The sequence below is a fragment of the Eptatretus burgeri genome, chromosome 13, assembly GCF_056783735.1.
Source record: "Eptatretus burgeri isolate ZD-2024b chromosome 13, Ebu_testis_v1, whole genome shotgun sequence".
Taxonomy (NCBI): Eukaryota; Metazoa; Chordata; class Myxini; order Myxiniformes; family Myxinidae; genus Eptatretus; species Eptatretus burgeri.
Window position 1 is genome coordinate 15354143 of NC_140973.1, and position 70273 is coordinate 15424415.

General features: G+C 43.4%; 2 protein-coding genes across 6 annotated transcripts in view; one reads left to right on the forward strand and one right to left on the reverse strand.

Annotated features, from left to right (window-relative positions):
- Positions 1 to 13732, forward strand: part of LOC147013910 (alpha-soluble NSF attachment protein-like) — a 17452-nt gene extending 3720 nt beyond the window's left edge. Inside the window, exons 3-11 of the mRNA XM_085851263.1 lie at positions 2846 to 2962; positions 3090 to 3136; positions 4520 to 4597; positions 5276 to 5331; positions 8043 to 8127; positions 8406 to 8510; positions 8875 to 8943; positions 11100 to 11150; positions 12771 to 13732. Coding sequence (XP_085707389.1) covers positions 2846 to 2962; positions 3090 to 3136; positions 4520 to 4597; positions 5276 to 5331; positions 8043 to 8127; positions 8406 to 8510; positions 8875 to 8943; positions 11100 to 11150; positions 12771 to 12869 — 707 coding nt within the window. The 3' untranslated portion in view covers positions 12870 to 13732. The remainder of the gene's footprint in view (positions 1 to 2845; positions 2963 to 3089; positions 3137 to 4519; positions 4598 to 5275; positions 5332 to 8042; positions 8128 to 8405; positions 8511 to 8874; positions 8944 to 11099; positions 11151 to 12770) is intronic.
- A 5941-nt stretch (positions 13733 to 19673) lies between these two features.
- Positions 19674 to 60094, reverse strand: LOC147013911 (GDNF-inducible zinc finger protein 1-like). 5 transcript variants are annotated; one of them, XM_085851257.1, is made up of 7 exons: positions 59806 to 60091; positions 54141 to 55509; positions 53606 to 53808; positions 35837 to 35931; positions 22353 to 22520; positions 21946 to 22103; positions 19674 to 20470 (listed from the first exon to the last, which is right to left on the reverse strand). In XM_085851257.1, exons 2-7 carry the CDS (start codon positions 55164 to 55166, stop codon positions 19955 to 19957), a joined length of 2166 nt encoding a protein of 721 aa, XP_085707383.1. In that variant the 5' UTR covers positions 55167 to 55509; positions 59806 to 60091; the 3' UTR covers positions 19674 to 19954. The 5 variants fall into 5 exon arrangements, with proteins under 5 accessions (XP_085707383.1, XP_085707384.1, XP_085707386.1 ...); XM_085851258.1 differs by lacking the exon at positions 59806 to 60091 and adding an exon at positions 59707 to 59784; XM_085851260.1 differs by lacking the exon at positions 59806 to 60091 and adding an exon at positions 59663 to 59699.
- Positions 60095 to 70273: the final 10179 nt, after the last annotated feature.

The following is a 70273-nucleotide window of genomic DNA, read 5'->3' on the forward strand; positions in this document are numbered from 1 at the left end:
GCGCTGTGGTGGTGGTGTGCACCTCCTCATTTGGAAGAGAAAAGGGAGTTCTGTATAGAATTGGCAGATGATTGACATGAACAAATGTGCAAAGTCTTGTTCCACATTGACCTGCTGCTTTCACTGTTTATTTACTTTGTTGTGTTACCGTATTTTCACGACTATAAGGCGCATATAAACGTCTTAGATTTTTGTCAAAATGTGCGACGCGCCCTATAGTGCAGTGCGCCCTTTGTGTGTATAAAAGAACAGGTATGTGCGGTATGCAGAACATTGCTGTTTTAACAACCCCGAAAATGGCAAAGAGACACGCTTATGAAGCTCAGTTTAAACTGAAGGCGATCAGCTATGCGGAGGAACATGGGAATCGAGCCGCGGCGAGGAATTTCCAGATCAACGAGTCGATGGTTCGAAAGTGGAGGAAGCTGGAAAACGAGCTGCGACAGGTGAAGAAGACGCAGCTGAGTTTCCGTGGAAACAAGGCGAGGTGGCCAGAGTTGGAGGAAAGACTTGAGCAGTGGATCGTTGAGCAAAGAGCAAGTGGGAGGAGCGTTTCGACGGTCACGATCCGACTGAAGGCAGTATCGATAGCGGAGGAAATGAAAATCGAACATTTCCACGGAGGTCCGTCTTGGTGCTTTCGCTTCATGAAGCGGTGCCATTTTTCCATCCGGACCAGGACTACGATAGCGCAGCAACGTCCGGCGGATTATCAAGAAATGATGGAAAACTTCCGCTCCTACTGCAGCAAGCACATCTGCGACAAACGGATCCAGCCGAGCCATCGGCGTGAACCGGCCGTTCAAAGTGAGGCTGCGAGCGGCGTGGGAGCGGTGGATGACCGAAGGAGAGCACAGCTTCACAAAGGGTGGAAGGCAGTGCCGGGCGAGGTTCGCCACAGTTTGCCACTGGATTGTTGATGCCTGGGCTAACGTGTCTGCTGGCACTGTTGTCCGAGCTTTCGCTAAAGCCGGCATCATTTCGGAGGAGCCGCACGGTGCAGAAAGTGACTCTGACGGCGAGGAAGGTGGACCTGCTAGGTTGGGTTTAGCGCAGTTCGATTCCGAAACAGAGGATGAGGATTTCGATGGATTTGATTAAAGACTATTACCGGTATTTGATTGTTTTAGTATTTTTGTAACTAATACTTTAATAAAGCACAACCAAACTCAATTTTGCTCCCGATCTATTTTTAAATACGCACACTTGTGTGCTTGTGTGAGTGTGTTGTTGTACGGCGGACGTACGTAGTAGAGGATATTCATATAAAACCTGCCCTACTGGCACCCTGCCCTACTGGCACCCTGCCCTACTCACCAAACTCTCTGCCCATGGTATTCAAGGCCATCTCCACTCATGGCTCGCAGACTTCCTCTCCTGTCGCAGTCAACGTGTGGCCCTAAATGGAGTTCTTTCATCCCCTCTTCCTGTGCAGGCTGGAGTTCCTCAAGGTAGCGTTCTGGGCCCTGTTCTTTTTCTGGTTTTCATCAATGATCTCTCGGACTCTCTGGAAAATCCTCTATTTCTCTTTGCCGATGACTCAACCCTCTGCCGTACCATCTGTCATCCCTCAGACCGGCAAGCAGCAGCTTCTTCGCTCACTGCAGATCTGGATAAAATCACAAACTGGTCCAACACGTGGAACATGTCTTTCAATCCAGACAAATCTCACACTCTCACTATGTCTCTTCGAAAGGACCGTTTACAAAACCCCCCCATCCACTTTCTCAACAATCCTCTGGAAGAAGTCTTTTCTTTCAAGCTTCTGGGTCTCACTATCTGCCATGACCTTTCCTGGGAAAGTCACATTTCCAACCTTGCCTCAAAAGCCAGTCGCCGACTGGGAATCCTCCGTCGTGCAAAGTCCTTCCTCGGCCCTCTTGAGCTCCTGACCACTTACAAAGCTTTTGTCCGTAGCCTGATGGAGTACTGCTCTCCCCTCTGGGCTGGTGCTCCTGCCTCCCACCTTTCTCGACTTCACGCTGTCGAAACCAGGGCTTTTAAGATCATTGGCATCTCCCGCAATGAAGCTGAGTCTTTGGGCCTCTCACTCAATCACCGCAGGTTGGTCGGTGGTCTTTCTGTCTTCTACCGACTCCTCTCCAGCCTTGCCCCCCCTGCTCTCTCTGCGATTTGTCCCAACCACATTTCCACAGGGCGCTCAAGGTCCGCCAACAACCCCCTTCTGGTAAAACTACCAAAATCACGAATCACTGCTCATCTTCACTCTTTCATTCCTCTTTTTTCCCGCCTTTGGAATAAACTTCCTCACTCTATTCTTTCCCATTCTTCCCTTCAGGCTTTCAAAACAGCTGTTCACCACCACCTCTTATCTTCCCCCATCCAAATCCTCGATCTTTTCTACCCCCGATAATCCACCCAAGCCCACTTCCTTCAATTCTCCTGCTTTCCTTCCTGAAAGTCCCTTTAATGTCCATCTTCCCCTCGCCATGTTCCCCGTCCCATCCCCATCCCACTCCCTTCCACAGTTCACCTAATGTGTCTGTTCCCCACTGTTTTGTCCCTTCCACTCCCGCCCCTCTTGTCTCATGCCTCCTTGCTGTGAGTTGTGTGTTAGCTCTCATACGAGCCTCGACCAAGGTATACAAAAAAAAAAAAAAAAAAAAAAAAAAAAAAAAAAAAAACCCGCGCCCTATCGTGAGGAGCGCCTTATGTGTGTGTCAAATACAGGAACGGCACACACAACTGAGACTGCGCCTTTTGGCACGGTGCGCCTTTTGGTCGTGAAAATACGGTATATATGCTGAGGACCATGACGTCGATGATCGAGTAAAGCTTGTTGGCAGTTCTTTGATTGTGATTGTTTTCCTGACTGTCTGCTTAGCGGCAGGAAATGCTTTCTGCCAAGCGGCCAAGTTGCATCTGCAACTCCAGAACAAGCATGATGCAGCCACCAGCTACGTGGACGCTGGGAACGCTTTCAAAAAGGCGGATCCACAAGGTAATCGACGTGAAGGGACTTGATGCTCGCCGATGTAACCAAATGCTCGGATTCTTCATTTTTGTTCAATTTTCGATGTTCCCTTGCGAAGCCTTCATTTATGGGATTGTACTCTTTGTCTCTCCAGAGGCAATCAACTGCATCAACAAATCTATTGAAATATACACCGACATGGTATGTTAACCAGCATGGTGTCGTTACCCCGTGCACATGAAGGAAAAAGTGAGGTTAAGCAATTGCTTCACATTGTCTGCCTGTCTGTGTCTCTTGTCCACAAGCGTCAGTTTATGATCGAGGAACACCTTGATTTCAATGGAAATGTTATATATTTGAGCACGAATCGGAACATTAATCAGAAAATGAACCTGTCGTTTGCTTTGGCTCTGAATTTGGCAAATTGTATGGAATCTCGTCTCGATTGTACGTTCGCACAGAGGAGAAAGGTAATTTTTAGCCCCCATGCTTTAATAAATAAATAAATAAATAAAAACGGTGACATATAATCTGCTCCGTCCGTCTGTCTGTCTGTCCGTCCGTCGTGCTATCTCCTCCGAAACAGAAATTCACAGGTTGGGCAGAGATTCACCAAACTTGGTAGTTGTGATCACAATATGGCAAGAAGGTGTGAGGGCTGTGACATTTTTTTAGCCCAATTGGCCCATCTTTTTTTTTTTGGTCAAAAGGTCAAATGCCAACAAAATACAATTGTGGGCAGATTTTCAATCATTTTTCAATGAAAGTTTGTATAATTATGCACTCGCCATTGGGAGGATGCATGGAATATGTAACAATATTTTTGGGTTTGACCCCCGGGTTCAATCCTCAGGGGGTGAGAGCGTAGGATCACAGGGGTCAAAGTGGGGGGGAAATTCTTTAAACTCAAAACTTGATGTTTTGCACTGTACAAGCAGATTATTTCTGGTGAAATTTTTTTTGCCATCTTTCAACTTTGCTTAAGGTGGGAAGCGTTAGGATTTGCGATGGCGCGCCATCGACTTCGCTCTAGTTTCTCTCCGTCTTCCCGGCAGTCAAACAGGATTTAAAATCATTCCAAACAGGAAACTTACCGTTTATAAGGATGTCATGAAGGACACAAACAACAGGTACGATGAACTAATGTTGCGTGTTCGATCGGGCGGTGTAAAAAGAGACGCTCCATCAATGGCGGTAAACTTCAGAAATTATTTTTTTTTTCTCAACCTTTAAAATCTTTATTTAAATTAAAATGCATGCGTGCATGAACATTGTCACCTTTTTGTCACACAAGAACATTGTCACACAAGTCACCTTTTTGGCACACTTTCAAAAACCCGTTTTGCAGGACTTGGACAAAATATTTCGGCATTTTACATCATCACGACCAATCAAATTTGGTCCCCGCCCGTGTCCTTGTTTTTGGTTTTTTTTTTTTTTTCTCAAGACTGCGTGGGGTAAGGTGTTCTGTGAACTCCCTAGTTGATTTATTACTTTTATTATTTTGTCATCTTTGATGTACTTACTCCCTCCCCACCTCCCTCCTTATTGTTTTCTTTCCTGCCCCTCCCTCACTTATCCCAGGGGCGGTTCACGATTGCGGCAAAGCACCATATCACCATCGCCGAAGTCTATGAATCTGAGCTTGTAGACATTGACAAGGTGAATGAATTCAATGTGAACTTGTATAAACCTCAGTAGTGTCTCGTGTAATTTTCTGCTCACGTGTACATGTATTTACTTATTTAGCTATCTGTATATCTGTTCATTTGTTTGTTTAAAATTGAGGGAAGGAAACGGAGTAGCCTTCCAGCAACAAGATTGGGTCAGGTAGGATTAATGGGGGAGAAAATATTGTGTGGGGGTGGGGGATGACGCGAGACGGGGGTGCACCACCCGCTAGAAGTTCTGGAGGGAAGAGTATGATTTGATGTGTCTGTGGAAGGCAGTTTCACAAACTGGGGAGCAGAGGGACCAAAATAATTGAGGTGTTGCAGTCACCTCGGATTTTGGAACTTTAACCCGGATTGGGTTACTGGAAGAACTCGTGCATCCAGGAATTACGGAAGTGGTTGGGTGGGTGGGTGGGGGGGGTGCTCTGAGGACTGAGGAAGCAGAGGGAGTTGTAGCTGAGATTATTACACCATTTCCAAAGTAACCCAAAACACTTTTGCAATCCTGATGTTTAAAATGATTGTGCTGTGGTTGTAGCAGAATTACTTGTCTGGAATTGTTGGCTGATAGAACAATCAATTTTCAATTCTTCTCAAGTTTTTGGAAGAATCATCCATCACATGTGGTTCCTGTGCTTTTTCTTTATTTATTTACCTTGTGTGTTAGGCAATCGCACACTACGAACAAGCTGCGGATTATTACAAGGGAGAGGAATCCAACAGGTATGCCCCGTACTTGTGCACCTGGCAGGTCATCGATGGTAGTTTGGATTTTCAGGTGTCTGAGTCACGATCTGTGTGTTCCGTTGAAACTTTGCACTTATTGGTGAAACGAGGGCTTGAACCAATATGTTTATAGTCTGTTCTTTGTGAAATAAAAAGGATATAGGGTAGCTGTTTAAAAATATAATTGTTTTTTGAACTTTGTTAAGGTCGGGTTTGTGGGGCTGGTAGGATGTCCTCGAGGTACGCACACTCACCTCGAAGCTGTCTAGCCTTGGTTCAAATCGCGACCCGGCTTGAAACTGTCATCCCCGTGTTTCACTGGCAGGGTGATTCTTCAATGTGCGTGCCGTCCCTCGAATGGACGTTAAACCGGGCGTCCCGTCTGCAGGCATTAGTTGGTGGACGTTAAAGATCCCACGGTGTCATTGGTGAGGACTTGGTGAGTTATTGCTGCGACCATGAACAAATTCCAAATTCCTGCCCTAACTACTGCTGGGAGAAGGACAGCAAACCACCCAGCATGACTGGCCATGAAACTGCTTCGGCAGCACTGACTCTCTGTAACAGAGGATGGTACCTCGGATCGGGAAATAGCACTCATTAGTGCATGCCTCCACTCGCGTGATATGACGTCGGCCTAAACAGCAAGTGTTTCTCTTCATCCAAGTTTTTATACTTGTTGTGGTTTGCTTAATTCCCCAAGAATAGATTAAGAGGATTGAGATTCTGATTGATTAACAGATTTATTATTCTTTCATTATTTTTATACAAAATTGAGGTTCATGGAAGAGTCAGGTGACAAAGGGTTACAAACTAACGAACTGATAGTGGGGCTGTAGTTGGATTGTAATGAGCAAAGGGAATGAGCTCACACCAAAAGATGACGACGATGATGAGGAGGAAGTAAGAGGGTTGATTTAGGTCGAGTTAATGAGGGTAAATGGATTGTGGGGTCAGATGGGACGTGACATGATTCGGTTCAGATGGGCACTGTTTGTTTGAAGCCATAGAGGAGTGAATGGGGTTGAACCATTGCCTCGCGTCCTGCAATTGGAAATCATGGCAAGAGATTAGTTTACGTTCCAGGGAGCTTGTGGGATGGTGCGTCGTCCGGCGACAAATGTTTGCAACTTCTTCTCTGAAACCACACGCAAGATTTCGATGGAACTTTACCACAATGTTCATCACCGTGTATGTACCAAAGTTTGTTCATGGCATTTAAAAAAAATTTGGCCCTAAAGATGTCGACGGGGGTTGTCCCCCCCAAAATAGGTATTTTTTTTTATGTGTACCATCTCAAGGCTTGGGAGGGGGTGGGGGTGGGGGAGGAAGAGGGAGAGGTAATTTATCACATTATTATTTCGAAAATATTTTATTTTATTTATTTTTGGCATTAAAAAAACAAAAGAATAATAAAGGTGTGCCTTGCATTCAATGGAGCTGTTTTATTTACTTTTTTTTTCCCGAAGAAAGATCGATGTGCATCTTACATTTGTTGGCGCCTTAGAATCGTGAAAATATGGTGAATGGCTTCATCAGAAACGTGCGTATCGATTGCAGCAAACTAAAGTGTGTTTTGTTTTCGTTTGAAATGGAACGGGCCTCGCGTTGTCACGATCCTCGATTCAACTGATGATTTGTTTGAATGGTTCTTCTTTTGGAGTTCAGCCCTGTGGAGGGTCCAGCCCTTTAGATCGTCTTGTGTTCGTTTGTTTTTTTGTTTTTTGTTTTTCTTCACAAGTTTGGACCTGCTTGCTCTCCAAGTGTTATTTCGCAATGCCAAAAGGTCATTTCAAAACCTCTGATTTCCACTATCTGCTGCGGCAAATGGTGACCCACGACAATTTCCGACTAATTCTGGGCACCCTGCTGGTTTCCTGGTGATTAGGTTTGGTTGGTAAACTGCTTGGGTTGGCCAAGTGTTGGACATGCCCGAGATGCGTTCAATTCTAACCGAGTCATGAAGAGGTTTGCCATTGTCAGACGGTCCGTCCATCGCATGATTGTGACATCACAGAAGTGGTGCACTACCGGCTGCCATTGTTACATGTTTGCTTCGCCCCTGATTTATTGAAGCATGAAGCAAATCATCCGTCTGCTTGACACGTAATTATCGTATCTATATTAGTTTGAGGGCTGGCATGATGGCCTAGACTAGAGGTACGCACACACTCGTCTCCAAGCCATCTCGCCTGGGTTTGAATCCCGACCCAGCTATAAACTCGTTTAGGTGTTTCACAGGCACGTTGATTTGTCGGTGTGTGTGTGCCGTGCCTCGGTTGGACGTTAAACTTGGTGTCCTGTCTGCCGGCATTACTTGGTGGACGTTAAATATCCCACGGTGTCCTCCTCGAAGAGTCTGTGAGCCATTGCCGGAATCATGAACAAATTCCAAAGTTCTTGTCCTAACTACTGCTGGGAAGGTAATGGCAAACCACCGAGTGCAATCCTTGCCAAGAAACTGATTTGGCAGCACCGACACTCTCTGTAAAGAGCTTGTGTGCACCGAAATTGAGCATTGCACTTTGAACCAGGGGTCAAATGCTGCAACTCGGTCATTGTTCCATCCTTACCACTGGTAAGACTGTGCCGCCTTTTATGAGTACTTTTGATCCTTTCAATTCAGAACGCATGTTGATGGTTTTTACTACCCAGGAAGCTTAACCTTGTACCTGGGATTGCAGTCCATTCTGTCCCTGTTCCACCAGCTCTGCGAACAAGTGTCTGCTGAAAGTGGCCGCATACGCAGCACAACTGGAGCAGTACCAGAAGGCTATCGAGATATATGAGCAGGTGGGCCGCCTGCTTGAACAGCGCTGCACTAAAACATGACTGGACAGATTTTTGTACATTGTGTAATTCTTCCAATATCAGCCAAGTACAATTGTGTTTAAAAGAAAATGTTCAGGGTTGCCTTGGGTGCAGACGACGAGAGGTCGGGAGCTCAAGACCCTCATGTGGTCATTATTTTTTTTTTTTATAACAGAGTCTGCTACATCGTATGATTCACAATCGAACTGTGTGCTCTTGTAACGATGACGATGGTTTATGTCTGTGCCCTCTAACTGCAGGTTGCTTCAAATGCCATGGATAACACCTTGCTGAAGTACAGCACCAAGGAATACCTGTTCAAGGCAGCTCTGTGTCACTTCTGCGTCGATATGCTGAACGCCAAGGTGAGCTTTTCGTTCTGCCGTTTGGCACCTTTGGACGGGAGCAGTATTTTGGAGATGGCTCGTCGTACGACTGAACAGTCTGAACAGCAGATGATGCTCTTTATTGTCGCTTGACCTGTGAACCCATGTGAAGCTTATTTCCAGAATATGGAAGGCGACGTCAGTTTTTCCAGCACTTTTGAGGAATGCTCACATCTTGGAGAAAGAAGACAAATTTTGACTAACGTATCGGTTCATTCCATTCTGTTGTTGTTTTCTGAAGACTGGTTGATACTTTTAAAGGATTACAAGTGGTTGTGCTACCTCTCTCTTGTATCTGTAGCTTGTGTGCGATTCCATGTGTGTTTGTTTTTAAATGTCTTAGTTGGCGATGGAGAAGTACGAGGAAATGTTCCCAGCTTTTTCTGATTCGAGGGAATGCAAGCTTCTGAAGGTAAGGCGTACTCTCTCTATTGATCTGATCATAATGGTTGTCCTGGCTCCGCCGCCGAAATCGCCGGAGGCATGATGTTTTCATGCTGTCCGTTCATCCACGATAGGTTTTCATTAATAAGTTAAGAACGGCTGGAGGGATCCAGGTCAAACGTGGTGCAAGTACGTACAATGATGTAAAGATTATTAATTGATTTAATTACGGAGTCGAGGAAGTCAAAGGTCCCGTTGTGTATAAATTCTGTTACCGTGCTAACTTGCGAGCCAGTAATGGTCTGGGTTTGATTACTGAACCAACTATAAACTCTCATCCTGCTACTTCGCAGTTAGGGTCTCATGCTTCCTGCTGCTCAACCTCGTGTTGGCTTGGCAGTTAGGGTGGTGGCTTGGGATCCTAGGGTCCTGAGTTCAAGGCCCGTTTTTCCTGCTGAATTAACACCATGGGGTTGACTCAGCCTGTCATCCTTCCGAAGTCGGCGAAATGAGGACGAGTGTAGCAGCCAAAAGGCTGCACACAAAGGGAAGGGGTATTGACGGATTTATTAATTCTGGTATTGGTGTGGTGTAGGCATGATGGGCCGAATGGCCTCCTCCTGTGCCTTAATTCCTTGTACTTCGCAGGCAGACGTGCCATCAAAATGTGTGTCGTCCCTTGTATAGATGTTAAACTGGGTGTCCCATTTGCTCGTGTTACAGTTGTTGACTGTAAAGATTCCACGTTGTCTTTTAGACAAATAGTACAGGCAAGTTATCACCGGCACCCTGAATAAATTATGCTGCGGGACAGAATATTTCTTCGGGTCAAGTGCTGGCTTGCCTGTGGCTGTATGCTTGCTTCTCTTTGGATTGGAACTTCAACCTGGTGTTTGATCCATTGCAAAAAAAAAAAATATAAATATATTTTATAATGTTTTGTTATCAAAGTTGCTACTGAGGATTTGAAAATTCCTATCACGGCTTTGCTTTGAAAGTAATGCTGCAATAGTGTTGACCCGGCTGGCAGGAAAGCCCCGAGGGTAAGTGCACTGGTCTCTGAGCCGTCCAGCCGGGGTTCGAATCTTGACCCAGCTACAAACTGCCATCCTGGTATTTTGCATGCGTGGTGATGCATCGGGGTGTCCCTCTGATGGACGTGAAATTGGGTGTCCCATCTGCCAGCATTCGTCGATGGACATTAACGATCCCACGGTGTCCTTCTTACAAAGTAGGTAGGTGAGTGCTGCAACTAAAAATAGGTGAGCTATCGACAGCACCCTGAACAAGTTGCAAATCCCTGCCGTGACCTACAAGGGATACGACATCAGCGGGACTACTACAAGCCCCTTGCAAGAATTGATGCTAACCCACAGCCACATGCTGAATCACGACGACAAGTGTTGACCCAACGGTTCCGCATTATTCAGAATGCTGTCTGTCTATTTGTCAGGATGAGCAGGATATCTCAAAAAATTATGGACGGATTCAGACCAAACTTGGTGGACAGGTCGAGCATGAATTGATTCGATTTTGGTGGAGGCGGATCTAGATCCGACCAATCAGTGGTGTGATACAAGATGTAAAAATTCAACCTGGTGGAGGCATGTGCTCTACCGACTGCTGTTGTAGTTATTTCTGCAAAATAATTCCCCCTAACAATCACTCTCCCCCGCTGAGAATGGGGAGATGACTTGCGATTTTTTATTATAATTTATTTATTTATTTTCACCTGCACACGGAAAATACTGCAAGTAATTTAACCACTGACCCCTGCTGGAGGGAGTGGGTATTGACACTTTTTCACTTGACCATCGATTGACCGGGTATTGACTGGGTATTGACCATCGAAGAAGAAGAAGAAGCATAACTTCGAGCAGGGAGAGGGTATGACACCATGTTCCGTTCCCGGTGGTGGATGTGGTTGTTACTCGTACACTATACGTAAATTAGTGAGAAATTCACTTTTGTTTTTTTTTTGCTTTCAGGCGTATTTTCTTTTGAATATAAGAATGTATCGTTGAATTTGATCTCGATATGATCGTTATTCCGTTTGTTGATTCGAGGTGGATCTTGTGCAAGCTTGGTATTCCATGCCGAGTGTGCACGGCCCAATAAAATGCAGTCAAATACGGTCATGAACTTCACTGCCGTTGAAATGCTGACATTACGTCGTATTCCCAGAAACTACTTGATGCCCACGAAGAGCAGAACGTGGAAAGCTACACAGATGCCGTGAGTCCCTCTAGGACACGATGCACTCGGACACGCCTCGTCTGCCTGGTCCACGTTCCCCATTGTACAATCTGTTGCCAAAACATTTGCTAAGGGTGACGTCCATTTTGCGTTGTAGCAAATTCTTGGTGGACGGCACGTTTTGCCATCGCTTTCTCATACCTTTTACTAAATACAATTTCCTCATGGTGAATGCCAAAATACCCAATTGGTTCATGAAAAAAATATTTTCACGAAAAAAATAAGTGACCACTATACTCGTTATTGTTGTGTGTCTGTCTGTCTGTCCCCGAGCATAGCTCCGGTGGTTTTGATCCGATCCTGATAAAAAATTTTGGTCGGAGGTTTATATCATGATCTAGTTGTGTTTTCCTGAGAATGGGCGGAGCCACGCCCAAAAAACATTTGTTTTTAGGGGGTAGCCGATTTCAATTTGCATCTTCTCCGAGGGGGTTTGTCGAATCTGGCAGGGGTTTCGGTATTTGGTTAGCCCAATGGCACCTGCACAGCCCCACGGAGCTCTATTTTTCATTTTCGTCCCAAGGTCAAGGTCACAAACTTAGAAAATTGCGAATTTTGACGTAAAAATCCATCTTCTCCGAGGTGGTTTGTCAAATATGGCAGGAGTTTCAGTAGTTGGTTAGCCCAATGGCACCTGCATAGCCCCACGGAGCTCGATTTTTTTATTTATTTATTTTATTTTATTTTTTTTCATTTTCGTCCCAAGGTCACAAGGTCACAAACTTAGAAAATTTAGAATTTCGACATAAAAATCATACGACCGCCCAAACTTTGAGAGCTTGGATGACAATATTTTTTATGCATAATCTTCAGGTCATTCCCCACCTAAAGTCTTGAAACCATTTTGCTCTATCTCGAACACCTTGCCCGTGGTGCCCCCTTCTAGTTTGTTTTTACGCTGATTTCATCAAAGTCTGGTTAATCCGAGGAGTGCGAAATGCCATATAGCCTATATGATGTTATATTGTTCGTGGAATGTTCCAGAGGAAGTTTTGCACCAAATGTCATAATCCTTGACCTTTAAAGTTCACAAAGGTCAAATTTCCCAAGTTGTGGGAATCGAATTGTGGGAAACGTTGTGGGAATTTTCGACCTTCTTCGACGAACTAACTCCAATAAGCTATAGCACGTATCCTGTTTCCTTATTTTAATGTCCACAACATTGTTTTGTGACCTTTAAAGGTTATGCAAAGGTCAAATTTTTAAAGTTGTTGAACGAAACCGGGTTTTCGACATTTTGCAGCTAATAACCTGTCACTCGTACCACATCATGTTGATCATTTTCATAACTTGGTCAAAAATTATCACATTGTCTCATCCTTGACTTTTGAAACGATCTACATCGTCAAATACCGCTCGTGAACCATCGTCGTCTTCAGACTTGTTATTATTATTATTATTATTATTGTTTTTAAATCAATCGTGGTCAGTACGCAGTCGAAGATGGAAACAAGTTCATTGTTCATGCAAATTTTGGAATTCTTTAGTTATTTGGGTTTGAAGCAAGTTTGGTCCCTCCTCTATTTTGTCTGATGTGTTTTCATTAAGCAATCTGTTTATTTTTGCCTTGCATTGGAGTAAACGTGATCTCTGCATTAGGTGAAAGACTACGACTCCATCTCACGGCTGGACCAGTGGCTCACAACGATGCTGTTGCGCATCAAGAAAACCATCCAAGGTGCCGAGGATCTCCGATAGGCCGCCTTCGAGTCCTCTCGGCCAGACCATCATGGTCATTTCGAGAACGCCAACCCCGGCTTCCATCGCCTGTTGTCGCCGTTTGCCATTTTTGATTTCACGTTAGTCGGTTATACGTACAACCGCGTTCCATTGTACGTGTTCCTGGTCAAGAGAAGAGGGGTGGGGGATATGAGATTGGGATGTGGATAACTTTGGTTGTTGGACTATTTGTGTTTGCCATGGAACATCGCAGAATCTAAGTGTTGGCGGGGGGGGGGGGGGTACTTCGGTTCCAGGAGTCGTAAAGGCGTAGCGCAATGTCTGAAGAGATGGATAATTCACCAGTATATTGACCGATGTATCGATCTCCATTTCCTGTTTGACAATGTCACCAAAAGCAACCCTTTTGTGAATGTGAACCCCCAGAATAACATTGCATGTTTATAGTTTCCTACAAAACATAAACCTCGCTATTATTGCTGAGCAAGTAATGCATCACTATTACATAAACAGCAATCTGCTTCACATGTCAGAACCATGAAAGTGGGGTGTTGCCTCCAGATTCCTGGAGAAGGCCAAGAAGCCATTTGACCTCTCCCTGACTGTAAAACATTAGCGCCGTGTTTTCGCTTTCCTGATCGCATGTGCGAGTTGTACATTAAGTCGGTGTAATCGCGCTCTCTCTCGCTCCTTCTCTCTCTCTCTCTCGCTCCTTCTCTCTCTCTCTCTCTCTCGCTCCTTCTCTCTCTCTCGCTCCTGTTCTTGCTCCTTCTCTCTCTCTCTCATAATGTGCAACTTGAAATTTCTTTTTTGCTGAATACGTGTGTGGAATATTTTGTGCTGTATTCGAAATTATGCATAAATCGAGATGTAATCCGAAAGCTTGTGTGGTGTACTCTGGATGAGCATTTGATTTCTTGTTTTCGATTTATCGGTACCGTATTTATTTGCTTTGATGAGAGTGATACACGATCGGCATACAAACGTGGGGTACAGTTTGAAGGAGGAAAAGTGGAAAACTAAAGGATGAAATGCATTGGAGTTGTTGTTTTTTTTGGGGGATCTATTTTCTAAACCGCAGCTGTTTATGTTTCCTGTGGGAACAGTGATTATTTTTTTTTTTTAGTCTTAACCCCACTGGTGGAATGATTGGAGCAGCTGCTCTGATTCTGGGAGGTTGGTGGTTCAGACTCCAGTCAAGTCATTCCAGACTTTATTTAATAAAAATAAATTGTCAGTGCTGCTTCCTTAATTGATGCTCAGCATTTAAAGGGACAGAACATGGCTAAACAATGCTGGATAGACAATGGCAAACCACTCAGTCAAACATTTGCTAAGAAACTGCTTCAGCAGCACTGAGTATGGTACACATTCTAAAGAATATGGTGCAGTTATTTTTTATTTTTAAATAACCTCATTGCAGGCAAAATGTTTGTGGTTTTTTTTCTTTTTTTTTAGGAAATTTGCCAGTTGACAGAAGTTGAGCACATAATGCTCATGAGCATCTTGTGATGTTAGGAAATATAACCCTTTCACTCAAGATCAAGGCTCATGTAAAAGGGGTGATTGAGGGTAAAAAGGCAAGGGAATGGACAAACGAAGAGGGATTGAGGACTGAGGTCAGGTCAGGTATGGGAGCTCGTGTTACAGATGTCTATTGACCTCTGGCTGTCCTGTCTATTGTCCTGACCTGACCCAGATGTCTATTGACCTCTGGCTCACAGCCAGCAGAGACATGAATGTGAATGCCAAGGTAAATAAATCTCTCCATGACCTCAACATCCTCACCACAAACAGGGACAGACAACATAGCAGAATCCAAGATGTCATTGAAAGCCTGGGTATTAGTTTTGACCCAGGAAACCCGTAATCCCAGCGGTTCTGACTTCATTCAGCACCTCGGGGGCCTCCAAAAGCATATCCAGTCTCCACAAAGATGACGACATCGTCTGTGAAATCAAGACATTTTGACATTCCCAAACGATGCACTGCAGCTTGATCTCTCTGACATCCTCCCCAGAATCCAGTCCATACAAGTGCTGAAAAGTGTGGGGGCCAGTACACATCCCTGATGAACTGCAGTCATAACTGGAAACTAGCATCCGTTGAAATGATGGCTTCTTGCAAAATCATCACTTCAGCACTCAAGAAGCAAGTCTTCGATATCCCCTGCCATAGTAAATGGGGACAAGTAGCAAAAGGCACCAGTTCAATTCTTATGACACAGGGATAAGGATTGGGTTTCGCCATGATTCTGAGCTGCCCGACACCCTCTCACAGCGCGGCCCAGCACAGAGCTACCGTCCTCAAGCGATCCTCCAATCCAAGCCTCCAAGTAGCCAGATTACAGGCGCACGCCACTATGCCCGGTTCAATTTATTCTTGATGTGTGTACCAAATTTCATAAAGAAATAGTTAAGAACTTTGCAACTATGTTCTGGAAACAGGGAAACCTCAATTATTTCTTAACACCCAACTTGTTTCCATGGAAAGTGACAAATTTTTTGGAGGATGAAGGACAGGACAGGCCTGGCAGGGCAGAGCAAGGCAGGGCAGGAACGGGACAATTTCTGTCACTTTCCATGGAAACAGTTCATCGTGGGAATGAGAAAAAAAAATTAGCCGAAAAGAGCGAACAATGGTGCAAAGTTGTCTCCTATTTGTGGACGCAACGAGGATCCATCATCACCAACACCCTCCCCATCACGCTTACCTACTACAACTGACATGAATCTACTACTACTACTACTGACACGCTCACCTGCTACTACTACTACTACTGGCACGCTCACCTACTACGACTACTACTGATACTACAGACATTGACATCTACTCAACATGGAGTCTGGAACACTGACGGGTTCCTCTTTTGAAGCCCATTTGTATATACCATTTCCCCTAAACGCTGCCAATACGCCATTATACGGTAGATGTCAGTTCTGTCGTCCGAAAGACGTCAATCAAATTCGTCTACATACGACAATGTGCATTTGAGATACGTTACATATTGGTTCAAAGCACGTTACTCATAGGTTAAAAATTAAGTTTCGGGTATGCTATACATTACCTCGACGTGTTTCGACTTATGAGTAACTTACAAGTAACGTGTGTCCGACGTGTGTCAACGATCGCGGAGCGTGTCGAGAACTTATGCCAGCGTATGCGGAACTTGTGAGCCATACGTCGAGTACGTCGTAAAATTTTCAGCATGCTTGAAATTTCACGACGTACTAGACGAACCACGGACTTCCTCGTTTTTCACCCGAAGACAGCGTACTTCCTTGTTTTTCAGCGTGCTCCCAACGTATACACAACTTACCCATACCGTATTCGACATGTGCCAGCGTTTTAGACACATTTTTCATAGGTCGGCATTCGCTGGCAAAATCGTCAAGGTGTGACTGCGATGTTGACACTTCCAATTTTCAGGCGGTTATGATTTAAATCGGCGAGCGGCAGGTTTTTAACAGGCTACGCCACGAGTTCGTCGGCGATACGCGCAGCGCGCTATGCCTAAGTTAAACTATCGTTGGGCATAGGTTGTGAACGCCGACAACAGGCTAAGCATTCGTTGGTATAAGTTATCTATAAGACAACGAAACGTTCTATGCCTGTTACTAATATGTTATGCATACGACCAACACGTTATGAATACGACCAAAACTTTAAAAAACCCTCAAAACTTCAGCGTACGCCAACGTTTTACATACATTTTTATACGTTGCCATTACTGGCTAAAACATCAAGGTGTGACAGCACCTTTAAGCATTGACCTGATCCTTCCTCTGTTGGTTACCTTTCAGTATTACTGGTCCATTCATTGCACAACTTGGTGAAAACATAGTGTAAGATCTACTTTTGAAAGCTCTCCACACCTGGCTGTGGGATAAAGGTACTCGAAGCAGCAAGTTGCTCTGTGATATGGGAGGGTGGTATCCTTCCGATGTTCACATAACCCAGTCAAAGGTTGGCATCCATCAAGGCGGTACCCAAGGACCAGTTCTTTTGGTCCCAGACATGCCTACTCCCATTTACACATTTTTGTTTTTCATCTTGCATGTGACAATATATTTGTGTAGCATTTCTTTCATGAAAACATTACAAGAAAAAAACTCCCAAAGTGGGGGGCGGGGGGGGGGTGGTGAAAATGAACAACCACTGGAATTGAAGCCACACTAATGGAGAAGTCCAAACATGCAACCAATCAGCCAACTTCTCGTTCGTGCTACCTCTAGATATACTTCATGGACTTTGTTGGATTGAATTCCTGACTCACAAGCCTTTCACTTCAATGCGTTTTGGAGAAACGCTCTCCCGTAAGCTTGGAGGTGGGGGATGTATGATGAGGACGCTGTTGACAGGAAATGAGTTGGACTTGCATAAGAGTTAGATTTGAGTGCAAAAAGGAAAAATAAATAAATAAATACAAAAAACAAAATATTTTCCTTCATTTTTCTGTGTGGGGTGGCAGGATGGCCGAGAGGTATGCACACTCACCTCTCAGGTACATACCCTGGGTTCGAATCCTGACCCAGCTATAAACTCATCCTGGTGTTTCACAGGAAGTGTGATCCATCAATGTGCGTGCCGTCCCTTGGATGGACGCGTGCCGACTTAGTTGGTCGAGGTTAAAGATCTCATGGTGTCCTTCGTGAAGGAGTAGGCAAGTATTCTCTGGCACCCGAAACAAATTACACAATTCCTACACTAACCAGCAGGGGGCACTGCATCAACAGCACAGCCACACTCCCAGCAATGGTGCAAATCAGCTGCTACAGGCTGAACACAAAATGATGATTTTTTTCAGGACGTATCATTTTCACGGATTGACATCCAATCGTAGCTCAACAACATAAATTCCACATCCTTAATTGAAAGACCACCTGACAAATCATGCCTTGTGCAACCAACCTCTATAAAGGCTGCAGTACAATGAACGTCATGGTTTCACGATCTATCTCGTAAAACCTTTTCGGTGTGGACCTCCACATGCATGTGGAAGGATGCATGGACCTTTTCGGTGTGGTCCACGTAAAATTGGCATTGAAAGCTAGACGTGAATAAACTTTCTGCTGGAAAAAAAGTCCTTCCTTGATAACTCAGTTATTTGTGGTGTACTTGGCCTTTATGCACAATCTGGTGGAGTATCGTTCTGCTCTGTGGGCAAGGGCTCTCACTTCCACATTGCATTCCTGAACGCGCTGGTGACAAAGGCCTTGGGCATCAATGGTAGATCCTGGCAGGAGGACTTGCTCATTTCCCACTGAAGAATGATCGGTGTCTTCTTTTCTATCACCTCTCATTTGATCTTGCATCCACCACCTTGTACCTCGCTCCAGCCTTACAAGAATGCACACGTTCATCCAGTAACTCCCTTCTTGTGAACCTTGCGAAGCATTAGCTTCTTGCACACCTCCATACCTTTGTCCCCCATATTTTCCATCTCTTATACAGTCTCCCTGTCTGTCCTCTGCTTCCCTCCACTTGCAGTCACTGGAAACGGCTCTCCAACTCCTGTAATACATACCCCTACCTTTTTTTTGCCCCACATAATTTGATTTCCAATCCTTTATTATCTCCGCTACCGAAGGTGGATGGAGGTTATGTATTTCCATCAATGTTTGTTTGTGAGGAAGATATCTTAAAAAGTTAAGGACAGATTCACACGAAATGAGGTGGAGAGGTTGGATGTGTGACAAATACAAATTGATTAGATTTTGGTGAAGATCTGGATTTAGATCCCAATACTGGAATTTTTGAGCAATTCTTCACCATTGAGAGATAGGACCAAAAACGATACTTCAAAAAGTTGTGGATGGATTCAGAAAAAAAAAAAAATTAGTGGATGAGTTGTGTCGGTGACAAGAATAAGCCGATTACATTTTGGTTAAGGCACAAATCCAGTTCGGGTTTCTTCAACAATATTTAATCAGTTCATCCTTGTCACATACCCAACCTGCCCACCAAATTTCATCCAAATCCATCCACAACTTTTTGACATATGTTGCTCACAAACAAAATAAAAAAAGAAAAATAACTCAGTGACAACTTGGCGAAAACAGAACGATACTCGGTAGAACACATACCTCCGCCAGGCTGAATACATCCAACCTGTCCACAAAGTTTCATCCAAATCCCTCCACAACTTTTTGAGATATCATACAATATCGTTTTTAGCCCCATCTCTCAATGGTGAAGAATCAGTGAAAAATTCAATAATTCTCGTATCCAGATCTGGATTCGGATCTTCACCAAAACTGAATCAATTCTTCCTCGTAGCACTCCCAACCTGTCCACCAAGTTTCATGTGAATCCATCCATAACCTTTTGAGATATCGTGTTATATATCGACTTTGGCCCTGTCTCTCAATGGTGAAGAATCGCTTTAAAAACTTCTCAGATCCCGATTCAGATCTTCACCAAAATTAAACGTTGCTGTCCTTGGCCGGTCACCTACACACAAGAAAAATTTCAGAACGATTGCTTGAAAACTGTGGCCAAAAATCATGTGACAAACAGACAAACACTACAGACAAACATACTTGGCAAAAAATTTTTTCCACCAAGTAACAAACAGATAGACAAGGGGTGAAAACATAACCTCCTTCCACCTTTGGTGGCGGAGGTAATAAACCGTGTATCTGTTTTGGCAAGCCAGAACACATTATTCAATATTCTATTGTTCTACAAAGTGCCACTTCACCGTCACTCCAAATGCAACCACCTGCACCTGCCTGTATTTCTTTCTACTCTTTGCTCAACAAAACAAAGTCCACCTGTAAAAATAAGCCTAACTATGAAGAAACCTGTCATTGCCAGAAGAAGAATGTACATAGTGTTTATAATTGCAGAATCAAGCCTGTTGAGGCATAAATTGACACACGTACGTACATATGAAAACGTGCGGGATACTATTACAAGCCAGTAAAAAAAACCCCATAACAAGCTAGAACTCAAACAAACAAAGACATTGAATATGAGTAACACAGACAAATAGCTGTTTAAAAGAAAAGTGATGATTTCAAAGCATTTTGAGTGCCTCTAACAAACGAAAAAGAAGTCGAGCAAAGCGGTTTATACCAAAAGTAGCTCCGGTATACCGCTCACAGTGAGTCATTCAGCACAGCTGCCATGCTTGCTTGAAGGGCACCAAGATCGATTGTTAGCATCATTGGCAGCTGCGATGTTTTGACGTGCTCTTCTTCCCTCTCCGTCCTTGAACCAGTTTCCTTCGCTGTGCACTTTGCCATGCTCTGTGTCCGTGCAGCGATACCGTCTTCCATTTGTCCCTCTTTCGGACCCATCTCTACTCGCCTGTTCTCCACTACATTGGATCTGTCATTCAAGAATCCTCGCAAGTTGTCATTTATGGGCACATCACCAGAAATGTCCGCCGGTATGGCCAGAACTGCGAGGTGGGCCTCTGGTGCCAGCGGTCCTTTGGGGGTGCCGTTGAGAGTGCTCTGACCCTTCTCCACGTCACCTGCACCAGTAAAGGCACTTGTATCAGGGCTGGAGGATCCAACCTGTGTAGTACTGGATGGAGCATGGGTCTTGCCAGACTTTGATTGGTTCAGCACCGTCAAAAAGGATTGCCACGGTGCGTTCTTATCGTGCACCTGAGCATTTTGCGGAGAAAGGGACACAGGTCGTTTAGTGAGTTCATTAAAAAGGCAGAACTTCACACTCTACTCCAAGTGTCCTCAGAACATCACATATCAAAATCAAATGTCTTGGATTGACATAGTGCAAATTCTAACTCGTTCTAATTTCATTCATTTGAGTAATTAATACTTGTGTGGAATGCATAACCGCAATGCTTTTCCTGTAGGTGGCACGTGACATTGAATACAACAGGAGCATCAGAGAAAATACAACTCCATGATGTTTCATCTTGGTGGAATGACTGGCACATCTGCAAAATTAAAGCTGGATAACTTGCTCATTTAAACATTGTGTGAAATGAAGATATTAAAGAAAATATCCAGAGATTCAAATTTGTGGGAAATGAGAGAAGAGCATGTGATTGAGCTGTGTGAATTGTTTTCCACACGTCACAGCAATATGGCCGTTCACCTGTAACAGCATGCATGTGAGGAGCACTCTGGTGAAGGTACATGTCAACCAAAAAAAAACAAAAAAACCTTTCAAAAGGGAGGGAGGTGAGGAAGGAGTCAAGAATGATTAATTCGGTGCAACGTTCCATCGGTCCTCAAGGCGTGTTTGTAACTGAAGATGTTGTTTACGGCAAATTATTGGATCAATCCATGTATAGCAAAAACGGATCACCGCATTTCCCAGTTTGGTGAATTGTTCTCCATTGAGATAAAGAATAATGTTGGAGATGGAACCGATACATAGAATAGGCAGGGAGACTCAGACTATGGATATCAGTCTTATACATAGAACTATATATCGTCTATACAGACTGTACATCGAATATCAGTCTCGAGAGACTATGGATTTGCGCTCCTTTTGGGAAGGACAATTGGTAGAGCAGTGCCTGCTGTGACTATACAGACCTACTCGTGAATGGCAATTTCTGTTACATCGGATGCACTTGTAGACGGTCTTAGCTGGGGTCGCCCGATTACTACGCTTCCTCCGGGCTGTTATTCTTTGCGACTTGGAACCGAGTAGAGTTTTCTTAAGTTAAGATTGTCCAAGTTGGGGATTCAAAGTAGGACCGAATGCATTGTTAGTCTTGTCCATTGCTGAATAGATGGGAGAGGCTATTGTGATTGGGCCGTGTCAGTGTACGTGTGAGTGCACACACATGCACTGACACTCAGCTTTGCGCAGCAATGGAATAGGGTTATACATTCGATGTTTCAAATATGCATGCGAGATCAAAAATGTTTTAAATGGCGCACTCAGTGGCTTTTTGGGTGAAAGGGGTCACCTGGACAAATACCTTGGTGAGACTGCATTGTTAAATGCTCTGTCCTGTCGGTTATTGAAGCCAAGTCAGAATAGACCCAAAATGATGGGCGAGAGCAAATGGTGGTGGCGTGATAATGTGAAAAGTATTGCAAGGGAAGAGGTTAAAAGAAGAATGGAGATATTCGAGAGCCGAACGGAGGTTGACACGAACCATGGTGTGGCGCCGAAGGGTGGACTTGTCGGTGAATGTGCGACCACAAGCATTGCACATGTAGGGTTTTTCTCCGGTGTGAATACGATGATGGCGAGTGAGGGCATTGAGCTGTGTGAATTGTTTTCCACACATGTCACAGCAATATGGCCGTTCACCTGTAACAGCATGCATGTGAGGAGCACTCTGGTGAAGGTACATGTCAACCAATGTCCTGTTGTAGTACTAGTAGTAGTAGTTCAGATGACGTTTTTCCAAACGCCATGGGAAGCAAGGAGAAGTTGACGTATCAGGTATTAGCAGAAGAGCAAAAGAGCTACGGCGAAGGATTAACATCAATGGCATGTTCAAAATCAACTTTTGTTAGGAACTAAAATCGTGAAGTCAACCATGGGTGACCGCCTTACCAGTGTGCACCTTGGAATGTTGGTACAGGGAGTTACGTTGGGCGAACGTTCGCCCGCACACCTTGCACACAAATGGCCTGGAGCCCGAGTGTACCCGATCGTGGTGCTTCAGATACTCTTTGCAAGCGAAACTCTTTCCACATGTCTCGCACATGAATGGTCGTTCACCTGGCAAGGGTTTTTTTTTTTTTTAAACATCACCACTGCTGTAAAACTTAAAACTTATTGGTCTACATCTTTATAACCTTAATGTTGCTGAGTTGACTTTTTCAGATTTAAAGGAGCCAGATGTACAAGTGGTGTGCAAAAACTTGAAGCCAAAGAAACTAGAATTATTTAATACTAAATAAAACAACTGGAGAGTTAATAGAACACCTTATCCTATGCAGTCTTAAGAAAAAGGTCATGGTGAGGGTCTTGTCAACTCTTACTTTGAGTTTCCGAGCAGGATATATATATATATATATATATATATATATATATATATATATATATATATATATATATATATATATATATATATATATATATATATATATATATATTGTTGTGGTTACCAAATTCGCAAACCACCATTCAGGTCCCTTAGGTGAGGTATCTCGGTAAGTGCATGTGTAGTTAGGCCCAAACCCGTTGTCTAGTGGGAATACATGTCATTTATGCGAGCTGCGACTCTTCAGGATAGCCGTTTTTCTTTTACTATCTTTATTTTGGACCAACCGCCATGATCACAACCACAACATCAACCACCGACCACAACCACCGCTTCACCACAACCGCCACGACCTTCACGCACACCTCACAACCGTAGCATCGCCACCGTTCTTGCCCCGCTGTGGGTACCGGTGTTGGACTCATGCAGAACGCGCGTCGAACAGCGTGTACAAAATCACGGATTTTGTGCTTCAAAAACGGATCAAAAACGACACACGCCCACTTTTTGCCGTCCAATCGGTGAGCGAGGGCGATTTGGCCCCGCCTCCAGAACGATCGATATATGCAAATTTGTGGATCAAAAGCCTTCACGCCCACTTTTTCTCGGGCCAATGGGGAGCGAGGTGAAAGGTCAAAGGGAGGGGTCAAAGGCGAAGTTACGGGGGGATAAAAGGACGGTGTTCGTCAGTCAGAGGAGAGTCGCAAACGAGAACGAAAGAAGTCTGGAGCCCGAAGCCTGCAGTGGCTGGAGAAGCTGAAGAGAGTCGGACGAGGGGTGCTCGCGTCGGTGCCAGGAGCTGCACGCCCGAGGGAGGCCGGCAGCGCGACCTGGCCGAGGTGGAGACGCACACCAGGGATAATAAAGATCCTCTATACCCCGAGCATCAGCAACCCCCTCCTGTTTCCCCCCGCGCTGAGATAGTGCGACCAAGGGGCCCCGTTCCCACCCCCTGCCAGGCACTGTCCACGAGGCCCGCGGGTTGCGGGGCCATCGCCGCTCCGCGTCTCATCACCAGACGGGTAGGCCCGACCCGGTCTCGGCCTCAGGCCGCCTCATTCTTGAGGGTATTTCTTTTCCTTGGTTTTGGGTATGTGTTGTCGGCGCCGTCTGTGAAGTAGAATTGTATAAGTGTTGCCGTGTGCTCGGTAGTCGGTATTAGCTCTGCACTGTGTTTTCACTTTTATGTTTGCTTTTTGTGTAAATGGAATTGTGTTTTCTTTTTTTGTGTGCATTTGGTGGAATTGTATTTGTGTGCTTTCCGTTCGTCGCGAATAAATGTGCTTTATTGTTGAACTGTTCTCCCGCTTCGCTTCGTCTTTTCCCCCATTGAACCCTCATCTTGCTTCACGTAAAGGGTTGGTAGTGGGCTGAATACGCCCGATAATTAATCGAACCGTCGAGGTCGACGATAACACCGCTCGGTTATTCTGATAGTACGGAACGGGTCGCTTAAGTGGCCCGTGTCCGAAGTCGACCTGCGGCGAGGTGCGATCGCCCGGTCTACCCTCCGCGTGGGTAGTTAGGTAGGTCGAATTTGGCGAGCAACCCTATCCCACGCGGGGGCTGATTGGCTCGATCGCGGTGTGACCGAAAGGTCCACCCGTGACTGGTTCCCGGCGTTAGTCCGAGAGGGTCACGACTGGATTGTCCGTCCGGTGGGCGACGTGCCGCGATTCGAGTTACGTGGCCGTCCGCACGCCGGCGGGCGCGAATTCCGCAACAATATATATATATATATATATATATATATATATATATATATATATATATATATATATATATATATATATATATATATATATATATATATATATATTTCCTACGAGCCATGACTTTGTCTGAATCTTTATATTCCCCAACGTTGAGAGAGAGAGAGCAGAAAATTTGATTGGTCGAGATGGCGTAAAATGGTGTAACTGTTATGTTTGTGGGGTAGATGGAGGAACTTCATAGTAAAAGGTAGGATTGTATAGAGTAGCATGGTCCATGGACGAGCAGAAGACATCTCGATGTAATTTAAGTATGGAAACCGTCAGCTTAAGATTGTTACGTGTCACTGCACAGGGAGTGGTGCTGTGTTAATTAGGTAGGGTTTAAGGCTAATTTCTCCCAGTTTGTGATTGCCCACTGTGACCTTTTCCGATGTTTTTTGCATTTACAAAACCGGCGATAAAAAGGAATCGGGTCCTTAAAACAACAATAACCGAGCCGAACGTTCCAAGCAGGTGAAAACCCCGTCTCCAGGAATGACAACTAGCAAACCACGCCCCTGGGATGGATAATGGATAGGTGTGACGTCAGAATGATCAGGAAGAGAAGAGAGTTGTGGAGGTACGCGCTTGGAGACGAAGGTCTCATTTTTCTGGCTTGCCCTCGGCACGGTGAATAAGGCTGCATGATTCTCGTGGTCGTGCTATATGAATTTGTCTGCATGCTGGAGCAAAACGCTAGCCATTGACTGTTCGGCTGAGCCGTGAAGTGTGTACGTTTCTGAGGAGGAAAGAAGAGCGTGCCTCGTGGCCTTATCCCGGGGCCCCAGAAATCGTCTTGCCACATGGTCGGGGAGGAAGGAGGGCGATTTCGGTGAACGGACCTGGTGTAAGAGAGGAACAGTCGGCATATTCGCTCGTGAAAAGAAGCTGCACGGCGATTTCTGCGCCCTGGCATTGAATACCATCTGCACGAATTGCTTCACGTGCGTTTCCCGCCCAGAGAGCAGCTCGGCAGCATTTCAGGTGTGGTTTCCTGCACAGGACGAGGCGGTACAACCATCAAGCTCTGAAAGACCATCTAGGGCCAAAGCTAAATGTCAATAAAAAGAGGGAATTTCCTTTTGTTTTATCTTTTCCCTTGTCCGTTTTTGTAACTGTGTGTAGAGGCGCCTCGACTTTAGGCTGCAATTTACCTCACGTTTTATTATCACGTTTGATTTATTTCCATTATGAATACTTGATGTATGTCCATTAAACCCCTATTTAGTAAAGATTGCTTGTGTCTGTCTAATCGTTGTGGGTTCGAGGATAAACCCTTGTCCTCCGTCCGGGTGAACGCGTCTGGTACGTGCATTTGCCACCCTCCCGTCGTGCGTGCGCGCCATAATCTCCAAGGATCATGTGTTCACTTCCAAGAGAGAACTGTTATGTTATCCCTCCAGGCCAGTCTTAACCTCGCCCTGGACACGACAATATTTTGTCCAAGTCCTACAAAACTGGAGGTTTTTGAAAGTGCCAAAAAAGCCATTTGTGTTGGACAGTGTTCAAGTATATAATTACATTGAAATAAAAGAGACTTTAAAGGCTGTAGAAAAAACAAAATTCAGGAGGTTTACCGCCGTTGATGCACCACCTTATTTAACATGTCACATTAGTTATTCATGTCTGTTTTTTGTGTCTTTTACCGTGTCCTTAAAAACAGTAAGTTTCCTGTTTGGAATGATTTTCAATTCTGTTTTACTGCCAGACAGGTAGACAGTAAAAAAAAATTCCCTTACTCCTCTCTGCGCATGTGTGATTCGGATGAGATTCTGTCCAATTTGCAAAATTCAGATACAAAGTACGACTAAACTACAGGTTTGTATTCTGATGCATGTTCCGATTCATGCTCTACAGAGTTCAAAATATAACATTTAATTGAAATGAAGTTGATCCTCGATCATAGACTGATGTCTGTCGACAGAAAGCGAACAAAGTGCTTAACCACACTTTTCGCTTTGTGCGTGTGGGGCAGTGTGACCACTCCTCATTTTCATAAATGCCAAGGTGAGCCAATGAAAAAAGCCAAGAAATCACAAGGTTTCGGAAAAGCGATGATAATAATAGAAAACCTATACGTCAAGAAAACCTATAGAAAACCAAGATGCCAAGGTGAACAACGAATAGCCAAGATCTTGTGAAAAAGAGCCAAGGAGTGGTCACACTGGCGTGGGGTAATTAACGCACAGTCTAGTACAGCTGCACATCAGGTATTGCCCGGAGCTTTGCCTGCTGGGAATTTGTACCAATTGATTTTGTCTTCATTTATTCATATGGATGTTCCCAACCCCACGACCAGATTTTTGAGTACTCAGTTTGGTGCAGTTTCCAGAACATAATGCAGAGGAGATTCTGCGATATGTTTGTTTTACCTTTACATTTTCGTTTGATAAAAAAATTAAAAAAATTATTAGCACTTTGAAAATATGAAAAATGTGTTTCAGTTTTAAAATATGAAACAAAAGGAGGAAAGTACTCTAAAAGAGGATGTTTGCCATAATCACAGAAGTGAGAAATGCAAAAATATATCAGGTTAACAGGTTACACTAATTAATATGGGGGGGAAAAAAAAAACTGTGCATGAGAGGGACTTTTCCCCTTTTACTAGGAATAATTACCTCTGCCACCAAAGGTTATGTTTTCACACCTGTCTGTCTGTTTGTTTGTTTCTCTGTGAGCATGATATCTCAAAAAGGTATGGACGGATTTCAGGTGAAATTTGGGTGTGGGACAAGGATGAATTGATTAGATTTTGGTGAAGATCCGGATCAGGATTACCAATGGAATATAAAACGTAAACTGTTCAGCCTGACGGAGGTATGCAATCTACCAAGTTCCATTAGGGTTCAATTTGGTTTTATTTTCGTCTTCTTACATTTCGGTGTCTTAAAGTGATTGCCAATACACGGTTTTCAACGACTTCCATACTTTCCACTCCATCTGTCACTCGAGATAAGGTGATGCAAGCCAACAATTTTTTTTTTTTACCGCCGCCACCAAAGGTGGGCAGAGGTTATGTTTTCACCCGTCTCTTTGTTACATGCAAAATCGAAGATTTGCAAGTATATTGGTCAGATGACTGTTATTCTGGCTGTTTGTCTGTCAATCGCCTCCAGGTCACAATCTCAAACCAATCTTCACAAAACTTCACCAAATCGTAGTGTTCGTCATAAGCAAGAAGCCGATTCATTTAAAGGTCAAAATGTCAACATAGGCTAAAGGTCAACAACTTAGGTTCATTTATAAAATCCTCAATTTTCATCTGATTGACTTGAAGTTTGAAGAGGATTTGCGTATCAGGTCAATTAATTCACCCAACCAATTATTTTTAAGGTCAAATTTGTTTTAGGAATTTCGCAAGTGTCGTGCTATGCATGCCATCTTTCTGGTTGATCTGTCTGTCTGTTTATCTGTCTGCGAACAGGATATCTCAAAAGGTTGTGGATAGATTCAGATGAAATTTGGTGACAGGTCGTGTGTGATAAGGATGAAATTATTATATTTTGGTGAAGATCTGGATCTGAATGCCATCATTTTAAAGTGATTCTTCACCATTGAGAGATGGGGCCCAAAACCAATATACAGCACGATATCTCAAAAAGTTATGGACAGATTTGGACGAAACGAGGTGGACAGGATGGGTGTGTGACAAGGACGAATTGATTAGATTTGGGTGAAGAGCCGGATCAGGATCCAGATACGAGAATTCTTTTAAATTTCCCAAGTGATTCTTCACCACTCAGGCGGGGCTAAAAACGATATACAGCATGATATTTCAAAAAGACGAGTTATTACAAAACTAGGTGGACGAGTTGGTTCGGTGACAAAAAGAAGGCAATTCGATGTTGGTTATTGGTCTAGATCCAGATCCAGCTGATCAGTGGGATACAAAATGTAAACTGTTCAGCCTTGCGGAGGTATGGGCTCTACCGAGTGCTAATCTAGTTTATATAATTTGTATACATCTCACAGCGTTTGAACAGAGGTTAAATAAATATCTGTAAGCAATTTGACTAATTTTTCGAAAAATGTTTCGCCTGACCCAAATTAATTTTCGCTGAGTAACACCAAAACAAATGAGAAATACATGTATTTATATATATATATATATATATTTTTGTATGTATATGTATATATATATGTATGTATATATACATATATATATACACATATATAAATATATATATACACATACATATATATACACATATATATACATACATATATATATATATATACATATACATATACATACACATATATATACACATATATATATATATATATATATATATATATATATATATACATATACATATATATATATATATATATATATATATACATACATATATATATATATATATATACATATATATATATATATATATATATATATATATATATATATATATATATATATATATATATACATACATATATATATACATATATATATATACATACATATATATATATACATACATATATATATACATATATATATATACATACATATATATATATATATATATATATATATATATATATATATACATACATATATATATATATATATATATACATACATATATATATATATATATATATATATATATATATATATATATATATATACATATACATATACATATATATACACATATACATATACATATATATATATATATATACATATATATATATATATATATATATATATATATATACATATATATATACATATACATATATATACACATATATATACATACATATATATATATATATACATATACATATACATACACATATATATACACATATATATATATATATATATATATATATATATATATAATAAAAAGCCTGGTGTTGGCGCAGTGGTTAGGGCAGTGGCTTGGGATCCAAAAGGTCCTGAGTTGAAGCCCCGTTGGGCCACTGAATTAATACACCAAGGGGTTGACTCAGCCTGTCATCCTTCCGAGGTCGGCGAAGTGAGTACCAGTGTACTGGGCCGGTGTATACCCCGGTTAGAATAGGTGTACCATATCCCTGTGTCGTAAGAGGCGACCAGGGTTGCGTCAGGAAGGGCTTCTGGCGTAAAACCTGTGCCAAATCATTATGCGGATCATGATGGATGATCGGCTGTGGCGACCCCGAACGGGAGCAGCCGAAAGAAGAAGAAGAAGATATATATATATATATATATATATATATATATATATATATATATATATATATATATATATATATATATATATATATATATATATATATATATATAATAAAATTAAGCAATTGCAAACTAAAATTCCGTAGCATTTAACAAATCAGAAAATCCCAATCTTAAAATATCCATCCCCAAATATCAACAGGGCTTCCCTTTACTCAATGTGTTGTTCCATTTGATCTCGGAACACCATCTACTGTAACGAGAAGGAGCAATCAGAGATTGCAGACCCTCTCTAGGACTTGTTTTGCGTGGTGTATTTTGTGTGGTGTTTGTGTGCTGGTGTGTTTGTGTGGTGTATTTTGTGTGGTGTTTGTGTGTTTATGTAGTGTCTTTTGTGTGGTGTATTTTGTGTGCTGGTGTGTTTATGTAGTGTCTTTTGTGTGGTGTTTGTGTGCTGGTGTGTTTATGTAGTGTCTTTTGTGTGGTGTTTGTGTGCTGGTGTGTTTATGTAGTGTCTTTTGTGTGGTGTATTTTGTGTGCTGGTGTGTTTATGTGGCGTGTAGATGATGTATTGACGATGTAAGTTATGTTCATAAAGTGGGCAAACAGATGTCTTCGGTTTTATTGTGTCGATTTACGTTCTAATCGAATGTATTTTATAGACGTACATATGGTATTGTATAGATATACGTATTTTACCTGAAGTAGACATATTTTGGTAGTATGTATTTATTGATGCACTCACATTCTTAATTAAAAGGTACTTTATAGACAAGCTCACATTCTAATTGTACATACATTTTTATGGAATCAATTGAAAAAAAGACGTGTAATAATGACTACCACTAGGTTGCGTTTGTGACCAACATCAGCACATGATGTGTGAACAGACAAAAAAAAAACAACTAACAAACTAGAACAGGTACTCAGTAGAGTGCGTACCTCCACCAAGATGAACAGTTGACGTTTTGTATCCCACTGATAGGCCGGATATGGATCCGGACATGAACCAAAATCTAAATTGGCTTGTTCTTGTCACATAACCAAGTCATCCACCCAGTTTTGTCATAACTCGTCCATAACACTGATTGGCATCATCACCCAGGCCGATAATGCACAAACCGTGATGATTACAATCACGTCTTCGGTCTCCACACAAGGGAGGCACGAATACCTCAAAAACGCTCGACACCGTCAATAGGTAAGCTTTTGTGACACTCATGTTTCACATGATGAACTCAATTTTCACATGTGAGGTGTAACGATGTTATATACAAAGCTGGTAATGCATTACCAATCGTTTAAGAACTCCTTCCACTCCCCACCCCCCCACATGTTGGTTGAAATCTGCAGCAGCCGCTTTTACCTCATGAAAGCTAAGTTTATCAACCCGGATTCATCGGGTTCGTCTGTTGTCTTGGTCCCTGTGTTTCCTTCCAATTATCTGTGTTAAATTCCTTGTTGTGCTGTATCTGTCGAGTTTGTTTTCATGTTGTTCAAGGTCTACTCCTCGGAAAGACGCTGGGAAAAAAAGCTGTGTCCCTTTTGTCTCTGTGTTCCTCGTTTTGCTACTTTCTTCCCAAATACTGTACATTATACCTCCTCAACATTACCCTATTAATCCCCTCCTCGCTATTAAAATAAAAAAAAAATAAAAAAATTCACTTCACAATGATTTCATTCTCATTGAATTTCCTTCTGCCTGTACTTCCTACACTATATTCTTATTTTTTCACCCCCTTTTCTCAATATCACCAAGCTGAATCTTCATCAAATATAAATACTTCTTCCTTCAAAATGCTTCACTTTCCTCATTTCTTCGTGAAGAGTACCCCACATGTTCTTCATCTTCTTCACAAATATTATTTTCCAAAACGGTCCGTTAGCTAAGCGCTTGGTCCACCAACCCTCCCCACACCTACAGCACCATCTTTCTCCATGACTTGAAAAAAAATTCTTACCTCCCATCCTATGATCTTTATCTCTTTATTCAATTTGGGAATTTGGAGTCAGTATCCTGACACTTCATGTCCCCCCTTTCTGCATCCTTCCTCACCCCACTCTCTAAATGCCCCACCCTCACCCCACCCCATAAACCTGGTGTTGGCTGTATTCTTAGAGTCTTGAGATTGAGCCCCTGCCGTGCTGTTGAAATAACACCAGGTGGGTTCACTCAGCCTGTCATCCTTCCGAAGTGGGCAAAATAAGTAGCATCTTACTGGTACCAGGGGCACTGCATCAGCGGCACAGCCTCGCTTCCAGAAAATGACGCAACCAGCAGCCACAGGCTGCATACAAAACAGCTCCACCCTCTAAAGGTTTCCCCCTCATCCCACCCCTCCCCGTCCTGCACCCTCCCAATGCCTTCTCGCTGTCACCAACTGTATGGATCTCAAAACATCCGAGGTCTCCGCTCCAACCTGACAGATTTCTCAATCCAGGTCGCTGCCGATAAACCCAACATCGTCTGTTTAACAGAATCCTTCCTCCCAAAGGATGTCCCTGACTCCTTAGTGTCTCTCACCAGCTATTGTCTCCTCTGGTTTGATCGGTCTAAACCCCACCCTGGTGGTGGAGTTGCACTTTACATCAATAACTCAATTTTTCACTGTCCATGAACTGATCTTACACCACCCATTCCCCAGGAGTACCTTTGGATGCGACTTCCCCATCGGGTTCGACCTCTTCTTTGTCTGTGTGTAGTACCATCCTCCAAACAGTGACATGTACATATCTCTATCTCTCACACAGACAACAGGGACCAACTTTTAACCACTCATCACAACTCTCTCTTCCTCATATGTGGGGACTTTAATTGTCACCATGCCAATTGTGGTTAGGTTTTGGTATCTCTCTCATCAGCCATGGCACTTCAGCAAAGGACTTCTGTGACTCCATGGGCCTGATTCAATCTGTGAACTTCCAACTCTGATTTCTCCCAGTGGCAAATCCTCCCTTCTGGAAATGGTAATTACTAACTTTCCTGAGAATGTCTCCTTCTCTTCCTCTGCTCCAATGGGTTCATCTGATCATATGCTTGTGAGAGTCAACATCTCTCTGGCTATTCTCAGAGCTCCCTCAATGCCAGTGAGTCTAGCAGTGCACTCAGGCAGATTGGCAGGGACATCAAGCAGTGATCTCACTTCAGGACCAGTCTCCTATATCTACTGCCCGGATATCAACTGAAACTAGGAATTCTTCCACAGAATATATATCTATCTCTATCTCTATCTCTATCTCTATCTCTATCTCTCTCTCTCACTCTCTCATGCACAGATCCATCAGATATCATCTTCAGTTATCTGATCATTATTCCTGCCCATGGTACACTAAATCCTGTGGTGAGGCAGTTGCTTTGAAACAACTTGCTTTCTCTGTGGAAAGCAAACCCAGCCCAAATCGATCTCAGATCATTCCACAAAGCCTGCAACAAGTGTGTATCCACTCTGTTCAGAGCCATAAATGAAGATCTGTACAACTTCAAGATTGAATTTTCAAAGTTGTCTCTCTCCTCTAAAACCTGGTGGTGCCTTATTAAGTCTGTCTGTGGTGTATGCTCCCCATCCATCCCATCCCCTAAGCGAAATGGCAGCACACCAGACTCCACTCGTGAGAAGGCTGAAGAGCTCAATTCTGCGTTTGCTTAAAATTCTCGTGTCCCTAACCCCACCGTCTCTGTACCCACCTTACCCAGTCACATTCAACTGTTCCTGGACTCTGTCTTTTGCACCCAAGAAGGTGGAGAAGGTTCTTTCAACCCTCGACTGATTCTGCAACTGGACAGGAAAGCATCAGCTCACGTGCCCTAAAAATGCTGCTGTTCTTGCATATCCTCTTTCTGCTCTTTTCACCCTATCATTTGCTCTCGGTCATCTACCACCAGCTTGGAAATCAGCCAACATCACTGTATTACATAAAATGGTGAAAAAACAGATCCCCTTAACTGCAGACCTATCAGCTTACTTCCAATAACCAGCAATGTCATGGAATCCATCATTGGTTGATATGAAATCGTTCCTTTTCTTCAACGATCTCATCTCAGATCACCATTTCGGATTCAAACCAGGTTGCTCTACCTTGGACATGCTGTATCTACGCTCCCAACAATGGACGGAGGCCCTCAATGTCAGACATGAGATCAGGGCTCTCTGGACATATGTCGAGCTTTCGATACAGTCTGGCATGCCACCTTTCTCCCCAAACTCTCTGCCTATGACACTCAAGGCCAACTCCACACTTGTAGCAAACATGTAGTTCTCAATGGAATCCTTTCACCTCATCTCCCTGTCAAGGTTAGAGTGCTCCAAGACAGTGCTCTCGGCCCCATCCAATGCCATCGTCATAAATTATCTCTCTGACTCTGGAAAATTCTCTTTATTTGCTGATGACTCCACCCTCTGCCTTGACATCCCTCATCCTTCAGATAAGCAGGTAGCAGCCTCTTCCCTCTCTTTGGACCTTGACAAAATCACAAGCTGGGTAAACACTTGGAATATGTCTTTTAATCCTGACAAATCTCACACTCACACTCAGAAAGGACATGATCTTTCTTGGGAAAACCACATTTAAATGTTGGCCTCGAAAGCTATTCACCGACTAGGAATGCTGTTTCATACAAAGTCCTTCCTTGGAACACCTCAACTTCTATCCACCGACAAGTCCTTCATCTGTAGATTTATAAAGTACTGCTCTCCTCTCTGGGCTGGCTCCCCTGCCTCACACCGAGCTCAGCTTGACGTCATGGAAACCAAGGTCTTCAAGATTAGTGGAATCTTCCGTGATGAAGCTGAGTCTATTGGCCTATCATTTTCCCATTGCAAACAGGTTAGTGTTGTATTGTATTCCAACTACGTACCACATCCTTTCTGGTTTTGCACCCTCTGCTCATTCCATGTTTGTCCCCCAAACAGGTTTCTATCGGGTGCAGGTGGTCCACCATCTGGTGAAACTCCCAAAATCCAGAATCACTGCTCACCTCTACTCATTCGTTCATCTTTTTTACACACCCGTGGAAACAAGTTCTACATTCTCTTCAATCTCATTCTTCCCTTGAAGTCTTCAAGACAGCTGTTCAACACAATCTCAGATCCCCATCAAAAACCATGATCTTTTATACACCCGTTAACACCCCCCACCCCTCCAACCACCTCCATCCCCCAAGCACACCTACTTCCAAATTCCAATTTTTCTTTCCCGAGAGTTTGCTTCTGTATCAATTTTGTCCACCCCATACGTCCCTGTTATTATTAAAAAAAAATTGTAGAGTCAAGGCTCATGGAAGAGCAAGATTTCCTGCCCCTCATTCCTCCCCACACGCACTGATTGTCCAAGTGTCCCTCTATTGTATTCCTCAACCCTATTGTTGATGTTTTCCCCTCTCTGCAGTTCCTTGTGTTCTGTTGCGTCCTGATCCATTATGTGTTCCAGCTCTTCCATGAGCCATGACTTTGTGCACAAAAAAAATATAAAAAAGTGACCAAGACATTCAGGAAACGAAATATGAAAAGATTTCACGCTTGAATTAATTGTACTGTGCAGTTTTGCACATGGCAGAAATTATTTGTTTAAAAAAAAATTTAGTTAATGAGTCCTGTGATGAGAAGCACGTGTTATGTTATGAATTCCAATACAAGGAGGTGCATTCCAACATGCGGATAATGACGTTTTAATTGATTTAAACTTTTTCTAAAAATGATCACACCATTGAGCCATGGCAGAGAAAGTAAAGAAAACTTTTAATCAGTTTGCTCAGCACTATTACAGCCAGACAAAACCATTTCAGGTGAAACGTGGAATGTTTTTTTTATTTAAATGTATTATCTTTTGGGCCTTGACAAGTCCTATATCACGCCTGTGTATCCTGAAAGCTCGGGGTGTTTTTTTGGCCTCTTAAGAGAGAAGGGATATTTTAGGGGCAGAGGTGGTATAACTAGTTTACGATACAAAGACTGGGCCATGGAATGCATCCGCTCATTATAACAAGACTCCACTTTTTAATTTTTTTAAATGACCAATCAAAGCACCACCATTATTAATCTCTATTATCCCCCAATTACCAGTCAACAGGTAGAAATCTGCCAAATAGGAAAAACACAACTTCTGCACCTGATGTGACCCTCACCGGTGTGGATCCGCGTGTGATAAATCAACATGTGCCTCTGAGTAAACCGTGCACCACAATCCGCACACACGTATGGTTTCTCACCGGTATGAATCCTGTAAGGGAATTATTACAGGTTAGGAAATGCAGTTTAACTACTTAAAATGAAACAGTAACAATCTAGGGTTTTCAAGAGCAATGGAAGTATTATAAGGTCACAAGTTTACAGTCTCCATGTGGATAAGAATTTCCATTTTGGGGCTTTTTCCTGACATATATATATATATATATATATATATATATATATATATATATATATATATATATATATATATATATATATATATATATATATATATATTTCAAATCCCAAAGAAACCAGACTGCTCCAGTAACAAATATGTGGCATGACTGACTTTTGTTTGAAAATTGTTCCTCCAATCCAACCCCCACACATATCAGCAGTGTTGTTCAAAATAGTTCTGTATTCCAAGTCCAGCAGGAACGTCGATCTTGTTTTGGATTTTATCACATTTGCGCACTCCGTAGTTTACAGAACGCCTTTATTTATCTGTCCCCAAGTCAATGCCATTAAAAGATTCGACTGTTAGAAAAACATAAGTGACTGCTCAAGTGACTACCTGCTTTGTGTGGCCAGAACCACGAGGAATTTTATACAGGTCAAAGACGGGGTGCAAACGTGAAAAGGCACTGCACGTTCAATGTCGTATTTTCCTCAAAAGGTTAAAATGGTGAAGTGACTTGTGCAAGGATGCATTCGCCACCCCATACGATGCAAGGCTACAAGTGAATGGCTCACGATGCATTCACGTCACCCAGACCCTCTATCAAGCATGTCAAGATGGGGATACACCGAAGGTGCAGCAGACTGCGAATGTGGCCTTGACACCGAGACCATGGAACATCTCTTGAGCTGTGGCATGATGCATGGGATATTTATGCCAAAGGATCTGACAGAGGCTAATGATGTTGTGCTCGAGTGTGCATGCCAAAAAGGCAAACAGTTGAGAGATATGATACGAAATGATGGCCTTGTGTAACCTTCTGCAAAAGCCAGTTTGAATCGTTTCCATATTACACACGCAATGGGTGTGGTGACCGGGAGTATAATGTCAGAGGAAAAAATATTAAAGGTTTTTTTTCCTTTTTCTCTTACGAGAATGGCTCGCATGGGGATTTTTGTTTCTGGTTACCTTCGCATTCTGCGAAAGGTTATGTTTTGGTCGGCGTGTATGTATGTATGTATGTATGTATGTATGTATGTATGTATGTATGTATGTATGTATGTATGTATGTATGTATGAGCCTGGTGTTGGCGCAGTGGTTAGGGCAGTGGCTTGGGATCCAAAAGGTCCTGAGTTCAAGCCCTGTTGGGCCACTGAATTAATACACCAGGGGGTTGACTCAACCTGTCATCCTTCTGAGGTTGGCAAAATGAGTACCAGTGTACTGGGCCGGTGTATACCCCGGTTAGAATAGGTGTACCATATCCCTGTGTCGTAAGAGGCAGCTGTTCATAGCTGTTATATATTATATATTATAATTATATATATATTATATATATATATATATATATATATATATATATATATATATATTATAATTATATATTATTATATCCCTGTGTCGTAAGAGGCGACCAGGGTTGCGTCAGGAAGGGCATCCGGCGTAAAATCTGTGCCAAATCACTATGCGGATCATGATGGATGATCCGCTGTGGCGACCCCGAATGGGAGCAGCCGAAAGAAGAAGAAGAAGATTTATTTATTTATTTGTAATTTTGTGATTCGTATAACTCAAAAAGTATTAAACCGAATTGCATGAAATTTGGTGGGATGATTGGTTATTAGCCAGGAAGCATTCGATTAGATTTTGGGATCGTTCGGGTCAAAGGTCAAGGTCAAGGTCACGAAAAGGTCAAAATCGTCTTTTTACGATAACATGGTCAATTTTTATTCAATTTGCATGCAACTAATGCCAAAATGTTCAGAATTCAACGCCTCATCTTGTGATATGCAATATGACACAATGACAGCCATACTCTTGTTACCGGTTAGGGGTCAAAGGTCAGGGGGGTCACGACCTTGAAAAATATGCGGTTTTTGTCATAACACGGTCAATTCTTGTCCGCTTTACATGAACCCAGCACCAAAATGTACAGAATTTAATGCCCAATCTTGTGACACAATGACGTCATAACACATGTCACCTGTTGGGGTAAAATGTCGGGGGGGGGGGTCACGCCCTTGAAAAATATGTGGTTTTCGGCATAACTCAGTCAATTCTTATTCGATTTGCATGAAACCAGCATCAAACGAGATTACCTTCTCTTGTTGAAACGTTGTATTCACTGAGCTTGCGAGTGAAGACTCGCCAAAACGACGTGAGTTGATTGTTGTTTAGTCCGTAGCCCCCGAAAGTCGGGGGGGGGGGGAGGGTCATGACATTATAGATATGTGGTTTGTGTCATAAGACCATTCATATGAAACCAGTTCCCCACACTCATACCAAGAACAAAAAAAGTAGTGGCGGCGAAGGTATGCGCTCTATGAGTGCCCGTTCTAGTTTGGGGATTTTTCAATGTGTTGGTGGAATCCATGCCTGGTGTTGGCTTAATGGCTAGGGTGGTGGGCTTGGGATCCGAGGATCCTGAATTCAAATCACACTCAGCTGTTGAATTAACACCAGGTGGGGTCGACTCTGCCTGTCATCCTTCTGAGGTCGGCAAAATGAGTGCCAGCTTGCTGGTATCCTGTGTCAGAGTGGCGACCCGTCCAGGATTGCTCTGCACAGAGTATGGTCCAAATGGATGGTAGAATCTGCAGCTCAGCCATTCCATAAGTGATTCGTGTGACATTTGCAGAAATAATGAGCTGTCCTTTCATTAATCCCCGTAGGTGAGCAATTTCATTTCTGCAGGCTTGTAGAATGTTGGGCCCTTTGGATGTAGGCCAAAAATAAATCCGAATGAATCATTCTTCATTGAATGACAGCACTTTGAAGTCAGTGACTCGTGTGACCGCTAGAAACAGAATTTCTGTACACTGCTTCACGTTTTTGCCATTTCGTATAAAACTATCTGACGGACTGGAGTGATATTCAGGGAGGTAATAGCCTGATATATGGCCGAATTTGAGGAAGGGTTATTCGGCAACAATTGCTCACCATCCCTTCACACAAGCAAACTAAATAAGTGACTCGTGTGACAAAGAAATGTGAAGCGTGTGACAGAGTCGAAGGTTTTTTGAAATATTTGTTATGTACGTTATTTCAAGTGGCCAAACTATTTGAAAATTCAGTGAAAACAGTATAAACTCTTATAATGCACAAGAACTTGATGATAGGGAGTAAAATGCTTATATTTGACCCTGATTATCCATTTCCAAGGGTATCGTCGAAATCCTGGACGGCGATCCACCAAAATAGAATTCCTTCACCAGCTTTGATGAATCTGAAATACGTGTTTATTTGTAATAACCTGTCAGCAAAAAGGAACAAAAATAACATCCAACAAATTACTCAGCACATCCTGTAACACCGGCAAACGATGGATTAATTATAAAAAATAACGAAACGAACACACTCTGTAAAAATATAAAGCTCAACAACGAATTCTCAAAACAGACTAGATTACAAATCACCCTTATCGTGGTTGGGGAATGGCAGTGATGGTTCAGAACTTCGGACGAGCAGCCTGACTGCGCCGGAAAACTTGAAATTTGGCCTCAATGTCATCAAGGTCATTCACAGTGAATGGATCATGCCCATCGAGTTGCACTGGACCGGCAAAGATCCATACTGGGAGGACACACTCTATGTCCTCAGAGCGGGGCCAAGTAAATGTACCCGTGAGTGCATCGCGTTTAAGAAATTTGATTCTGTAATGGCCAACTGCAATTGCTTCGCAGGTGCATGGGTTCAGCACCCTTCCGATGTAATACTTGAGCGGAGCTTCGTAGTACACACAATAGTACGCACCTTCGACCATGCTCGGCTCAGTGGGGGTATTGCATCCTTCCATTGCTTTCATCGGACGAGAGAGAACTTCGGAAGTGTAGACTCTCGTCTCGATTGCTCTTTCTTTATTTTGTACGCAATGGTAGGATGCAATACCTTTGATGGGGCAAGCATGATCGAAGACAGAAGTGAGGCCCAATTCCGCTTCTCGAACTTTGATCATTTCAGTGGTGATGAGACTAACACCAATGGCAGAGTCCTGGACGGCCTTGTAGAAGTCGTTGGCATCATTGATGATCGCGTGCCGGGACTTGATTTTGTTGGTGGTGATTCTTTTCAATGCCCCGCCAATACCGTCTACTGGACCCTTGCCATGGCTTGTGGCGCTAAAGTTCCTGGTGACCTCCAGGCCATGCTTGGCAGAAAGTAACGGAAGGGTGCTGACAATGAATCGGTTTTTAAACTGGCTGGCTGGGCCATCTCTCCAGATTCTTAGATGCTGATAACAAGCCATCGAGCTGGCCCTCAGAATTTCATCGAGAAGCACAACCACGGCTGTCTTATGTTGGAGGTAGTCACTTACGATGACTCGATATGTGACATCCTCACGAAACCAGAGTACCAAAGTGAACAGCGTCACCTGGGCCTGTTCCAGTGAGCAGAATGGGCCTCATCTTGCCCAATACACAAGAAATTCTTGGCAAAGTCCATTTGCAGGACCGCAGTTGTTGATGTCGAATCACGAGCTTCAATTTTGTCCCCTTCATAGCTTTTCACATGCATACGCTTGCTGAAGCAATGTTTGAAGAATTTTGGAGCCATTTCAGAGACATAGCCATGCAACTGTTCAACAGTACCAGATTCTTCAATTTTCTGGAGGCAGACGTTTGTATCCTGCCACTTGAGCCATTTAACGGCTGTGTTCTTCAGGTCCTCATTGTCGTCGGGCAACGGGTATTTGTACTGGAAGCCGCAATTCACATTGTCGCAGGTGCTGAACCAGCATTTGGGGTCAGTTGGTGAAATTAGGCAGGTACTCGGGAAGTTTTTTGAATACGGTGGTATCGAAGGAAAGACTTTGTGCAGAGCGTCGACTGCCTGAATAAAATTCTCATGATAAACGCATACACACACACGTTCATTGGGATTTGAGAATTCAACAGCACATGCGGTGGTCGTAATTATGAAAACTTGCTCAATCCAATACGGACATCAGTGTTCTCCTCCAGGAAGAAAGCATGCACCTCCTTGATATTCATCACCATGTGGCCGCTTCTGGCGTTTTTCTTTGGTAGTTGGCCGTTCGCACAGTCACTACGTCCTTTTTCCCCGGTGCCATTCTGCTGATATCATCGCGGCAATAGAACGTCTGAATGCGGTTGATCGTTCCTTCAGCAAGACGTGTCATACATGTCTTCTTCTCGGGCCATTTCATTTTGATACCAAACTCCTTTGCTTGTCTTTTAACCACAGCCACCTTTTTTCTTGGACTTTTGGGAAGGAGTCCTTTCACTATGTTGGTCGCTCGATGGAGTTGCTGACGTGAACCGCATGCCTTATGACTGAGTGTCCCAACTGGTGTGACTTGTAAGGCCTTACGAGCTCTGGACCTCCTCTGTCGTTCTCGGTCTTTTGCACGTTTACTCTCCAACACAACAGGATCGGTTTTCAGCTTCTGCTTCTCTGCTTTACGATATTTTTGTTCGTACTCGCGATTTTTAGCTTTGTATTCCTCGAATAACTCGGGGTTGTTTCGCAGTCTGCTCCGCCGATTACGTTGTCTTAACGTTGAGCCCTTGACGCCAACCGTGGAGTCATTGCCACCGGGCTTGGAGCCCTTGGCACCAGTCCTGCCCAGAAAAAAGTGAATTCATAGAAAACATCATTCATGGCCTAAAACACGACTAAACAAATGAAAAAAAAATTCAATTAAGGCATTGAACAAAAGCCACAGTTTAATTGTAAATAGTCGAAGTTAATTGCGTGATTCACGTGACGTGACTCGTGTGACATGAAATGACCTGGTGCTCGTATCAATAATAGATCTACATATGAAAGTTCTCACTGGTTCAAATCCAACATATCCATAGATATACCAAAATAAAGGAATGCCAATAAATCCTACTGAAACTCTGAATAATAAACTATTTCACTCACCTGTGTGACTCACGTGACATATGTTTTGTGGGTATTTTCCGAATCGAAATCCAAAAAAAACAAATTCACTCATGGCACAACTGTGATAGACCAACACTGCTGATGTAATGGCTGCCCTGTGGGGCCAGAGACTATGTTGGATGATGCAATAGGCAATGGAAAAATCCCACTATTAAAAAGGCCATCTTTTTACCCCACAATGAACTGAAAAAACTCCAACTTCCACGAGCTGTAAAAACGCTGCCAGTAAACCGATCCTTTTGGAATTTCAAATTTATGACCACCAAGTATTACTCTTTCAAATAATTAAACACTGGTGGCTATTTGTGTTATTCAAACTTTTCTTCGAAATGATGACAGTTACATGGAATGGCTCAATCCTGGTGTTGGCATAGTGGTTAGGGTAGCGGCTTGGGATCCAAAAGGTCCTGAGTTCAAGCCCCGTTGGCCGCTTGAATGAATACACACCAAGAGGTTGACTCAGCCTGTCATCCTTCCGAGGTCGGCGAAGTGAGTACCAGTGTACTGGGCCCGGTGTATGCCCCGGTTAGAATAGGTGTACCATATCCCTGTATCGTAAGAGGCGACCAGGGTTGCGTCAGGAAGGGCATCTGGCGTAAAAAAACCTGTGCCAAATCATTATGCGGATCATAACGGATGATCCGGTGGCGACCCCTAACAGGAGAAGCCGAAAGAAGAATAAGAATAAGAATAAGAATAAGAATAAGAAGACATGGAATGGCTCAGCTGCCGCTTCCACCTCACCAAAGCTGAGTTTTCCAAAACCGGATTCATTGTGTTTTATGCTGCGTCATTCGTCTAAGTGTTGCCGTTTTATCCTGTGCAATATTTCATGTTAATTTGTTTGTCGTTTAGTGCGATTCGATTTGTATTGTCAAGGCCTGAACGGCCTTCTTCAAGTTCTTCCCCGAGATGGAAAGTGTATCGTGCATTTATCCTGGGGATGTTAATGGGTATCTTAGTTGTATTTCCTCAACACTATTCTGTTTCCTCTCCTCCTTTCAAAATAAAAAAAAAAAATCAAAAACAAACAAAAACAACCTTTGTATTTCACTCCATAATGATTCTCATTTCTACTGAATTTCATTCTGCTTCTGGTTCTACATTCCTCCACACTTCTCTCCAAAATGAATCTACATTAAACATAAACGCTTCTTCTTTAAAATAAACTAGATGACCCGTGAACCTGTTAGGTTCCCGTTGTGACAGCGGTTGATAAAACCAGAGAGTTGGTGTCAAAGCCACCCAATGCTCGCCTGTTTATACTGTTGTGGTTGACCAAATTCGCAAACCACCATTCAGGTCCCTTAGGTGAGATATCTCTGTAAGTATATGTGTAGTTAGGCCCAAACCCGTTGTCCAGAGGGAATAAATGTCATTCATGAGGGCTGCGACTCTTCAGGATAGCCGTTTTTCTTTTACTATCTTTATTTTGGACCAGCCGCCATTATTACCACCACCAACCACGTCTCAACAGCCATCACACAACAACCACCAACCACAACGCGGCCATCACAACAACCACCAACCACAACGCCGCTTCACCACAACCGCCACGACCTTTACCGTCACAACTCGCCACCATCGCATCCCCCACCATTCTCGCGCCACTTGTGGGCACCGATGCTGGACTCGTGTAGGGCGCGCACCGAGCAGCGTGTTCAAAAGCCGCCTCATCGCGGACTTTCCGAGAAAAACGGATCAAAAACGACTCACGCCCACTTTTGTTCCGTCCAATCGGTGAGCGAGGGGCGATTTGGCCCCGCCTCCAGGGCGTTGGAGGGCGGTCGCTATATGCAAATTCATGGATCAAAAAGCATTCACGCCCACTTTTCCTCGGGCCAATGGGGAGCGAGGTGAAAGGTCGGAGGCAGAGGGTCAAAGATGAAAGAGCGAAGCCACGGGGCTTATAAAAACGACTGCGTTCGTCAGAAGTTGGCAGTTCGCAGTTGGCAGTTCGCAGTTGGCAGTTCGCAGTTGGCAGATCGCAGTTGGCAGTTCGCAGTTGGGAGCTCGCGGAGCCAGTGAAGAGTTGGGACGAGTCAAGAGAGGAGACGGAGAGGGCGATCGGACGAAGCTGTGGAGAGGCGGCGGCGGCGAAGGCGGTTGAGGGGGTGCTCGCGTCGGATTCGGGGAACTGCGGAGGGAGAGGCCGGCGGCGCGGCCGAGGTCGTGGTGGAGACGCTCGTCGCGGGACCCACGATTTTGTGAAATCCTCCTTTCCCCGAGCATCAGCAACCCCCTCCTGTTTCCCCCCGCGCTGAGATAGTGCGACAAAAGGGGCCCCCTTCCCACCCCCTACCAGACACTGTCCGCGAGGCCAGCGGAGTTGAGGCACCACCGCCACTTCGCGTCTCATCATCAGACGGGTAGGCCCGACACGGTCTCGGCCCCAGGCCCGCCTACCCCCCCCCATCCTGGAGGGTGGTTCTCTTTTCTTTTGCTTTGGGAATATGTGTTGTCGGCGCCGTCTGTGAAGTAAAATTGTATAAGTGTTGCCGTGTGCCCGGTAGTCGGATAGATCTGCATTGTTGCATTTGCTTTTTGTGTAATATTGCATTGTCTTCTTCTTTTACATGTGCTTTTGGTGGAATTGTATATGTGTGCTTTCCGTTCATCGCGAAATAAATGTGCTTATTGTTGAACTGTTTTCCCGCTTCGCTTCGTCATTTCTTTCATTGAATCCCCATCTTGCTTCACGTAAAGGGTTGGTCGTGGGCTAAGACGCCCGATAATTAATCGAACCGTCGAGGCCGACGAATAACACCGCTCGGTTATCCCGATAGTACGGAACGGGTCGCTTAAGTGGCCCGTGTCCGAAGTCGACCTGCGGCGAGGTGCGATCGCCCGGTCTACCCTCCGTGTGGGTACTTAGGTAGGTCGAATTTGGCGAGCAACCCTATCCCACGCGGGGGCCGATTGGCACGATCGCGGTGAGACCGAAAGGTCCACCCGTGACTGGTTCCCGGCGTTAGTCCGAGAGGGTCACGACTGGATTGTCCGTCCGGTGGGCGACGTGCCGCGATTCGAGTTACGTGGCCGTCAGCACGCCGGCGGGCGCGAATCTGCAACAATACATTTATCGTTTTAAAAGACTAGTCTAATAATAATTTTTATAAAGCATTGCAGTGAAGTCTGATCCAAATAATTTTAAAGCAATATATGTATTTGTATATTGTAATCAGTAAAAAATAGTGTGGTAGATAAAAACATTAGAAAGGAAATAACTTGCACCAAAAACTTTAACATTTTCACACTCACGCTGACCCTCACGCCGGGGGTATCGCTATAGCTCTCTGTTCTTCGAACAGGCAAGCTAAAAATCATTTCAAAAAAACAAAAAGATAGCTCCAGCGAAATATACCGCCGAAGATGTTTCCATTGATCAAATTCTCCCGAAGAGGACTTGACTGAATCGGGAATTGATTTTTTAATAATTTTTTTCGTTGCCCGATTTGAACGAAACTTGATATTGCGAGTCAATGTGAAAAAAAACCGGAGAAAAGAAAGTCGAAGAAATTATTGTGAGTAATCTTCTAAACACAATTTTATTCATTAATGAACACTGAAGTATTAGATCAAAATGCCAATGTTTATTTTATGCTTAAAAACAAATTGTTCTTTGTCTATAATAAATGTTTGACATTTTAAAATAAATCATTTCAAGAAAAAAAACGATAGCTCCAGCAAACTATAGCGCTGAGGTTGTTTGCATTGATCAAATTCTCCCAGAGTACTTCACTGAATCGGGAATTGATTTTTTTAATAATTTTTTCGTTGCCCGATTTGAACGAAACTTGACACTGCACATCGCAGGAGAATGGTGAGTAAAGTGGCCCTAAAAATTTTGCGCCATCGTGTACCGTTTTGGCTGTATTTCGGGAACATACATACATACATACATATATATATATATATATATATATATATATATATATATATATATATATATGATGAGGGTTTTAGTAATATACTAGGTGAGCCGTGAACCCATTGGGTTCCCATTGTGACAGCGGTTGATGAAAAAAAACATTTCAAAAAAAAAGAAAAAGAAAAAAGATAGCTCCAGCGAACTATACCGCTGAGGTTGTTTGCATTGATCAAATAACCCTGGAAGAGTACTTGACTGAATCGGGAATAGATTTTTAAATAATTTTTTCGTTGCCCGATTTTAACGAAACTTTATACTACAACCGCAAGAGAATGGTAAGGCGGGCCGAAAATTTTTGCGCTATTGTGTACCATTTTGGCTGTATTTCAGGAACATACTGTTACGGTTGTGGAAATTTGCAATACACCAGAAAGGTCCGCAGGTGAGATATATCGATAAGTTCATGTGTAGTTAGTCCACACCCGTTGTTTAGAGGGAATATGTGTGATTCATTCAATAGCCTGGTGTTGGCGCAGTGGTTAGGGCAGCGGCTTGGGATCCAAAAGGTCCTGAGTTCAAGCCCCGTTGGGCCACTGAATTAATACACCAGGGGGTTGACTCAGCCTGTCATCCTTCCGAGGTCGGCGAAATGAGTACCAGTATACTGGGCCGGTGTATACCCCAGTTAAAATAGGTGTACCATATCCCTGTGTCGTAAGAGGCGACCAGGGTTGCGTCAGGAAGGGCATCCGGCGTAAAACATGTGCCAAATCACTATGCGGATCACACGGATGATCCGCTGTGGCGACCCCTAACGGGAGCAGCCGAAAGAAGAAGAAGAAGATGTGTGATTCATTCGGGCTGCGACGCTTTAGGTGGCCGTTTTTCTTTATCTATCGTTATTTTGAGCCACCATTGCCACAAACTTCCACACAAACAACAACCACCACCAACTACGCCACAACACCCACCACACTCACACCACCCCCACAGCAATCACCACCACCTTCGCCACTTCCTGCACTCAACGCTGTTCTCCACGGACCACGCTACGACCCTTTCTGCATTGGAAAGGGTCCGAGAACGCGGGCGTATGACGCGTGGAGAAGAAAACCAACAACGTCTGTGGGGTTTTCCCGCCTAATTTCCCCGCCTGAATCCCCCCCACCACGCTTGGTGTGAAGGGGAGGGGTGGGGCAGCTCGCTCCCGATTGGTGGGTGTGTGGTGTGACGCGATCAGGGAGGAGGAACGCCCCCTGTCGAAACCTTTCTCGAAACGCCTCAAAGAGGGGTGGAGCCCGAAACGATTGGAGCGAAGGGCGGAGCCTCGCTCCACAAAGGACGGACATGGGTGGGGCGCGCCCTCCGCTCGTCTCTTCTCTTCTCTTATTCACCCCTTGGTGAATGCGTTCCTTCCTCTTGGATATCTCTTTCGTCCTCCCGTATGCTATCTCCTTGTGACGGTTGATCCGCAAACCAACTCGCGTTCCCTTCCTCCTCGTTCGTTCCCGCGCTCGTGGCCGGCGAGGCCTATTGGTGGGAGACGCGGACGGAGGGTGCCGCAGGCGGCCTGAGGTGGACCTGCGAGAGCGGACACGGAGAGTGCCAGAGACGGTTCACCGGCCGCAACAAGGGAGGTTCTTCTTTTCTTTGGGCTTTTGTATGTGTTTGTGGCGCCAGTCCGACAAGTAAAACTGATTAAGTGCTTGTACATTGCTTTAGTCGGTCGTATTACTTTTGCTTCTATTTGCCTGTACATACGTGCATGATTGTTGCTGACTGGAAATACGTGCTTCCGTGTGTCGCGCATTAAATGTGCTTGTCCAATTGTTCCCCCGTTTCGCTTCGTACTTTCCTTTGTTGAATCTCCATCTTGCATCACGTAAGGGATTGGTAGTGGGTGTAGACACCCAATAAATAATCTGAACCGTCGAGGTCGACGATAACTCCGCTCGGTTATCCCTGCAGCACGGAACGAGCCGCTTAAGCGGTTCGTGTCCGGAGTCGACCTGCGGCGTGGTACAACTCCTCGGTACGCTACCCACGCGGGTACTTAGGTATATCGACATTCGGCGATTCACCCTATTTCGCGCGTGTAGAATGCGGACTGGGTTGTGGTGAGGTTAAACCCCCACCCGTGGCTAGCTCCTTGGCGATAGTTCCAAGTGGGTCACGACTGGATTGTCTGTTCCGGTGGGCGACGCGGTCGCCATTCGAGTCAAGCGGCTGATCGCACGCCGGACGGGCCAGAATTCATAACAGTGGTGTTAGCGAGCGGGAAACAAACTCTCTCCTCTCCAGGCTGAATTCACGGGTATCGGACCAGGGGTGTGCGAAGCGACCCCCCGTTCCCCCCCCCCCCAAATTACGAGCAGGAAAAATTTTAATCTCTTACGAGAAATAAGATGGAGTCTCAAGGCGAAAGGGTGCCGGGGGTAGATACGTGTACTAATGTAGAATCCATGGCCCGGGATGGTTCTTTTTATAACTCCACCGCTAATTTTAATCCATGGGGGAGCTCACCCTCATTTATTGAGCACGAACTTTGCCGACAAACGGAGTCGCAAGATGGCAGCGCGGCCGCACTTCAGCGCGGCACGAGGCGTGAGCAGGCGGCTATTTTTAGCGCAACGAATGGGACAACACGAGGCGAGCGCTCCCAACAACTGTTTCAAGCCACGTGGGTATGGCAGGCGAGGCAGGCGGACATCGGCGGGCTTCGGAAACAATTGGAGGAAGAATAGAAAACCGAGCTCGAAAAGAAACAAAAGGAGCACGATTTGGAAGTAAAACAACTAATGGAAAAAATATTAGAGGGGGCAAGGCGGTTCAAAGAACTAGAGGGGAGAGTGAGGGAAATACAGTTGGAAAAGAAAAAATGTGAACACGATTTTGAAATAAAACAATTGAAGGAAGAGATAAGAACATGCAATTAGGAAAGGGAAAGCCTCGAACGGAAGATAAACAGAGGAGAGGGACAGCTGGAGGAAAGGACGGAAGAATTGCTGGAAAAGTCAGAACAGTTCGAAGAACTGCAAGGAGAAATGAGGGAGGAAGGAGAAAGGAAAACAAAGCTAGAAAAGGAAAAACGCAAACAAGATGGGGAATTTGGTGCTACTGGAGCGAGAGGTAAGGACAGGCCAGATTAAAAGAGAAACCCTGGAAAGGGAGATAGAAATGGGAAAGGAACGGCAGGAAAAACTAAAGGAATCCAGTAAGAAAAGGGAGGAATTGAGGAGGGAAGCAGTGGAAAGAAGAGATGAAATGGGGAAAGAAGCATGCAAATTGAGAGGAATCATGGAAAAAAACTTCTGAGATACTGAAACACAAAACCAAAGAGAGAGGATTACAAAACGAACTGAGGATGTTAAGAGAGGAAAGAAAGAGAAAGGAGAATGAAACGTTAAGGAACCACACTGTACAGATCGAACAGCTGGAAGCGAAGGCCAGATTAAAGAATGAGATGCAAGAAAGAGTAATGAAGGAAGAACGAATGAGGCAGGAGAAGGAAATCCGCCAATTGAAGGAAATAACGAGATTGCAGAATGAAGAACAAGAAAGACAGTGAAATAAAGAACACAAAGAACAAGGAATGAGACAGGAGAAAGAAATAACGAGATTGCAGAATGAGGAACAAGAAAGACAGTGGAATAGAAAACTGAAAGAGTATGAACTTGAAATTGAACAACAAAAGGAAAAAAAAATAGGTTGGAGTATGAGGAGAAAGTGAAGGAGCAAGGAATGAAGCAGGAAGGAGAAATCAGTCAATTGAAGGAGACAACGAGATTGGAGAGGGAAGAACGAGAGGAACAGTGGGAGAGAAAACAAAAACTGCACGAATTTGAAATTAACCATTTCGAGGAGAAAGCAGAATTGGCATCCACGGAGATTGAAAAACTCCGGAAAGAGAACGAAGAACTCAAAACGTTTCGAGAGGAGGAACGGCTCAAAAGGAGCCAGGAAATGGAACAGCACAATAAGGTGGGGTGTGTGATATCACCACGAGGAGCAATGTCGGTGGTGCAGGACTTGATAGACACCACTCGTCGGATGAAGGAACAGTTAGGACCTACCCTAATAAAGGAGACACAAACAAGAATGGAAAAGAGGGAAGTAACAGGGACACAAAGAAGGAAGTAGAAGTATTGCCAGAGACACGGGAGATAGACCGAGTCGAGAATGAATTAAATAAAACGAAGGAGGAAACAGAGACGAGGATCCAGGAAGAAACTAATAGACACGAAGAGACAATAGAAATAAAATGTATAGAGACGCGGGAGATAGAAAAAATAGAGGAGAGACTGCATGATAAAGATGGGGTTAAAGGAACAGAACACACACACACACACACACACACACACACACACACACACACACACACACACACACACACACACACACACACACACACACACACACACACACACACACACACACACACACAGTTAGCGAGGCTTAATGGGGGCGAGCTGGCGGACTGTCTCGTGACCCGGTGCAAGCAGCTGGATGGCCTCCTTCGGGAACGAAGGGAGACACTATTCTCCCTTGAAGCTGATCTCGACCAGGTGGGTCGGTTGGGCTCCGCGGAGTTGAGGGGGCGAGTGCTGCGGACGGGTGCACGAGGAGCTTGGGGGGTATAGAGGCCCCGGGACCCCTTGTGGTGGCACTAATCCCCAGCGTGATTGTCCCGGTGTGTGTGGTGCAAGGTGTGAGTGCGCCCCCGTGTGTGAGTGGGGTGGTTATGAGTGAGCCGAGGTGCGGGCCTCCCAGCACGCTGTGTGAGGAAGAAGCACCGCGTGTGACAGACACCCCGTGTGGGAGTGAAACCGCGTGTGTGAGTGGTATGGTGCGCGTGAGTGAAGCACGGTGTGTGAGAGGGATAGCGTGTGTAAGGGCGCTGTATGTGAGGGAGATGACGGTGGGCATGAGCGAACATGCAGCCGAGTCTCCCGGTGTGAATGTAATGGAATGGAGTGTGAGTGTTGTGACACGCAGGTGTGCGTGGGTCGAATGGCGACGGCGACAGATGGACAAGGGCCGGGTAGCGGCCGTAGCTGGATTGGGGACTGCGCCGGGTTTGCCCAGCAGCGTGCGCGAGGCTCGTGCCGTGGTATGCACGAGGCCGCCGCGTGCGCGCTTGCGGGAGTGAAGCCCGGTCCGTAAAGGCCAGCGGTGGATGTTGCCGATCCCGCGGACAGACAAAGGTTATGCTGGATTACGGATTTGGACCAGACGGGTTCTCCACGCGGGCGTGTGTGTGAAACTCTACGTGGCCTGCGCAGTGTGCTCTGTTCGCGTGGGGAGCCCCTCGAACGCGAGGCTTGTTTTTTTTTGATGCGCAGGGTGACGTCATGGCTGCACGTTGGGTTGGAATCTGGCAGGAGGGTGAATCCCTGCCGGACGGACGGTACCATCCAAGAGGGACGAGGTGCGCGAGCAGCTGCCATGACGTCACGCCCAAAGGAGCACGGCTGTGAATTGCCGTGCTGATGCGTAGGTTGCGAGTTGCCGCGCTGGTGCTGCGCAATGTAAAAAAAAAAAAAAACAAGCCTCGCTTCGGATGAACAGGATTCCCTAGGCAAGGGGTGGAAGACCCCCCTGTCCAGGACACAGGATGACAACGAGTTAGGGGGAAGGGTTAGTGTTAGTTAGACTGGCTTCATGGGGCAGGGGTAAGTCCTCATGGGGCCCGTGGAATGGATTAGGTAGAGGGATTGTAGTCAGATTTAGGAGGGGAAATGATTTTAGACGATTCTGGGACAGTGACAGACTGTGGATGTGTAGGGGGGACGTAGCTTAGCTACGTAGTGTTAAAAGGATGTGGTATATTTTAAGGGACGACGTGGGAGCACGAGGTAGTTGAGGGGATTTAGTGAACAGAATGGCAGAGTTCAGTGATGGGTGTGTTGAAAAGTTGTGAGGTGGATACATGATGAGTGAGTGAGGCCAGCAGGTCTGAGTGTATGGAGTGATTGTGGAATGCATGGTGCGATGAGTGATTGGGGGGAGGAGTGATTCCCGCCAAAGGAACCCTGGGGTCAGTATAATGTGAGTTAGGGGGTTAGTCAAATTGACAAAATGGAGGTGGTTTTGTTGTTGGTGGGGAAGTCGGCTCAATACCCGCTTGGAGGGGTGCAGGAGCCCTGTTGACGGGCTGGGAGCGTGGCTGCGAAAGGTGAGTATCGCTGAGTGGGTACCCCGGGCACCAGGCTAGTCGGCTGTGGTAGGCCAAGGGCCCATGGGGGGCCGGGATAGCGTGGTGTGCACGAGTGCACCCACATGATAAAGAACAGTATCCTTTCATCTCCTTTCTCTACAAAGGCTGGAGTGCCCCAAGGCAGTGTTCTGGGACTATTCCTGATCTTCATCAATGATATCTCTCTGTGGAAAATCCTCTTAATTTGCTGACGACTCCATCCTCTGCCGTGACATCCCTCATCATTCAGACAAGCAGGCTACAGTCTTTTCCCTCTCTTGAGACCTTGAATTAAAACATGAATAAAAAAAATCACAAGCTGGTCAAACATTTGGAATACGTCTTCCAATCCTTACAAATCTCACACTCTCACAATCTCTCTCTGAAAGGATCGTCTGGCAAACCCTCTTATCTATTTTCCGAACAATCCTCTTGAGGAAGTACAGTCATTCAATCTCCTTGGTCTCACTATCAACCATGATCTTTCTTGGACAAACCACATTTCAAAGTTGGCCTCCAAAGCCAGCCACCAACTGGACGTCCTCCGTCATATAAAGTGCTTCCCTGGAACACCTGAACTCCTATCCATCTAAAGGCTTTCAGCTGCAGCTTGATGGAGTACTGCTATCCCCTCTGGGCTTCCTCCCCTGCCTCACGCCTGGCTATGCTTGCGCCGTGGAAAGAAAGGCCTTTAAGATTATTGGAATCTCCCACAATGAAGCTGAGTCTATGGGCCTATCACTTCGGCATCACAGATGAGTCAGTGGTCTCTTCAAACCCTGGTTTGACAGCTTAGAAGCGAGTGTACGTACGTACGTACAATAATGGATACAATATATACATATATACAGCCCTCATATATACAGATACAATAATGGCTTAATAAAGAGGAAAGTAAATTGGCACCCCATAGGATGGATGTTGGTTCAAATCTGGCTAAAGGCAACAGTATTAAGGAATTGAATTGATTTTAATCATTCTGTAAACTGTGCCAATGAATGGAGGTGAGCAGTGATCCAAAGGAGAGTTACGATGTCATTATTGAAATGTCAATAAAAAAACAAGCTGGCCCACGACTAAATGACAGGGAACATTTGGTGAGTCATGTACTAGTTGCCTGGTCTGGTTAAAAAGTGGTTCCAGTCCACACTTTGTGGTTGACCATCAATGCCCTTTGTGGTTGACTTTGGTTGACCACCAAAATATTCCCAATGGAAAGGCAGTGCACTTTCCAACCCCATAACGGATTTAAAATAAACAAATAATAGAGGTCTCCTAAACTAGACTGCCCTACAATTTTTGGGTTGCGAACCTTACAATCTAAACTTTTGTTGCGACATGGCACAAGTTTATTATATTCTCCTGAACAATCTAGGTTAAAAAAAAAGATACTATTTATGCAAATCGAATAATCTTCAATTTCTTTTCAAAAATGTAAAATTATTTTCCTGGTTATTTCAGCAAAAGATTGAAGATGACAACTCGAGTGTTTAATTATCATTTTTTACTGTATCTGAAAATCATCAGGCCCCATTTCAAAATAAGCTTTGTACCCGACAAACCTGACCTGGTGTGTACTTTGATTGCAGAAGGCTGAGAGAAGCGAGCTGGACAATATGTACAATGGTAGGGTCGATCACCAGTGTGCGTACGCTCGTGCAGACGTAGCGCCGAGCGAGAGCTCAGGCCTTTGCTGCAGGAAGAACAGTAATGACGTTCGTGTCCGCCTTCGTGTATTTGGATGTGGTGACGCCGCAAATCTTTTTGCCGCTGTGGGGTTGAGATCAGGGTTAAAGTTAGAGGTCAGACATCGCTGCAGGTGCTTCAGCAACTTTGAGGCCTTCTCAACCCTAAATAATCTGCCAAGAAAATTTAGACCAACAAATTGGTTTCATGGATCAGACTGATGGATCAATTGGTCAGTAACAATTAAACAACAATGGTTATTGAGGGTTGAAAGTTAACATTTCTATTGGGAGCAACAGGACAGTTCCAAACTGAGGAGTAATGTGTGGCACATTATCAAAATGTGGGAAAACAGAGTAGGAATATTTCAAATCAAAGTAATGCAGGGACATGTTGAAGTATCAGAAAAGCAGAACCTTAAAGGTCTTGGCACAAACATCACAGCCAAAGGGTCGGTCATTGCTGTGTACATGCCGCTGATGTGAGCGCAGGTTGCAACGACTTGTGAAGTGCTGTCCACATGCCTCACAGCAGTATGTGATATCAGGTTGGACTCCGTGTGTTTGCTTCATGTGCTTCGTGTAACTCTTCTCATACTGGAATTCCCTGTTGCACTGTCCGCATATGAAGAGTGGCCTTCGTATGGGCACAGCTACATCTATTGGAAGAACTGTACAGAGGTCTCCAGGCTGTACTGGCTTGCTCAACTGTTTCCTATGCTCACAATCACTGTGTTCTTCATCATCATCATCGTCATCATCGTCATCATCTGTGTTTGATGAGGATTCACTCTCGCTGCCACTATCGACACCTGACAGCGATTCCATCTTTACATTTCTTCTGTCATGGTGCCGATTATCCAATACTGCATTGGTATCAATCTCAATGTTTACCACTGCACCCTCTGCAGGTGGTCTCACCTGCCGTTGTCCCATCTCCTTGTCTGGTGCTTGTGTTACTTCTGTGTTCAACAATGCCACGTCCTGCAAAACTGGGGCCAAATGGGTTGCAGAATCCATAGGTCCAGCAGAGCATTCAGGTTTGCTGCTACCAGATCCTTCAGCCAAACAGCAAGCCTCACAAAGCGTAATACACTGGAGGAGGTTAGCCGTGGCTTTTAGAGCTGGAAGCTGCTGCAAAACCACAGTTGTGCGTCCGGTGTACACAAATTCCAGAAATGCATGGATGTCTTTCGCAGTCGCTTCATCGATGTTCACCACGCTGTGACCATCGCTGCATGAATCTGAGCCTGGAGTCAACAGGCCTTTGAAGTAAGGGCTGGCAGCAGCTAAAACAACATGATGCGCTAGGAATACATCAGGTCCTGTTTGGATTGTAATATCGCAAAGGAAGCCACAGGAACGCATTCTGTTGAGGCCACGGAGCAATGATACTGCCAAACTCGGTGATTCGATCAGTAGAAGCGCTTCATCAGATGCCATTTTTTGTCCTGTCAAATCCACGTGGCTGCGACAGCGACAAAGTCTCAAGGTAGAATACAGAGAATCATTTTCATTCTCTCATTGCTTCGAACACCTGAAGATCTGCCCATAATTACAACTGATATTAACATGTCCAAGGTGATGTTGTAGATACTCGAAGCGGATGGGGAAATATTGCCAATTAAACCTCCCCCATTTTTATTGTCAACATTATGAATAACTGTCACACCTGCCATCGTCAAGATTGTGAGGAAATCAGTGATAACTCTGATATCTTGGTATTCTGAAGCTATGGTACAGTGAACATCTGCAGGTGTCTTGGTGTTCCAACTCAAACCATTTTCTGGAAAACAAAAAAACAACAACAAAAAAAGCATAGTTTCATCACAGTGAAATCAATCAGAGAACAACATATGGTGAACATGCACTTGATTTCGATTTTATGGTTTCAGAAATGTAGGCTCAGGGAAGAGATAAATGAAAGAGGGCAGCAGGTTCAGACAGATAGATGATCAAAGGGGAAGAAGGAGACAAAGACATTGCACGAAGGTGGTAGAAAGGAAAGGTGTGGGAATGGGGGAGGAGGACAGCAAGAGTAGACAACATGGGAGTATGGGAGAAAGCAAGAGGTTACTATAGGCAACAGTTTTGAAGGAACAGAGGGAGGGGTGCGAGACAACTGACACAGGAAGTTTTTGTTTTTTTTTGAGATATGCAGAGCCAAATGGTGTAACAGGCTGTATCTCAGAAGTGTGGTTTACTTTTCTGCACAAGGTGGAGTCACCTGAAAAATTGTACATTATACGGGTAAGCCGGTGAAGTAATTGATGTAGACCAGGTATAATGTTGGTCCTAAAATGCTGCCTTGTGGGACACCAGCGTCAAAAGGTAGATCTTGAGATAATGTCATCAAGAGCAAACCACTGTTTCCACTCGCAGATAAAAAAAAATCTGATGACCATTGAAGGAAGGAACTGAATACTAATAGCAGACAGCTTTTAAAGTAAGGCTGGGAGCCTGACAGTATTGAAAGTTTGATGGAGGTTCAGAGAGCAGACAGCCGATACCAATGGAACTCTCTCCTTTCCCAGTGGAGATCTGAGTGCCTTAAGGCAGTGCCTTGGGCCCAATTGTGTTCCTCATTCACAAATGGCCTCTCCGATGCTCTGGAGAACACTCTTCCTTTTTTGCAGACTAGTAATATTCCTGCCTCTGGCAGGGGTCAGTGGTTATACCACTTGCACATCAGACTAAAATACACAATTTGGTGTCTGTTTGACTGCTTTTTGACTGTGATATATTTGGTCTTCACTGATCCAATCTCACCCAAACTTGGGATGACTAAGGGTCACATGATGGAGGTTGTAGCGACTTAATTTGCCACCCTTTGCCTTTGGAAAAATCTGTGTTAAGGTGTATATTCATGTTAAGATAGCTAATTGTGACGTTCTTCCAAGGCCGCTTGTAAGAACAAAAGTAATAACAACACTAATGATAATAGCATAATATTAATGTTATTAGAAAACATTATTATTACTAAAAAATATTCCCTCTCCCCAAGGGGGTTTTCCTCCTTGGATGAACGCCGTGTTCACGTGTATAAATAGCTTATCATGGCGAATCGTGGGACAAACCTACCAGAAGTAAAAATATTATAAACCACAAACATGTATGATTACCTTTTTAAACAGTCGCTATTGCTGTTTAACACTAAACTGAAAGAAATCTGGAGGAATCCTGACATTCTTGAGGTATTATATTGTTGCGGAAATGGCCCTTAGGAGGCTATTAAATATAGGATGAGCCCAGATCCCCCATTAAATGCATGTTTAGCCAGGCTGTTCGGTAAAATGGACGTCACATGTGTGTCGGGAGGTGTCACAGGCTTATTTGTTTGTGCAGTGGTGGTGGATCGAGAGATCCTTCTTCTTCCTTCCTCTCTCCGGGCGAGACTCCACCCAGCGCTGAGAGGGGGAGTGGCCAAAAAGAGGAAGTGAAACTAAGGGGAGGAGCCGGTGGGCAGCGAAGGAGACTTGTTGGAGTAGTTCAGTTTGGGGGAACAGTCGGTTTTGAGGCGTGCTCGGGCGTGGAGGCGAGCGTGCGCCGGGAAGGCAAGAGAGAAACGACGGGTGTCGAGTCGCGATCTGCTGGATGAGCAGTCGGGCTTCGAGGTGAGCGTGCGCCGGGAAGGCAAGAGAAACGATGGAGCCTCTGACTGTCCCTACTCACCTCACGGCTCGACGACGTCTTGGAATCCCATGGACCCAGCCTGCCGGAGCCCGGCACCTCGATTTGGCCTTGTCTGGTGAACAGGCCAGGCCTGGACTTGTATGCTGGACCTTGTGAGAGACCAGCTGAAACCCATCGTCGATCTGACGGTCTTGTGCCGTCGACCTTACGTGGGGTCAGAGCGTGCGAAGGCCGCGTGCGGTGCGACAAAGGAGGGTGAGCGCCATTTTGCCACACGGCATGCTCGAGCTTGGGGCGCGAATCCGTGGACATCGGCTTGTTACGAGCGACATTCGTGCTTTTGACACATTCCTCTTGTCCATGAAACATCACCAAGTACTCTGTCTTGTCTGCATGTTGTCGATGTCTTGTCTGCATGTTGTTTAAGGTATATCTCGGTAGGGACCCCCTCGAAACCCGTAATCCGTAGTTAAGAACGGGTTATAGATTAACAAGAATATTGTCGTGAATGTTTTGCTTGTGTTGTGTTCCCCAATAAATCTGGTTGATTCGTATGAAGTTGCCGCTATGGATTAATTTGTGTCGCGTCGAGGAACGATCCGTTCGATTGGTATATAAAACAAAAATGGTTACAGACTGGCAGAAAACGCACGGCATCTGACAAAACCAGTCTGTAACCAGGGTCTATTTCCCCAACTGGTAAGGTCCAGGGGTACGTTGGTATCGCGATTGAAGACGCGTGACCCGAGGCCTGTGCCGAGCCAGCCGGCGTTATAAACCCCGGAGACGGCGGTGGTGAGGGTGGCGCCGAATCTGTAACGTTTGGCTGTCGAGAGTCAGGTGAGAATCCCGCCACCGCTGAATCCTTAACAATATGCTTATTGCGTCCACCACAGACTAACGGACATGAGCCTAGATATGTTGTAATCTATATACCCCATCGAGGATAAGAACATGATCTTTCCTGTCACTCCCTACGGGAGTGGGTGTAGTAGTATAGGCAAACATGGCATGTCGTCTTGCCACCCTCATGGTAAAAAAGTCAAAATAAAATATAAAGTATTTTATACTTTTTCATATTTTGTATGAAAAGGTCAAGGGGTGTGAATACTTTCTGAACACACTGTGGCGATACACTTTTCACACATGAGTATTCAAATGGTGCCAAATGTTTAGAATCGAAGTGCAATCGGTAGTGGATGAACACATTTGCATTTATGACTAAGTGTTGCAACTCCTGCAAACAATCTCCACGTTGAATCAGATGATTATGGGAAATCACTACTGTAAGGATATGTTTGTTTCTGCAGCAGAAATGTGAATTGTTAAATCGAAGTGTGTAGAAACAACCATTCGCCCTGGAAATACGAGCCTTTCATGCATGCGCTGTGCGTGTGTTTTCAGTGACTTGGTTCGGCTCGCCGGGAACTTTTAATCTGCCATTACTTGCACGAAATTTGCGATTCAAATCGACTTTTCAGCATAATTTTCAACATTTAGATGAAAGAGTGGCAATTTCAAGATGGTTTACGAAAATTGTTCTGTTCCTAAATGCGATAAGACTCACGGAAATTACGAGAAATATCTGTGGATGAGAGGTGTCGAGTTCCTCTCATTTTCTGTTAGCAAAACGTGCGATAGCTGTGGATAACTAACACACACACACACACACACACACACACACACACACACACACACACACACACACACACACACACACACACACACACACACACACACACAAAGTAACCACCAAGTGAAGCGGGAATCCTCATGATGAGAGACGTATCCCGTGTCGATGTGAACACAATTTACCTGATTTTACTAAGTCGATTTCACTGACGATCGAATATATATATATATATATATATATATATATATATATATATATATATATATATATATATATATATTAGTGATACCCGTGCACATGTACGGGATAGCAGTAAAACATAGCTGGTAGCAGACGACAGACCGTACACGGGGAATGACAAAAATACGCATTGTGCAAAATGCAAGTGGTACTATGGAACGCCAAGACTTCCCAAACATTGTCGGCATGTCCCCTAAGTGCCACAGCAATTTCATAGGGATCGTGTGACGGCGAGCCGAGTTTTTAGTGTGCAAGCTTGGTATTATATATATATATATATATATATATATATATATATATATATATATATATATATATATATATAAATATATGCAGAAACCGTTCGATCTTATGAAGAGAAATAAGAATAAAAAATCCGTAACTTTTGTTAAGCACGTTTTCCTCCCTCACACGATCCTCACTCGACCCTCACACGATCCTTACACGACCCTCACCCGACCGTCACGCGACCCTCACCCGACGCTCACATGATCCTCACGCGACCCTCACACGAACCTCACACGACCCTCACCCGACCGTCACACGACCCTCACGCGACGCTCACACGAACCTCACCTCAGGTAACCCTCCTGAAGAGGCTCGTGACAAGATGTTTATATATTTATATATTTATATCAAACAAGACTCCCACGTAATCTTCTCCGAAATGGCCGCACACGTCGGCAACGGTCTCCTCGACTCAACGGGGCTCTCGGACACTTTGTATAAGTTATAATAAACTACATTATTATTATTATGATTATTATTATTTATATTATTAACATGTGTTTGCTCTTATTTCTCAACAATCGTCGTTGACGTCTGATATACAAGAATAAATCTGATTTTTTTTTTTAACACGAAACAGTCTCCCAATAATTATCAACGTCCACAATCGAAGTAAGCATTATAAACCGAAACCTTTCAACATATATATATATATATATATATATATATATATATATATATATATATATACATATATTTTATCCGAACAATGATTAATAATAACCTGAAACGAAATACTGAGGTACTGTCGCTAACTATGACGTCATGGCTAACATTCACTGCATAAAAAAACAAGCTCAAATAAGCTAAGATCCTCGTCCTCTTAGTGATGACGTCATAAAAACGAATATGACGTCATTGTGATGTATCAGGTTTGCGATAAATAATAATCTGTGCTAATGTCCGGCTTGATTCCCGCAAACAAAATTCAAACAGCTTGCCTCGTTTCGGAGATAATGGTATAGGCGATTTCCATTAGCAGCGATATTATGACGTCAACTTTTTTTCTCGGAAGAATTTCCAAAATCGGAGATGGTTACTGCCTGCGCGTGGGCTTTCTGCATATACATGGCAAGTTTCACAAAGATCTGATGAAAACTCTGGGCTGTGAAACAAAAAAATGTCAAAAAATAGGAATGACGTCATAAAAATTGATATGACGTCATAGTAATGTATCATATGTGCGGTAATTCATCTCTGATAATGCCCTGTTCGATTCCCACAGACAAAATTCAAAAAGCTTGCCTAGTTTCGGGGATAATTTTTTAGGCGATTTCCATTAGCGGAGATATTTTGATGTCATAACTTTTTTTTCTCGGAGGAATTTTCAAAATCGGAGATGGTTACTGTGTGCGCAGGGTATTTCTACATATATATGCCAAGTTTCAGGAAGTTTCGATGAAAACTGGAGGCTGTGAAACAAAAAAAGTCCACAAGAAGAAGTTGAACAGTTGGTGGTGCACTGCATGGGTGCTCAGCCAGCACCTGATGCGGTCCTTGATTTTTTTGGCCTGCAATTGTAAAAGGAAGTGTTCACCACCAAAATGTGTTTGTGTGTTTAACAAACGGACTGAAGTGCACTGATATGTGCAGAGACTGGCAGACTGTGAGAACCAGGCATCCATTTTTGAGTCAGACGAGGGGAAAGTTTTGATGAGGACATTGAAGAACCGGATCATGATTATGATTTTTAAGTTCATCTTGAACATTTTATATCACGTACAATCAGTGCACATGATCAGAGATGTCTTCGAAAACTATAAAAGACCCATCTTTGGTTCAAAAGACAATAATGTTTATCAGCAGCACATTGGGCCGTGGTAAAGGCCCGGTCACACCTTGACGTTTTAGCCAACGTATGCCGATTTTTGAATTTTTTTTTCTAAAACGCTGGCACACGTTGAATACGTTATGGGTAAGTTTTGATAACATTGAGAGCACGCTGGCATACGTCGTAGTACGTTGGCTTTAAACGTTGTACTTTTTGGTTGTCCTCAAATTTTTTCATGCTTGAAATTTCACGACGTATGCCAGCGTATGACTCACACGTTCCGCTACGCTGGCCACAAGTTGTAGGCACGGTCTGCGATCGTTGACAGACGTCAACACATGCTACTTGTAAGTTAATCATAAGTTGAGACACGCCGAGGTAATGTTTAGCGTACCCGAAACTTATTTCTAACCTATGATTAACGTGTTGTTGGCACGTTACGCGATCGTTGCCACACGTCGACAGACGTTACTTTTAAGTTACTCATAGGCTGAAAGACGTCGGTATAATGGATCGTCCTTGCATCAGCGTCCACGGCCACGGCCAGGACACTTATTTGCAGCATTCTTCAAACTTTTCTTGGGCATGACGAGGATGTTCACACTTCGATGTCTAGCTTGGCTATGATTCCAATTGTCCATCGGCAGCGTCTATTTAAAATAGTCGAGTTTGAGCGTTTTAACACGTTCAGAAGAAACGTTTCAAATTTCCAAACCCCAGCGTCAAAAAACAAAGGCGAGTGACAGCAATTTAAATCGTTCATTGTAAACAATGAAACTAGCTGAGTGGTACCGTTTAAAAGTCGTTGAGTGTAAAAAAATTCAAATTGTTGAGCGCAAGCGTCTACTTTCAATAGTGGAGATGCAGCCATTTAAATCGTTGAGTGGCAGCCTATGAACCTACCTGTGGACACGCGGACGCAAGGACGATCCATCATAACCCACACCCTCCCCCTCACACCCACCTACTACTGCCAACATGAACAAACTACTACTAATACTAATACTAATACTAATACTAATACTGATACTGTTACTAATACTGATACTGTTACTGCTGACATGGACATCGACTCAAAAAGGACTCGAAAACACTGTTGGGTTCCCCTTTTATGAACACCATTTTTATACACCAATTCCAAAACCGCTGGGAACACGTCTTTATATGGCAGTTGTAACCTAGAAACACGTTAATTTATTTTTTTTGTCGACCGGAAGACGTCATTGGAATACGTCTACATACGTCGATGTGTGTTGGGACTACGTAAAGAATTGGTTCAAAGCACGTCAAACATAAGTTAGAAATAAGTTTCGCGTAAAAAAGACATTACCACGACGTGTTTCAACTTATGAGTAGCTTATAAGTAGCCTTTGTGGACGTGTGTAAGCGTCCACATATCGTGTGTAAAACTTATCCCCATCGCATGCGAACGTGTGTCATACGCCGAGTACGTCGTAAAATTTTGAACATGTTCAAAATTTATTGACGTACTCTACTTACTACGACTTATGATAGCGTATTTCGCGTTCTACTCGCGCATACCAAACTTACCCATACCGTATTTGACGTGCCCCAACGTTTTAGACACACTTTTTGTTACGTCGGCATACGCTGGCAAGATCGCCAAGGTGTGACCGCGATTTTGACCCTTCCATTTCTACGGCAGTTATGATTTGAATCGTTGTGCGTCAGCCTTTTAATAGGCTACGTCACGACATCGTCGGCGATGCGTGCAACGCGCTATGCCTGAGTTAGACTATCGTTGGGCATCGGTTGTGTAGGCCGACAACAGGTTCAGCATTCGTTGGTATAAGTTATCTATAACACAACGAAACGTTCTGTGTAGTTACCAATGCGTTATACATAAGACCAAGTCGCTATGAATACGTCCGAATCTTTAAAAAAAAACATCAAAAGTTCAACGTAAGCCAGTGTTTTACATACATTTTAACACGTTGCCATCGCTGGCTAAAACGTCAAGGTGTGACCGGGCCTTAATGGCCTTGTTAGTGCGGAACACCACATTTGTGTTTATGTTCTGTAATTTTATGCCCCACAACAGAAGATTGTGTTTCATTTTCACCTTTGACTCATTCATCAGATTCCACATCATTAACCATCTTGCTCCTTACTGTCTTTTTGGTTTATATTGTGTAATACGGGTGTTTGATACCTTCATATGGGCATTATTCAGGTTCTAAATCCCTGAAATTCTGTATTTTTTGAGAAATTACAGGAAAAAAAAAACATTAACCTTGTTCATGAACATGCTATCATTTACCTGTGTTTGATTCTTGGAAAGTATCCTTCAATAACAACAGGGAAAATATCATGATATAATTGACCAAACTACATAAATCCGTCCAAATTAGGTATTTTTTAAATTTGGGGGGTGGGGTAACATTGTCTACTCTCCTGATCTTAATATAAAACATACAAAAAATAAATTTAGATTTTTGGATTTCTTAATAAATTTGCGAAAAACCCGGGATGTAATTATATTGTTCCACAACTTTAATTTACTTTCCACAGTAAATAATAGACAAATACTTTTCTAAAGGTGGTATGAATTAATTATCACACAGGAAATAGACCCTGATATATATATATATATATATATATATATATATATATATATATATATATATATATATATATATATATATATGTGTGTGTGTGTGTGTGTGTGTGTGTGTGTGTGTGTGTGTGTGTCACCAATGACATACCTTTCAACCAAGGCACGTTTAGCACTTTTTGGTGAGAAGCGAATGATCCTCACAAAAGGTGAGACAAATTTCAATGTTAATGTTTGACTGATTTACAAAAAAAAAAAAATGTTATTAAGTCGAAGTAGGATGTGTGACCTTGTAGTTGTACTGGCCATTTTGCACAAAATCTTATTTAAGGGTAGCCATGTAAACAGGTTGATAACACACAAAAAGCTACCACCGATGCAACGCCATCACATCTTTTCTAACTCCAGGGTTGTATACCTTGCCCAAAATCACTATGAGAATTATTCCCCCCAGGTGGTACCGACCAACCCAACTGCCTCATTGACTACTGGAGGAAACGAGACATGATGTACTACAAATGGTTTTGAACCCGTCCCGGTGCCAATTGAGAATCCCAATGATTATTCGAATGGGAGATTATGTGGTACTGATGCTTTGGCATGTATGTACCTCGCAGAGATTCGAACCGTCGATCCCTGAGCCTCAAAGTGAATGTTCTTTCCATTACGTCACCAAGTCTGGTGATAAAATGACCCCCAGATGGAGCTTGGGATGTTTTCATCAGACTCGGTGAATGACTTGTCCATTAGGCCATACTTCCTTGCATTGTTTCTGGCTGTATCTTTTTACCCAGACTTGGTGAATGACTTGTCCATTAGGCCATACTTCCTTGTTCCTTACACTGACTGCATGGCTGCCAACATGGAGTAAAGAAAACGAGGTTTGGTGGAAACGATCCGTGGTGCGAGGGAGCGAAGCAACCCAGAGGGAGAGGGTGTGGGAGGGCAGTTTCTTCCCATGGTCGGAATGTTTTATAGTTTTAACATTAACTTTGTACATTCCAACACACTCTTTGAAATAAAATTAAAGTGGAATAAGTATGTTTGCCTGATTTTTTTTGTTTTACAAGTAACTTCTCAATATGTTTTTGACTTTACATTGTATAACATGTTTTATAATGAGTAAAATACAAACTCAGATTTAAAGATAAACTTGAACTTGGCCATGCCCGACTCCCCAATACAGACTTGGATAGATCTACTGCAATGACTTCATGTTACTGGGTCACGTCTTCATATGTAGGTGCTCAGCTAGCTCGCACTATCACTTGGCCACGGTCGGCCGGCGAGGTGATATCATGGACGTGTTCGGTTAGCTATCACTATCACTAGACTTGGTGAAGGACAGCAAGGCGATATCATGTACGTGTTCGGTTAGCTATCACTATCACTAGACTTGGTGAAGGACAGCGAGGCGATATCATGTACGTGTTCGGTTAGCTATCACTATCACTAGACTTGGTGAAGGACAGCGAGGCGATATCACGTACGTGTTCGGTTAGCTAGCACTATCACTAGACTTGGTGAAGGACAGCGAGGCGATATCATGTACATGTTCGGTTAGCTATCACTATCAGTAGACTTGGTGAAGGACAGCAAGGCGATATCATGTACGTGTTCGGTTAGCTAGCACTATCACTAGACTTGGTGAAGGACAGCAAGGCGATATCATGTACGTGTTCGGTTAGCTATCACTATCACTAGACTTGGTGAAGGACAGCGAGGCGATATCATGTACGTGTTCGGTTAGCTAGCACTATCACTAGACTTGGTGAAGGACAGCAAGGCGATATCATGTACGTGTTCGGTTAGCTATCACTATCACTAGACTTGGTGAAGGACAGCGAGGCGATATCATGTACGTGTTCGGTTAGCTATCACTATCACTAGACTTGGTGAAGGACAGCGAGGCGATATCATGTACGTGTTCGGTTAGCTATCACTATCACTAGACTTGGTGAAGGACAGCAAGGCGATATCATGTACGTGTTCGGTTAGCTAGCACTATCACTAGATTTGGTGAAGGACAGCGAGGCGATATCATGTACGTGTTCGGTTAGCTATCACTATCACTAGACTTGGTGAAGGACAGCAAGGCGATATCATGTATGTGTTTGGTTAGCTAGCACTATCACTAGACTTGGTGAAGGACAGCGAGGCGATATCATGTTGGTGTTGGGCTAGCTAGAGCTATCACTAGACTTGGTGAAGGACAGCGAGGCGATATCATGCATGTGTAAGGCCAGCTAGCGCTATTACTTGGCAATGGCTGGCCGGCTCGGTGATTGTCATGTATGTGTTAGGGTCGGTAGCGCTATAACCTGGTGAAGGCCGGCTCGCGAGGTGATGTAATGGATGTTTATTCGAATGAAAGCTGATGGACAGGTTGGGTGTGTGAGAAGGATGAATTGATTCGATTTTGGTGATGATTGAATCTGTATAAAATAATTTTTTAGCTTATCTGGAATTGGAATTCCAGATATTTGGATAAGGTATTGTTATCATGCACCGTCTTCATCCGTCCGTCTCCTATTTCAACTTCTCCAACCAAACAGCTGGGCCGATCCGGCTGAAATTTGCCAGCAAGGTAACTGAGTAACTGACTGGTAACTGAGACTGCAAAGCTTGTTCTGGTCATGTGACTTTAAGTAGGTCAAAATGGCGCTCGCGCATATTCCTTCAAAAATCCTCTTCTACAGACCCACCAGTCAGAATGCTACCAAATTTGGGTTACAACATTAGGCCATGGTCCAGATAAGCTACAGTTCCAGTTGTTTATTTTTATTATTTCCAGTTGTCCTATTTTCACCATTGAGAGATGGGGCTAAACTAATATATATAGCATGATATCCTCAAAAGTTGTGGACAGATTCAGATGAAACTTGCTGGACAGATTCAGATGAAACTTTAAAGAAACACAACTTCCTTCAAGGGAAGGTTTCTACAGCAATTTGAATAAAACGAATATTTCCAATAGAGATTATACACAAGATAAAAAGGTTTGGGAGAAGTTTAATATAAAGAATCTTGGAGAATATCATGATTTGTATCTTAAAACTGATGTATTGTTATTGACTGATGTGTTTGAAACTTTTAGAACAGTGTCATAATAAAAATTCTTAAGGATTAGACCCCGTTCACTATTACACAGCCCCGGGTTTGGCTTGGAGTTCTATGATAAAAATGACAAAACAAAATTTGGAATTAATCAGTGATATAGATATGCTTTTAATGATAAAGAAGGCTAAAAGAGGAGGAATATCTCAAGTATGTTCCAAGAGATATGCTGAAGCAAATAACAAATATCTTCCTGATTATAATAAGAATGAGGACAACTCTTACCTGATGTAATTATGATGCTAACAATTTGTATGGGTGGGCTATGTCTCAATCTTTACCTTATGGAAAACTTAAATGGGTTAAAGAAAAACATTATGAAAAAGTTTTACAAGAAATTGTTGTCTCCTCTCAAAAAGAATTGGATGAAGCTGAAGTTGGATATTATTTTGAGGTTCATATAAAATATCCAGAAGAACTTGATAACAAACATAAAGACCTACCTTATGCCCCTGATAAAGAAAGTCCAAGAAAAGAATGGTTAAGTGATGACCAACAGTCATTTAATATAAAAGGTAAATCTACAGAAAAACTACTTACTCCATTAAATGATAAAGAAAGTTATGTTTTGCATCAAAGGAACTTGAGACAATATTTATCTGCTGGGTTGAGAGTGAGAAAAATTCATCGAAATTTGAAATTTAAACAAAGTCATTGGTTAAAGAAGTATATTGATTTTAATACAAAAAGGAGAACAGAAGCAAAAACAGATTTTGAGAAGGACTTTTAGAAATGAATGAATAATGCTGTATTTGGAAAGACGATGGAAAATGTTAGGAATCGACAAAACATAAGATTTGCGACATCTTGGAAACAGGCTTCAAAGTTAATTAATAGACCAGGTTTTGAGTGAGCGGAGGTGTTTTCAGAGAACTTTTGTGCTATTCATTTGAAAAAAGAGAGTATTGAAATGGATAAACGTATTTATATAGGAACATCAATTCTTGACTTGTCAAAGTTGTTAATGTATGACTATTACTATAATAATTTAAAATCAAAGTATAAGGATAATGTGTCATTGTTATATATGGATACAGATAGTTTTATATTATAAATTAAGACAAGTGATGTATATGAGGATATGATTGATAATATTGATATATATGATACAAGTAATTATAAGTCAGGTGGTGTGTTTTTTTCATCAAAGAATAAAAAGGTTATTGGTAAGTTTAAAGATGAATTGGGTGGGAAGGTCATGAGTGAATTTATAGGATTGAGATCAAAGTCTTATGCTTTCATGTATATTGAGAATAATGACATTGAAAGGTGTGATAAGAAGATAAAGGGAATACAGAAAAATATAATCAAAGAAACAATAAACTTTAAACATTATTACAACTGTTTAACCTTAAAGAAGGAAGAGTACAGAAAAATGAATACAATAAGAAGTTATAATCATCAATTATATACAGAAGAGATAAATAAGAAAGCATTCGGAGCTTTTGATGATAAAAGATATATGTTAGAGTATGGAATCAATCGTCTCCCTTATGGTTATAAGTATTAGTGTTAAGATATTGGGTTGGGAATTTTAACAGGCTACCGCCGTCTTTTTACTGACTTACAAATGATAGAACCAAGCAATAACCAAACCAAAGAGTGGAGATGTAATCAGCCTTGGTATTTAAATTGGAAACCTAAAGAATGTGAGAAATATGAAATAAGTCTTATTGAAGAAATAACCGGGGTAAAAGTAGATAAAACAAATAAGCGGATAAATTTAATTACAAATAAGTTGGAGGATGTAAAGAAAAAAAATTAATATCCTTGAATGGACTGAAAACTTTAATGGTTATCAATTGAACAATGGAAAAACAATTTACTACAACCTCAAAATGATATGTGGCTCAGGAGGTGGTCAAATCAGAGCATTAAGAGAGGTTTATCATTTCATCTCTGCTCAACAAAGACACTTAAACCAAGAACCAAGTTCCAAGTTATTCTTTGTGAATATACTTGGTGGAAATGAATGTTATAAGAAAATTAAGTTATTCCATAAAGTAGAACATGGACAAATATTCGTTGGTTCGCTCTTTGAGTGGAATGAAAATATGAAAGGGAAGAAGTGCTTTAATCAGTAAGTCTCAATTTTACATTTGCTTATATGGGAGGGAAGGGGATAGGTGGGGACAAAATCAGTCTCAATTTTATATTTGCTTGTATGGGAGGGAAGGGGATAGGTGGGGAGAAAATCAGTCTCAATTTTACATTTACTTGTATGGGAGGGGAGGGGATAGGTGGGGAGAAAATCAGTCTCAATTTTACATTTGCTTGTATGGGAGGGAAGGGGATAGGTGGGGAGAAAATCAGTCTCAATTTTACATTTACTTGTATGGGAGGGAAGGGGATAGGTGGGGAGAAGATCAATCTCCTATTTTGGGCTTTTTGGACTTGAGTCAGAAAGTTTTTCCCTTTCCCCCCATTCATTTGAATGGATGTCCCAGAAACCCCATTTATCATCTACTCCTGATGTCAGGTGAGGTCAATACCCAAATGTTTCAGGGTTAACTTCCTGGGTCTTGATACTGCATACATCATGTCTTGTGAAAAACTCAAAACCCTCCTTTTTAGCCGCTCTTACACAATTCTCTGAATCACCATGGTTTTCATCAAGGTGTGATTTGCCTCCAAGCAGTACAGACACGAACAGGTACAGGTTTTCTGGAATAATGCTTTTGACATGTTCCTGGTGTATTCCTCCATGTCCAGAGCTATCTGGCGAGGGGTGTCTTCATCGTCCATTCTAATATTCAGAGCTGCATGAATCATCTCTCGGAATACTGAGTCCTGAATCTTCTTAAGAAATTCCAACTTCTTGACAGATTTGAAGGATTTGTCAGGATCTTCAACATGAGAATCTCTTGTTCGTGTTCTTACCATATTGTAGTCAAACTTATCAATGGGATACAACATTTTGGCATTTCTACACTTATAGGATGGCTAAAGCTGCCTGATGGCCCGGTGCATTTCTCAACAGTATCATTAGAATGCTCCTCGCCTGGAGTACGCAAATATGAGGGATATGGACATCGGCTTCTCTCCTGTACATATGAACATATTTCACCCACACATGTCTCATATCATAAACATTTCCCAACTTTAGGTCTTCTCTGATATCCAAACACAGTCCATGCAGAATTGTCCTGTTCATGATCATCTTTTGCCGGTCACTGACCTTTTCCATCTTTCTCTGAAATTCTCCCCAGTAATGAACATGGTACTTCCCATCAGTTGCTATAACATGAACGGCACCTTCCAACCTCATTCAGATACAGTAAACTGAATGTTGC

Bases quoted from the DNA above. Each gene is read 5' to 3' on its own strand.
- LOC147013911 (XM_085851257.1), bottom strand. From the start codon at position 55,166: ATGGCATCTGATGAAGCGCTTCTACTGATCGAATCACCGAGTTTGGCA. The intron at 53,809-54,140 runs GTTCTGCTTTTC...TCAACCCCACAG, and splicing joins TTTGTGCCAAGACCTTTAAG to CGGCAAAAAGATTTGCGGCG. The intron at 35,932-53,605 runs GTCAGGTTTGTC...ATTCCCTTACAG, and splicing joins GCAATCAAAGTACACACCAG to GATTCATACCGGTGAGAAAC.